General features: G+C 33.5%; 6 protein-coding genes and 1 long non-coding RNA gene across 8 annotated transcripts; 6 read left to right on the top strand and 1 right to left on the bottom strand.

Moving 5' to 3' along the window:
• Positions 1 to 5,156: 5,156 nt before the first annotated feature.
• Positions 5,157 to 6,215, top strand: LOC145032041 (caffeoyl-CoA O-methyltransferase-like). The gene is made up of 2 exons (XM_078980709.1): positions 5,157 to 5,399; positions 5,502 to 6,215. Exons 1-2 carry the CDS (start codon positions 5,236 to 5,238, stop codon positions 6,070 to 6,072), a joined length of 735 nt encoding a protein of 244 aa, XP_078836835.1. The 5' UTR covers positions 5,157 to 5,235; the 3' UTR covers positions 6,073 to 6,215.
• An 8,168-nt stretch (positions 6,216 to 14,383) lies between these two features.
• Positions 14,384 to 15,442, top strand: LOC145032040 (caffeoyl-CoA O-methyltransferase-like). The gene is made up of 2 exons (XM_078980708.1): positions 14,384 to 14,626; positions 14,729 to 15,442. The coding sequence occupies exons 1-2, from the start codon at positions 14,463 to 14,465 to the stop codon at positions 15,297 to 15,299; spliced, it is 735 nt and encodes a 244-aa protein (XP_078836834.1). The 5' UTR covers positions 14,384 to 14,462; the 3' UTR covers positions 15,300 to 15,442.
• Positions 15,443 to 27,330: 11,888 nt separating this feature from the next.
• Positions 27,331 to 28,517, top strand: LOC145032039 (caffeoyl-CoA O-methyltransferase-like). The gene is made up of 2 exons (XM_078980707.1): positions 27,331 to 27,582; positions 27,714 to 28,517. Exons 1-2 carry the CDS (start codon positions 27,419 to 27,421, stop codon positions 28,282 to 28,284), a joined length of 735 nt encoding a protein of 244 aa, XP_078836833.1. The 5' UTR covers positions 27,331 to 27,418; the 3' UTR covers positions 28,285 to 28,517.
• LOC145030239 (uncharacterized) lies at positions 28,325 to 35,003 on the bottom strand. The gene is made up of 12 exons (XM_078978641.1): positions 34,868 to 35,003; positions 34,699 to 34,767; positions 34,128 to 34,289; positions 33,790 to 34,047; positions 33,248 to 33,683; positions 32,996 to 33,095; positions 32,675 to 32,807; positions 32,178 to 32,575; positions 31,434 to 31,624; positions 30,871 to 31,370; positions 29,341 to 30,638; positions 28,325 to 28,351 (listed from the first exon to the last, which is right to left on the bottom strand). The coding sequence occupies exons 1-12, from the start codon at positions 35,001 to 35,003 to the stop codon at positions 28,325 to 28,327; spliced, it is 3,708 nt and encodes a 1,235-aa protein (XP_078834767.1).
• A 343-nt stretch (positions 35,004 to 35,346) lies between these two features.
• Positions 35,347 to 43,543, top strand: LOC145032038 (uncharacterized). Of its 2 annotated transcripts, XR_013677066.1 has the most exons (7): positions 35,347 to 35,638; positions 36,235 to 36,404; positions 37,168 to 37,338; positions 37,634 to 37,698; positions 38,268 to 38,437; positions 38,843 to 38,956; positions 43,310 to 43,543. It is a non-coding gene; the product is annotated as an uncharacterized LOC145032038 (long non-coding RNA). The 2 variants fall into 2 exon arrangements; XR_013677065.1 differs by having other exon boundaries at positions 38,268 to 38,956.
• Positions 43,544 to 52,861: 9,318 nt separating this feature from the next.
• LOC145032037 (caffeoyl-CoA O-methyltransferase) lies at positions 52,862 to 53,912 on the top strand. The gene is made up of 2 exons (XM_078980706.1): positions 52,862 to 53,096; positions 53,216 to 53,912. Exons 1-2 carry the CDS (start codon positions 52,933 to 52,935, stop codon positions 53,784 to 53,786), a joined length of 735 nt encoding a protein of 244 aa, XP_078836832.1. The 5' UTR covers positions 52,862 to 52,932; the 3' UTR covers positions 53,787 to 53,912.
• Positions 53,913 to 58,611: 4,699 nt separating this feature from the next.
• Positions 58,612 to 59,756, top strand: LOC145032036 (caffeoyl-CoA O-methyltransferase-like). The gene is made up of 3 exons (XM_078980705.1): positions 58,612 to 58,846; positions 58,940 to 59,216; positions 59,319 to 59,756. Exons 1-3 carry the CDS (start codon positions 58,683 to 58,685, stop codon positions 59,610 to 59,612), a joined length of 735 nt encoding a protein of 244 aa, XP_078836831.1. The 5' UTR covers positions 58,612 to 58,682; the 3' UTR covers positions 59,613 to 59,756.
• Positions 59,757 to 72,089: the final 12,333 nt, after the last annotated feature.

Here is a 72,089-nt window from a genome sequence, read left to right as displayed (position 1 = left end):
TATATATATATATATATATATATATATATATATATATATATATATAGAGAGAGAGAGAGAGAGAGAGAGAGATATTCAAATGTTTTTAGCAAATATTATGTGCCTAAATGCACCAATAAGAAATTAGCAAATAATTAATTAATTAATTAAATAAATAAGGGTAAATTAGTAATATTACATATATGTATTAATGAATATCCAAAATTAACAACTGATATCCCTTTATTTAAGGGATTAATTTTTATTTACCTATTAAAACCCTACACCACCATTTTTTCCAGAGACGTACATCACCAACACCTCCGACCACTGCCAGTACGTTTGGATCGTCGCAATCTCCACCTCATAGTCCGCCGACCACCATTGTTCCAACTTCTTTATGCTTGGTGGTCTTCATTGTCGACCAAATCCGCAGCAAGTGGCTATTCCACCACCATCAAATTGTTGATCGGCCTTCATTATCATCGGGATCTATCCGAGATTTTGTATAAAGCATTTATCGTTTGAACTTTGAAGTCTTGTTTATAATCGTTAGGTATGTATTTTTTGATGTTCTTTATTGTTTCTTTCAATTAATTGATAAAAAAAGTTAATTCGTGATGAATCGAAGTTGCTGTTTCATTCGAATGGGACATTCAATTTCATAAAGTTTGCAGTTTTTGATCTTCTTTATTGTTTCCATGTCCAATAGGTGATCTTCTTCTTCATCTTATTTTGATTTGAATCCATGTAAATTTGGATGTTTGGTTTTTCCTGAAAAAATTTATGATAATGGATGGGATATAACTCATGGTTGTTTGGGGTTGTTTCTTGAATTCAAGAAACTGAATTGGTAAGACTATCACTAATTTTTTTTGAAGAAACTGAAGAAGCACACCACGTGTTTGATAAAATGCATAGTTGATATTATCTTAGTTTTGGCCTACTCAGGTGTGTGTGTGTGTGTTTCAACTAATCAAAATTTTCTTTTTTCCACCATTAACATATGCGGTTAATAGTGTCTGTCTCCTTTGCAGCTACATGTTTCAATGGGTCACAATTTCGTCCATTGATACCCTTGTTAGAAGTCATGCCAAAGGAACTTGGTGCTAGCTTACATGATATGCTTAATCCGATCACAGGTAATTTCTTGAAACAACATTCTATCATGGCGTCTATGTGTTCGATAAAATGCCTCAATGAAAAAATAGCTAAAAATCATTAATGTTTTTACTTCACTTTGTTCCTTATTCTTTTCAGAACTACATAACTCAATTTAGATTGGGTTGGATGCCATTTTCATAACAATAGGTTGATGCTAGGTCCTTATTATGTCAGAATTTGCAGTTAAATACATTAAGCATATCGAGAAGAAACACATGGAACCCGAATAATGTTAGTTCCTTATTCTGTCAGAATAGGTTGATGTTAGTTCCTTATTTTGTTTGTTGGGTATATTCTTGATAATACAAATTCTTAAAGAATATTCTTGCAGAATAGTTTATTTTGTAAGAATATTATTTGTTGTATTCTGATAGAATTGTAGTTAATTATTTGTATGTTTAATGTGCAGGTTTTACAAGTTTATCACTACAAATTACTTGGCAATGAATTTCTGGTAAAAAAGGCTTCAAGAATGGCTTGAAGACCTGATGGGAAAGGGTTGAAGAATGAATTAAAGAATGATCACACTCATTTTTTAAAAATGTTGTTATTTTTTAAGAATTATACTTGTTTATTCTTTTAGAATTTTTGTTATTTTTCAACGAATCACAATCATACAATGTAATTTTTTGATATATTATTAGTTCAAGAATCGATTTTGTGTATTCTTTGAGAATGTATTTACTAGTTTATGTTTGACATTCTGCCAGAATAAAATCGAAAAATACATTTACTAGTTTATGGTTGACATTTTATCATTCTGACATAATAAAATCGGATTTTTAAACTTGAATTAATTTAAAATATTCAGATTTTTAAAAAATAAAGGAATTAATCATCCCTAAAAATCCGAAAATTTCCTTTTTTAATATATGTTAATTGACTAAAATGCCCTTATGCTGAAATTTGTGTGATTATATGGTACATGCTATCCTATTCTACTACCATAGACTCTCAAATCATAATATTTGATTATATTCCATCCGATGATCCAGATCTGTGCATTCTAGCACACAATAGTTAGTAAAAACAAAATAACCTAACCCTATATATATATATATATATATATATATATATATATATATATATATATATATATATATAGAGAGAGAGAGAGAGAGAGAGAATGTTTTTCTTAAAAAGTATAAAATGATAGTCTTCTACATTTATAAAGTTTAATGGTATTTTGTGATCAATAGGAAAATAATACATCCATTTAAGACATTCAATACGCAATGTAATCACCACATCAAGATTTTGTATTCTGAAGAATATTTTTTGGTAGAGTAGCTAATATAGGTAATAACGATGTTTATTTATTTATTTATTTATCATTTCAACTAGTTAAGTAGGTTGTTTACATCATCGTTAAAAAAATAATTATGCTTATATTATGTTAAACAATAACGTATGATGTTATTTTGTATGTAAAATTAATAATAGTGCATTGTTATTATCAGATAAAAGATAAAGTGTGTTACTATTATGAAAAAATAAAGCACATTGCTATTATGGATAATAATAATATACATTTCTATTACAAATAAAAAATGATAATATGTTTATGTTATTGATAAAACAATCTAAGTACAATCCATATATCCGTAAAAAGTAAATAGTTTGTTACATCATTGTTAAAACAATTAATTATGGTGCTATTATGTTTAAAAAAATAAGTATAATGTTACTTTGTACGTAAAAAAAGTAATACTGCATTGCGATTATCGGATAAAAAATAAAGTTGATTTCTATTATGAAAAAATAAAGTGCATTTCTATTATGGATAATAATATATATATATATATATATATATATATATATATATATATATATATATATATATATATATATATATATATATATTGCTATTACCGATAAAAATGATAATACATTGCTATTGTTGATATATAAAAATATAAGTACAATCCCTATATCGGTAAAAAGTAAAATACATTCTTATTATCAAATAAAACTAATGTATGTTTCTATAATGCATAGGAATTATTAATATATAGTTTCTTTTACTAATTATATATGCTTGTTTTAACATTTAAGGCATAAGAGTTACAAAATCAAATTGAAATCGAACAAATTGAAGCACGATGAGGTACAAGATCAAATTGCAAGAGGAAGTGAAATTGAATGAAAAACATGAATGGATGTTTTGGTAACCCTCCCGAGAGGCCACCAAACTCGTTCTAGTTATCTATCTTTGTTGTTTTAGACAATTAATGAACTTATGCTTAGTGTATTTGTGGTGTAGACATTTGTTAGAACTTATATTGTATTGGAAAATGTTTGATTTATATTTATTATCATTTTGGTTTTGGGTACTTAATTTGATTCTTTTGAAGTTTGATCAAATAAAATATAAAATTTATTTTATTTTTGTTTTTTGTAACTACATTTTTACTGACTAAAAACTTTAATTATTTTTGACGGTAACATCCAAATGTAACATATATTGGTAAATCATATATTGGTAAATACATCTGTTTGTAGTATGTGATTGTCTATGGAAACAGTTAAAAACCGTAATCCATCTGTATTCTATTGTAAAGGTGACGTAAATTTTGTCCAAAATGTGTCTGGTAATTACCTACAAAATTTCATGTTGTTATAATGTTAAAAGAACCCGTATGGAATATTTACTCATAATTAAATATGAAAATTTATGTTGCTATTTTGTTAAAAGGATCTATCACAAATATTTACCCACAGCTTGTACTATGATACACATTTTTCATTACGCGTTGTCGGATTTTTTTTAAACCGGCAAACTAACCTACTTTTTTAAAACCATCTATATATCTTAATGAGACTTGAATCATGACCTCTAATTTGAAAGTGTCTCTCCTTACTGCTATGTCAAAGGCCCAATGATTGTTGGAATTTTTTTGGTAAGAGTTTCTAATATCTTACCGACATAATTGATTTTCGAAATTTAATCATAAATCTAATAACACTAGTGGAAAAAATGATTTAATAACATACAAATTATGACGTTCATTAACATTATGACATACCAAAAAGATGGGCGTAAACAGTATGCAATTGTTATCAAATATTTATGATTTTCAATGGACATAATTGACCGTCATAAAATTATGTCATCCCTTGTAAAATACGAAGAGATGCTCGTTCTAGTGAAAAGGATACAAGCCAACTCTTTTTGATTTTATTCTTTTAATAACCGATATTTTTATATTTATGTATATATATCGTGTTAATCACCAAAAGATGTTTAATTGGCCTAGCGATATCAAAGTGTAGAAGAGGTGTTCCTCCCCCGAAGGGTTGAGGTTCAAGTTTAGTCGTGGACAAAAGTTATATTGGTTAGTTGTTCAAAAAAAAAAAAAACTGTGTTAATCGTTACAACACACAAACTTTAAAAGACAATTGAATTAGGGTTCCATTTCCCTTTCTCGTTCCCAGTTCTGTCCCCCTTCTCCACCACCTACATCGGTCACGACCACCATCGCTGGCGGTGAAGTTTTCACCGCTTGCTACTCCAATGCTCCGACGTCACCATGTGTGATTGATGACCGATTTAACGTATTCAAGTAAATAATCCAGTTCAATACTAATAAACAAACCATAAAATATAATTAATTGAAATACAAACAAAAGCAACTTCAAATCCACCCCAATCCCAATCATTGTTTGAGTTGAACACCCCGATCCCAATCATTGAGTTGAGATGGTCAAACTTTCAAGATTTGCATGCTTTTACAACTACGGGAAATAATAGGGAAACTATTTTCTGAAAAGAAAATAAAAAAGGGTCGACAATAGTTAAAATAATCTGAACCAACATTTATTAAAATTATAAAATAATAAAGCAATTGGTTTTACCAACTCTTGGTTTCCATTATGGTTGGCCAAGTCCACATCGGCAACGGATGCTCAAGTCTCAGCATTCACCAACCCTACCAACAAGACTACACCGGCACCACCCCTCCACCTTCCGATACGCCATGCCCAGTCCACTCCCTATATATTCCCATCCACCCTTTTCTTCCATTTCAAATACATTTCAACCTACCATTAATCACACTCTATTTCATACTCCAACACCAGAGATTCCCCACAATGGCCGCCACCGGAGAAACTCAGCCTGCAAAACACCAAGAAGTTGGCCACAAGAGTCTCCTTCAAAGCGATGCACTCTACCAATACATTCTTGAAACCAGTGTTTACCCGAGAGAGCCAGAATCCATGAAAGAGCTACGTGAGGTCACTGCTAAACATCCTTGGTAAGTCATATAATTAAGTGCATGCATTTCATAATGTTACAACATATATAATCATAGCCCTAAAAGCATATCTGATTCCTTTAACTTGTAATATAAATGCAGGAACCTCATGACTACGTCTGCTGATGAAGGACAGTTCTTGAACTTACTTCTCAAGCTCATAAATGCTAAGAACACAATGGAGATTGGTGTTTACACCGGTTATTCTCTTCTTTCTACTGCCCTTGCTCTACCAGAAGATGGGAAGATATTGGCCTTGGATATAAATCGTGAAAATTACGAAATTGGCCTTCCGATTATTGAGAAAGCCGGTGTTGCTCACAAGATTGACTTTAGAGAAGGCCCTGCGCTTCCTCTTCTTGACCAGATGGTAGGAGATGTAAAATTCCATGGATCATTCGATTTTATTTTCGTGGATGCGGATAAAGACAACTATCTTAATTACCACAAAAGGTTAATCGATCTTGTTAAAATTGGGGGAGTGATTGGCTACGATAACACCCTTTGGAATGGGTCTTTGGTGGCACCCGCAGATGCCCCACTTCGGAAGTATGTTAGATATTACAGAGACTTCGTGTTAGAGCTCAACAAAGCCCTCGCTGCTGATCCAAGAGTAGAGATCTGTCAGCTTCCAGTGGGTGACGGAATCACTCTATGTCGCCGAATAAGCTAATCACACATCAACATCACAGATCATCCGAAATATTAAATATACTTTTTAATTATGTTTCATAACGTCAAAACTTGTAAATGAATCATATGGTTTACTGATTTACTTGCTTATTGTAATGCGACAATTTGCATTGTTGTTTTTAACTGCATATATAATCATGTTTTCAGAAAACCATTTTAATTGCATAATCTAAATGCTACTGTATATTTCTATGTCATATTCAGTATATGTTATGCATCTGTAGACAACAAAAGTTCATCACGTAAAAGCTATTTTATTTTTTACTTTTAAATGGAGTTAGCGGGCCTTTAAACATGATGAAAATTTCTAGATTTTTTTATTAAAAAAAAAGTAATGATTTTATTTTATCAATTTAAACACTCCTTGCACTTTTGACATACTTACAAACATGATAAATTAAAAGCTAGTATTTTTTACACATATGGCTGCAACATCTTTGATTCCGACTAACCTCGGGGGGATTGAGGTTAATCTGATTGCTATGAACCAGACTTAAGGCTGCAATTGATAGACTGGTTCACGTTGTGTGGCTGATGAAGATAGGACAAATGTATGATACAAGAGGAAGGAAAGTGTTACTCGAGAATCAATGTTGGGTCCTCTAGGAGGATCATCAGGACATGTTCCTTTAAGTTCTAAAATTCACTTGATTTATATTAAAATTTTCCATTTTAGTTGAATCCAATGACAAATGAATGGTGTGTGGTAGGATTGGAAAGACATTTGACATGTTTATTGCAAAAAAGATTTCAAGGATATGCGAACAATTCGGTTTTGTTCGTTAGACTGGGGTGCATGACTTGGATAAAGAATTTTTTGACACATCATTTGGGTTTCACAAATTGTTTGCATTTATTCCTCTATTTTCTAGGGTCATAAGTGAGTGGAAAACAAAACCTAATGAGGTGAGGATGTCATATCTGATGCATACAGTGGAATCGACAAGCATTCATAGTGGTTCCTATGCTAATGTTGTCAAAGGAGTAAATGGTAATGATAATGAGAAGGTTTAAGAGGGATTGAGTGTTGTGGTTGATCCAAACATTAACTAATTCTGGCGGAAACATGCAAAGGTGACATATATCAGTAAGGACATTTGTTCGTAGTCCGTGATTGTCCGTCGGAAAGAGTTAAAAACTGAAATCCATCTGCATTCCTATTAACTTGTATGAAAGAGAAACGAAACGAAAGAGAGAGAGAGAAACAATACTTTTCTCATTAGATCAATACTAATTACAAAGATGATTATATACAAACTTAAAATACGTCCTTAATGCTAACATACTAATTTAGTTACTAATTACTTCTAACTAACAACAATTAACAAACTATACTGTAATATTACATTAATACCCCTAATATCCCCCCTCAAGATGACCGTGAAAAAATTGTTTTCATGGCCATCTTGGACATTAAAGGCAATAGTTTAGCACGTGGCAACGGTTTGGTGAATATGTTTGCAAGCTGAAAATGAGTACTTATTGGAAGAAGTTTAATGGTTTGATCAATGATTTTGTCCCGAATGAAGTGACAATCAATCTCCACATGTTTAGTTCTCTCATAAAAGTGGGATTAGACGCTAACTGGATGGCAGATTCATTATCACAAAAGATGAGATTTGGTCTAGTTTGCTTTACACCAAAATCATTCAACAAGTGTCTTAACCACGTAAGTTCACAAGTGACAGCAACAATGGCTCTATATTCTGCTTCTGTGGATGATCTAGCTACCGTGTTTTGTTTCTTAGATCGCCAAGAAATAATAGAAACACCAATATTAAAAACACAATATCCTGTGACAGATCTTTTGGTGGCTTTGCATCCTGCTCAATCAGCATCACTAAAGTCTTTTAATTGAAGAGAAGAAGTAGCTGAAGGAAACAACCCTTGTCCTAGATTAGACTTTAAGTATCTAAGAAGATGTGTTGCAGCATGCATATGATGCATGAGTTATGGGTTTATTGAGATATTGATTCAAACGATGAACAACATAAGTGATATCGGGCCTTATGATGGTCAAATATAGCAAACGACCGATAAGTCTTCTGTATTGGAACTCATCTTGTAAAAAATCTCCTCCAAAACTTGATAATTTGTAAGTTGGATCCATTAATTGGCTTTGCTGCTAAAAGTCCCATATCCCCAAGAAGCTTTAAAGTATATTGTCTTTGTGAAAGAAAAAATCTAGTTTTTGGTCTAGCAATCTCAAGGCCTAAAAAATGTCTAAAATTCCCCAAATCTTTTAATTTGAAACGAGCACTTAAAGCCTTTTTAACCAACTGTATTTCAGATGTTGAAGGCCCTGTGATAACTATGTCATCAACATAGACTAGCAAAACAACATATGATGAACCAACACCTTTAAAAAATAGAGAATAATCTGATTTTGATTGTGTGAAACCCAAAGTATTTAAAAAATTGGAAAATTTAGAATACAATTGTCTAGAAGCCTGCCTTAATCCATAAAGAGATTTTCGGAGTTTACATACCATTTGTTGATATCCTGAAGAAGAAAAATTGCCAGAATACCCTTGAGGTAATTGCATGTATGCCTCTTCTTCTAAATCTCCATTTAGAAAAGCATTGTTCACATCTAATTGGATAAGTGGCCAATTGTTTTTAGCAGCCAAGGCAAGAAGAAGTGTCACTATAACAAGCTTGGCTACAGGAGAATAAGTGTCTAAAAAAATCAACTCCTTCTTGTTGATTGAACCCTTTTGCAACAAGGCATGCTTTAAATCGTTCTACTGTTCCATCGTCTCTTCTTTTGATCTTATACACCCATCGACAACCTAATGGCTTTCTGTATTTTGGAAGAGGAACAACAACCCAAGTATTATTCAATTCCAAAGCTTGTAACTCATCATTCATAACATGTTTCCATTCAACATATTTGACAGCTTCATTATAGTTTTTGGGTTATTCTAGAGCAGATATAGAAATGGTGTAAGCTTTGTAGTTTTTACTAAGATTATCATAAGAAATAACCTCAGATAAAGGATATCTACAAGAGGATGAACTGGAATTTGTAGAACATGTATGAACTTTTGTGAGGTTACAATGATAATCCTGTAAATATGATGGTCTGGTCCTAACTCGTTGTGTTCTGTTAGGTTGTGCTTGTGGTAAATGTGAATCATTGGGTAAGGGTATATTTGGAATATTAGAAATTGGAATGGAATTAGGTGAAATAGGAATAGAAATGGGGTTTGGAACATGTTGTAAAATTTGAGATGAAGATTCATGATCTGAATCAAAAGCTTTTGGTAATACTACCATGGAAAAAGGATCGTCAACAAAGGCATGAGTTATATTTATGAATGGAAAAACAGTTTCATGAAATACAACATCTCTTGACATGAAAATTTCTCTTGTTGACAAGTCAAGCAACTTATATGCCTTCATGCCAGGTGGGTAACCTATGAAGACACAAGATTTTGCACGTGGTTCAAACTTGTTTTTGTGTGCTGTTAAAGTAGAAGCAAAGGTTAAGCAACTAAAATTACGAAGTAGATTATATTGTGGTTCTGCATTATAAAGTTTTTGATAAGGTGTAAGATATTGAAGCAATTTGGATGGAGTTCTATTGATCAGATATACAACAGTTAAGACACATTCTGACCAATATTCAATTGGTATATTCGACTGGAAATATAGTACCCTTGCAACATTTAGTACGGTTTGGTGAATATGTTTGCAAGCTGAAAATGAGTACTTATTGGAAGAAGTTTAATGGTTTGATCAATGATTTTGTCCCGAATGAAGTGACAATCAATCTCCACATGTTTAGTTCTCTCATAAAAGTGGGATTAGACGCTAACTCGATGGCAGATTCATTATCACAAAAGATGAGATTTGGTCTAGTTTGCTTTACACCAAAATCATTCAACAAGTGTCTTAACCACGTAAGTTCACAAGTGACAGCAACAATGGCTCTATATTCTGCTTCTGTGGATGATCTAGCTACCGTGTTTTGTTTCTTAGATCGCCAAGAAATAATAGAAACACCAGTATTAAAAACACAATATCCTGTGACAGATCTTCTGGTGGCTTTGCATCCTGCCCAATCAGCATCACTAAAGTCTCTTAATTGAAGAGAAGAAGTAGCCGAAAGTCCCATATCCCCAAGAAGATTTAAAGTACATTGTCTTTGTGAAAGAAAAATTCTAGTTTTTGATCTAGCAATCTCAAGACCTAAAAAATGTCTAAAATTCCCCAAATCTTTTTAATTTGAAACGAGCACTTAAAGCCCTTTTAACCAACTGTATTTCAGATGTTGAAGCTCCTGTGATAACTATGTCATCAACATAGACTAGCAAAACAACATATGATGAACCAACACCTTTAAAAAATAGAGAATAATCTAATTTTGATTGTGTGAAACCCAAAGTATTTAAAAAATTGGAAAATTTAGAATACAATTATCTAGAAGCCTGCCATAATCCATAAAGAGATTTTTTGGAGTTTACATACCATTTGTTGATGTCCAGAAGAAGAAAAATTACCAGAATACCCTTGAGGTAATTGCATGTACACCTCTTCTTCTAAATCTCCATTTAGAAAAGCATTGTTCACATCTAATTGGATAAGTGGCCAATTTTTTTTAGCAGCCAAGGCAAGAAGAAGTGTCACTATAACAAGCTTGGCTACAGCCAAGGTAATAACGGTGTTTATTTATTTATTTATCATTTCAGCTAGTTAAGTAGGTTGTTTACATCATCGTTAACAAAATAATTATGCTGATATCATGTTAAACAATAACGTATGATGTTATTTTGTATTTAAAATTAATAATAGTGCATTGTTATTATCGGATAAAAGATAAAGTGTGTTACTATTATGAAAAAATAAAGCACATTGCTATTATGGATAATAATAATATATATATATTTCAATTACAGATAAAAAATGATAATATGTTTCTGTTATTGATAAAACAATATAAGTACAATTCTTATATCCGTAAAAAGTAAATAGTTTGTTACATCATTGTTAAAACAATTAATTATGGTGCTATTATGTTTAAAAAAATAAGTATAATGTTACTTTGTACGTAAAAAAAAGTAATACTGCATTGCGATTATCGGATAAAAAATAAAGTTGATTGCTATTATGAAAAAATAAAGTGCATTTCTATTATGGATAATAATAATATATATATTGCTATTACTGATAAAAAATGATAATACATTGCTATTGTTGATATATAAAAATATAAGTACAATCCCTATATCGGTAAAAAGTAAAATACATTCTTATTATCAAATAAAACTAATGTATGTTTCTGATGGGTTTTGGTCATAAGACATCCTATGTGCTCATAGAAACCCTAATGCTTGGATCTAGGTTTCTCTATTGTACATGCTTTGAATCCAAGACTATAAACCCTAATTCTAGCATATGGAAATCAATATTAACATATAATTAGGTTTAAGATATTACCTTGATTGTTATGTAGCAATAACAATCCCAAATCTCCTTGATTTGACTTTGGAATGCTTAGAGTCACAAGTGTCACTCCTCTAATGGCTTACAAACACTAAGAGCAAATGGAGAAGGTATAAAGAGAGAGGAGAGAGGTTAGAATTCGTCCTTAGGACTTCTTGGGAAGGGATACACGAATTCATGAGCCTTAGGGCCTTTATATAGGCGTAGAGATAGGGTTTCAGTCATTATCCTTATCTAGTTGCTTATCCACAAAGCAACCCATAAGATAATCCTTGAATCCTTATCATAGTCAAATTCTAAGGCCTTATCACCTAAAATTCGTCCAACCTAATAATAAGATAATCCTTACCTTATTTTGTAACTATCACATAATTACAAATCAGCCCCTCTAGTTTAATTAATTACATTTGATCACAAAATTAATTCCTAATTAATTATTGACCAATATTAATTAAACAAATATGATTTCTCCTTTAATATATTATTTTTATAACATATTAATAAATCATATTATCCTCTCTCTCTATATATTTCTCCAATCAAGTTGCTTTGGTGAAGGCAACCCAAAAGGACCATGCACCATCGGGTCATGTACATACCAAAATAGTTATGGACTTAGACACTAATCCAACAGTTTCTATAATGCATAGGAATTATTAATATATAGTTTGTGTTACCAATTATATATGCTTGTTTTAACATTTTTAAGGCATAAGAGTTACAAAATCAAATTGAAATCGAACAAATTGAAACACGATGAGGTACAAGATCAAATTGCAAGAGGAAGTGAAATTGAATGAAAAACATGAATGGATGTTTTGGTAACCCTCCCGAGAGGCCACCAAACTCGTTCTAGTTATCTATCTTTGTTGTTTTAGACAATTAATGAACTTATGCTTAGTGTATTTGTGGTGTAGACATTTGTTAGAACTTATATTGTATTGGAAAATGTTTGATTTATATTTATTATCATTTTGGTTTTGGGTACTTAATTTGATTCTTTTGAAGTTTGATCAAATAAAATATAAAATTTATTTTATTTTTGTTTTTTGTAACTACATTTTTACTGACTAAAAACTTTAATTATTTTTGACGGTAACATCCAAATGTAACATATATTGGTAAATCATATATTGGTAAATACATCTGTTTGAAGTATGTGATTGTCTATGGAAACAGTTAAAAACCGTAATCCATCTGTATTCTATTGTAAAGGTGACGTAAATTTTGTCCAAAATGTGTTTGGTAATTACCTACAAAATTTCATGTTGTTATAATGTTAGAGGTCATGATTCAAGTCTCATTAAGATATATAGATGGTTTTAAAAAAGTAGGTTAGTTTGCCGGTTTAAAAAAAATCCGACAACGCGTAATGAAAAATGTGTATCATAGTACAAGCTGTGGGTAAATATTTGTGATAGATCCTTTTAACTACAAAATTTCATGTTGTTATAATGTTAAAAGAACCCGTATGAAATATTTACTCATAATTAAATATGAAAATTTATGTTGCTATTTTGTTAAAAGGATCTATCACAAATATTTACCCACAGCTTGTACTATGATACACATTTTTCATTACGCGTTGTCGGATTTTTTTTAAACCGGCAAACTAACCTACTTTTTTAAAACCATCTATATATCTTAATGAGACTTGAATCATGACCTCTAATTTGAAAGTGTCTCTCCTTACTGCTATGTCAAAGGCCCAATGATTGTTGGAATTTTTTTGGTAAGAGTTTCTAATATCTTACCGACATAATTGATTTTCGAAATTTAATCATAAATCTAATAACACTAGTGGAAAAATGATTTTAATAACATACAAATTATGACGTTCATTAACATTATGACATACCAAAAAGATGGGCGTAAACAGTATGCAATTGTTATCAAATATTTATGATTTTCAATGGACATAATTGACCATCATAAAATTATGTCATCCCTTGTAAAATACGAAGAGATGCTCGTTCTAGTGAAAAGGATACAAGCCAACTCTTTTTGATTTTATTCTTTTAATAACCGATATTTTTATATTTATGTATATATATCGTGTTAATCACCAAAAGATGTTTAATTGGCCTAGCGATATCATAGTGTAGAAGAGGTGTTCCTCCCCCGAAGGGTTGAGGTTCAAGTTTAGTCGTGGACAAAAGTTATATTGGTTAGTTGTTCAAAAAAAAAAAACTGTGTTAATCGTTACAACACACAAACTTTAAAAGACAATTGAATTAGGGTTCCATTTCCCTTTCTCGTTCCCAGTTCTGTCCCCCTTCTCCACCACCTACATCGGTCACGACCACCATCGCTGGCGGTGAAGTTTTCACCGCTTGCTACTCCAATGCTCCGACGTCACCATGTGTGATTGATGACCGATTTAACGTATTCAAGTAAATAATCCAGTTCAATACTAATAAACAAACCATAAAATATAATTAATTGAAATACAAACAAAAGCAACTTCAAATCCACCCCAATCCCAATCATTGTTTGAGTTGAACACCCCGATCCCAATCATTGAGTTGAGATGGTCAAACTTTCAAGATTTGCATGCTTTTACAACTACGGGAAATAATAGGGAAACTATTTTCTGAAAAGAAAATAAAAAAGGGTCGACAATAGTTAAAATAATCTGAACCAACATTTATTAAAATTATAAAATAATAAAGGAATTGGTTTTACCAACTCTTGGTTTCCACTATGGTTGGCCAAGTCCACATCGGCAACGGATGCTCAAGTCTCAGCATTCACCAACCCTACCAACAAGACTACACCGGCACCACCCCTCCACCTTCCGATACGCCATGCCCAGTCCACTCCCTATATATTCCCATCCACCCTTTTCTTCCATTTCAAATACATTTCAACCTACCATTAATCACACTCTATTTCATACTCCAACACCAGAGATTCCCCACAATGGCCGCCACCGGAGAAACTCAGCCTGCAAAACACCAAGAAGTTGGCCACAAGAGTCTCCTTCAAAGCGATGCACTCTACCAATACATTCTTGAAACCAGTGTTTACCCGAGAGAGCCAGAATCCATGAAAGAGCTACGTGAGGTCACTGCTAAACATCCTTGGTAAGTCATATAATTAAGTGCATGCATTTCATAATGTTACAACATATATAATCATAGCCCTAAAAGCATATCTGATTCCTTTAACTTGTAATATAAATGCAGGAACCTCATGACTACGTCTGCTGATGAAGGACAGTTCTTGAACTTACTTCTCAAGCTCATAAATGCTAAGAACACAATGGAGATTGGTGTTTACACCGGTTATTCTCTTCTTTCTACTGCCCTTGCTCTACCAGAAGATGGAAAGATATTGGCCTTGGACATAAACCGTGAAAATTACGAAATCGGCCTTCCGATCATTGAGAAAGCAGGTGTTGCTCACAAGATTGACTTTAGAGAAGGCCCTGCGCTTCCTCTTCTTGACCAGATGGTAGGAGATGTAAAATTCCATGGATCATTCGATTTTATTTTCGTGGATGCGGATAAAGACAACTATCTTAATTACCACAAAAGGTTAATCGATCTTGTTAAAATTGGGGGAGTGATTGGCTACGATAACACCCTTTGGAATGGGTCTTTGGTGGCACCCGCAGATGCCCCACTTCGGAAGTATGTTAGATATTACAGTGACTTCGTGTTAGAGCTCAACAAAGCCCTCGCTGCTGATCCAAGAGTAGAGATCTGTCAGCTTCCAGTGGGTGACGGAATCACTCTATGTCGCCGAATAAGCTAATCACACATCAACATCACAGATCATCCGAAATATTAAATATACTTTTTAATTATGTTTCATAACGTCAAAACTTGTAAATGAATCATATGGTTTACTGATTTACTTGCTTATTGTAATGCGACAATTTGCATTGTTGTTTTTAACTGCATATATAATCATGTTTTCAGAAAACCATTTTAATTGCATAATCTAAATGCTACTGGATATTTCTATGTCATATTCAGTATATGTTATGCATCTGTAGACAACAAAAGTTCATCACGTAAAAGCTATTTTATTTTTTACTTTTAAATGGAGTTAGCGGGCCTTTAAACATGATGAAAATTTCTAGATTTTTTTATTAAAAAAAAAGTAATGATTTTATTTTATCAATTTAAACACTCCTTGCACTTTTGACATACTTACAAACATGATAAATTAAAAGCTAGTATTTTTTACACATATGGCTGCAACATCTTTGATTCCGACTAACCTCGGGGGGATTGAGGTTAATCTGATTGCTATGAACCAGACTTAAGGCTGCAATTGATAGACTGGTTCACGTTGTGTGGCTGATGAAGATAGGACAAATGTATGATACAAGAGGAAGGAAAGTGTTACTCGAGAATCAATGTTGGGTCCTCTAGGAGGATCATCAGGACATGTTCCTTTAAGTTCTAAAATTCACTTGATTTATATTAAAATTTTCCATTTTAGTTGAATCCAATGACAAATGAATGGTGTGTGGTAGGATTGGAAAGACATTTGACATGTTTATTGCAAAAAAGATTTCAAGGATATGCGAACAATTCGGTTTTGTTCGTTAGACTGGGGTGCATGACTTGGATAAAGAATTTTTTGACACATCATTTGGGTTTCACAAATTGTTTGCATTTATTCCTCTATTTTCTAGGATCATAAGTGAGTGGAAAACAAAACCTAATGAGGTGAGGATGTCATATCTGATGCATACAGTGGAATCGACAAGCATTCATAGTGGTTCCTATGCTAATGTTGTCAAAGGAGTAAATGGTAATGATAATGAGAAGGTTTAAGAGGGATTGAGTGTTGTGGTTGATCCAAACATTAACTAATTCTGGCGGAAACATGCAAAGGTGACATATATCAGTAAGGACATTTGTTCGTAGTCCGTGATTGTCCGTCGGAAAGAGTTAAAAACTGAAATCCATCTGCATTCCTATTAACTTGTATGAAAGAGAAACGAAACGAAAGAGAGAGAGAGAGAAACAATACTTTTCTCATTAGATCAATACTAATTACAAAGATGATTATATACAAACTTAAAATACGTCCTTAATGCTAACATACTAATTTAGTTACTAATTACTTCTAACTAACAACAATTAACAAACTATACTGTAATATTACATTAATACCCCTAATATCCCCCCTCAAGATGACCGTGAAAAAATTGTTTTCATGGCCATCTTGGACATTAAAGGCAATAGTTTAGCACGTGGCAACGGTTTGGTGAATATGTTTGCAAGCTGAAAATGAGTACTTATTGGAAGAAGTTTAATGGTTTGATCAATGATTTTGTCCCGAATGAAGTGACAATCAATCTCCACATGTTTAGTTCTCTCATAAAAGTGGGATTAGACGCTAACTGGATGGCAGATTCATTATCACAAAAGATGAGATTTGGTCTAGTTTGCTTTACACCAAAATCATTCAACAAGTGTCTTAACCACGTAAGTTCACAAGTGACAGCAACAATGGCTCTATATTCTGCTTCTGTGGATGATCTAGCTACCGTGTTTTGTTTCTTAGATCGCCAAGAAATAATAGAAACACCAATATTAAAAACACAATATCCTGTGACAGATCTTTTGGTGGCTTTGCATCCTGCTCAATCAGCATCACTAAAGTCTTTTAATTGAAGAGAAGAAGTAGCTGAAGGAAACAACCCTTGTCCTAGATTAGACTTTAAGTATCTAAGAAGATGTGTTGCAGCATGCATATGATGCATGAGTTATGGGTTTATTGAGATATTGATTCAAACGATGAACAACATAAGTGATATCGGGCCTTATGATGGTCAAATATAGCAAACGACCGATAAGTCTTCTGTATTGGAACTCATCTTGTAAAAAATCTCCTCCAAAACTTGATAATTTGTAAGTTGGATCCATTAATTGGCTTTGCTGCTAAAAGTCCCATATCCCCAAGAAGCTTTAAAGTATATTGTCTTTGTGAAAGAAAAAATCTAGTTTTTGGTCTAGCAATCTCAAGGCCTAAAAAATGTCTAAAATTCCCCAAATCTTTTAATTTGAAACGAGCACTTAAAGCCTTTTTAACCAACTGTATTTCAGATGTTGAAGGTCCTGTGATAACTATGTCATCAACATAGACTAGCAAAACAACATATGATGAACCAACACCTTTAAAAAATAGAGAATAATCTGATTTTGATTGTGTGAAACCCAAAGTATTTAAAAAATTGGAAAATTTAGAATACAATTGTCTAGAAGCCTGCCTTAATCCATAAAGAGATTTTCGGAGTTTACATACCATTTGTTGATATCCTGAAGAAGAAAAATTGCCAGAATACCCTTGAGGTAATTGCATGTATACCTCTTCTTCTAAATCTCCATTTAGAAAAGCATTGTTCACATCTAATTGGATAAGTGGCCAATTGTTTTTAGCAGCCAAGGCAAGAAGAAGTGTCACTATAACAAGCTTGGCTACAGGAGAATAAGTGTCTAAAAAAATCAACTCCTTCTTGTTGATTGAACCCTTTTGCAACAAGGCATGCATTAAATCGTTCTACTGTTCCATCGTCTCTTCTTTTGATCTTATACACCCATCGACAACCTAATGGCTTTCTGTATTTTGGAAGAGGAACAACAACCCAAGTATTATTCAATTCCAAAGCTTGTAACTCATCATTCATAACATGTTTCCATTCAACATATTTGACAGCTTCATTATAGTTTTTGGGTTATTCTAGAGCAGATATAGAAATGGTGTAAGCTTTGTAGTTTTTACTAAGATTATCATAAGAAATAACCTCAGATAAAGGATATCTACAAGAGGATGAACTGGAATTTGTAGAACATGTATGAACTTTTGTGAGGTTACAATGATAATCCTGTAAATATGATGGTCTGGTCCTAACTCGTTGTGTTCTGTTAGGTTGTGCTTGTGGTAAATGTGAATCATTGGGTAAGGGTATATTTGGAATATTAGAAATTGGAATGGAATTAGGTGAAATAGGAATAGAAATGGGGTTTGGAACATGTTGTAAAATTTGAGATGAAGATTCATGATCTGAATCAAAAGCTTTTGGTAATACTACCATGGAAAAAGGATCGTCAACAAAGGGATGAGTTATATTTATGAATGGAAAAACAGTTTCATGAAATACAACATCTCTTGACATGAAAATTTCTCTTGTTGACAAATCAAGCAACTTATATGCCTTCATGCCAGGTGGGTAACCTATGAAGACACAAGATTTTGCACGTGGTTCAAACTTGTTTTTGTGTGCTGTTAAAGTAGAAGAAAAGGTTAAGCAACTAAAATTACGAAGTAGATTATACTGTGGTTCTGCATTATAAAGTTTTTGATAAGGTGTAAGATATTGAAGCAATTTGGATGGAGTTCTATTGATCAGATATACAACAGTTAAGACACATTCTGACCAATATTCAATTGGTATATTCGACTGGAAATATAGTACCCTTGCAACATTTAGTACGGTTTGGTGAATATGTTTGCAAGCTGAAAATGAGTACTTATTGGAAGAAGTTTAATGGTTTGATCAATGATTTTGTCTCGAATGAAGTGACAATCAATCTCCACATGTTTAGTTCTCTCATAAAAGTGGGATTAGACGCTAACTGGATGGCAGATTCATTATCACAAAAGATGAGATTTGGTCTAGTTTGCTTTACACCAAAATCATTCAACAAGTGTCTTAACCACGTAAGTTCACAAGTGACAGCAACAATGGCTCTATATTCTGCTTCTGTGGATGATCTAGCTACCGTGTTTTGTTTCTTAGATCGCCAAGAAATAATAGAAACACCAATATTAAAAACACAATATCCTGTGACAGATCTTCTGGTGGCTTTGCATCCTGCCCAATCAGCATCACTAAAGTCTCTTAATTGAAGAGAAGAAGTAGCCGAAAGTCCCATATCCCCAAGAAGATTTAAAGTACATTGTCTTTGTGAAAGAAAAATTCCAGTTTTTGATCTAGCAATCTCAAGACCTAAAAAATGTCTAAAATTCCCCAAATCTTTTTAATTTGAAACGAGCACTTAAAGCCCTTTTAACCAACTGTATTTCAGATGTTGAAGCTCTTGTGATAACTATGTCATCAACATAGACTAGCAAAACAACATATGATGAACCAACACCTTTAAAAAATAGAGAATAATCTGATTTTGATTGTGTGAAACCCAAAGTATTTAAAAAATTGGAAAATTTAGAATACAATTGTCTAGAAGCCTGCCATAATCCATAAAGAGATTTTTTGGAGTTTACATACCATTTGTTGATGTCCAGAAGAAGAAAAATTACCAGAATACCCTTGAGGTAATTGCATGTACACCTCTTCTTCTAAATCTCCATTTAGAAAAGCATTGTTCACATCTAATTGGATAAGTGGCCAATTTTTTTTAGCAGCCAAGGCAAGAAGAAGTGTCACTATAACAAGCTTGGCTACAGCCAAGGTAATAACGGTGTTTATTTATTTATTTATCATTTCAGCTAGTTAAGTAGGTTGTTTACATCATCGTTAAAAAAATAATTATGCTGCTATCATGTTAAACAATAACGTATGATGTTATTTTGTATTTAAAATTAATAATAGTGCATTGTTATTATCGGATAAAAGATAAAGTGTGTTACTATTATGAAAAAATAAAGCACATTGCTATTATGGATAATAATAATATATATATATTTCAATTACAGATAAAAAATGATAATATGTTTCTGTTATTGATAAAACAATATAAGTACAATTCTTATATCCGTAAAAAGTAAATAGTTTGTTACATCATTGTTAAAACAATTAATTATGGTGCTATTATGTTTAAAAAAATAAGTATAATGTTACTTTGTACGTAAAAAAAAGTAATACTGCATTGCGATTATCGGATAAAAAATAAAGTTGATTGCTATTATGAAAAAATAAAGTGCATTTCTATTATGGATAATAATAATATATATATTGCTATTACTGATAAAAAATGATAATACATAGCTATTGTTGATATATAAAAATATAAGTACAATCCCTATATCGGTAAAAAGTAAAATACATTCTTATTATCAAATAAAACTAATGTATGTTTCTGATGGGTTTTGGTCATAAGACATCCTATGTGCTCATAGAAACCCTAATGCTTGGATCTAGGAGAATGAACTGGAATTTGTAGAACATGTATGAACTTTTGTGAGGTTACAATGATAATCCTGTAAATATGATGGTCTGGTCCTAACTCGTTGTGTTCTGTTAGGTTGTGCTTGTGGTAAATGTGAATCATTGGGTAAGGGTATATTTAGAATATTAGAAATTGGAATGGAATTAGGTGAAATAGGAATAGAAATGGGGTTTGGAACATGTTGTAAAATTTGAGATGAAGATTCATGATCTGAATCAAAAGCTTTTGGTAAGACTACCATGGAAAAAGGATCGTCAACAAAGGGATGAGTTATATTTATGAATGGAAAAACAGTTTCATGAAATACAACATCTCTTGACAAGAAAATTTCTCTTGTTGACAAGTCAAGCAACTTATATGCCTTCATGCCAGGTGGGTAACCTATGAAGACACAAGATTTTGCACGTGGTTCAAACTTGTTTTTGTGTGCTGTTAAAGTAGAAGCAAAGGCTAAGCAAGTAAAAGTACGAAGTAGATTATACTGTGGTTCTGCATTATAAAGTTTTTGATAAGGTGTAAGATATTGAAGCAACTTGGAAGGAGTTCTATTGATCAGATATACAACAGTTAAGACACATTCTGACCAATATTCAATTGGTATATTCGACTGGAAATATAGTGGCCTTGCAACATTCAGTACGTGTTGGTGTTTTCGTTCTACAATAGAGTTCTGTTGTGGCCTCTCAACACATTAAAACTGATGTATTATGCCTTTAGCTTGGAACAATTCAGTGAAAAGCAATTCATTGTTAGATCTGAAAATTTTGACATTAGCTTTGAATTGTGTGGCTATCATGCGTGAACTGTGCACTCTTAGTAAAACGATCAACGACCACCCAAATCATGCGTGACCATTCTTCGTCCTAGGCAGTTTAGTCACAAAATCCATGGTGATGTCTTCCCATTTACCCATGGGTACAGGTAAAGGTTCTGAACTACCATACGGTTTCTGATGTTGTGCCTTAACTCTTGCACAAGTTACACACTCGGCCACATACTTTGCAACATCGAGCTTCATCGTCAGCCACCAGTAGTAGGGTTTTAGATCGTTATACATTTTAGTGCTGCCGGGATGAATCGAGTACATGGTCTTGTAGGCTTCTTCCACCAGAAGATCTCTTACTCTTCCTGTCTTATGTACATATATCCTATATTGAATACCTTCAATCATTAACTGCTTGTACCGAACACTAATGTTTTGCCTAAACGTTCTTCCTTTCGGTCATTTTTCTTTGAAGCTTCTTCTTAAGCTTTGTTGATACTTTCAACAATAGTCGAGACAACTTCTATTATTAACGATCTTGTCCTTTTTCTTTCAAGGTTAACTTTTCGACTCAGAGCATCTACTACAACATTTGCTTTACCAGGGTGGGAAAGTATCTCACAGTTGTAGTCCTTGATTAACTCTAGCCAGTGTCATTGTCTCATGTTGAATTCCTTCTAATTAAAGAGATACTAGAGACTCTTATGATTAGTGAAAAGTTTGCACTTTGTGCCATAAAGGTAATGTCTCTATATCTTTATGGAAAATACTACCACTGCCAACTCCAGATCATGAGTGGGGTAGTTCTTATCATGCTCTTTCAATTGTCGAGATACGTATGCTATCACATTTTCTATTTGAGTTAGAACACAACCCAACCCGATTCCTGACACTTTGCTCTATAATGCGAAGTCTTCAACTCCATCGGGTAGAGAAAGAATCGATGCTTCATATATCTTCTTCTTTAGCTTCTCACTCCATGTATATGTAGCTCCTTTGTGGGTAAAAGCTGTCAATGGAGCAGCTATCGAAGAAAAGCCTTGGATAAATCTTCGGTAATATCCGGCTAATCCCAGAAAGCTTCGGATCTCCACAGGATTTTTTGGTCATTCCTGCTTCATCACAACTTCGATCTTTGCTGGGTCAACCATTATCCCTTCTTGGTTAACCACATGACCCAATAATTGGACTTCTCGGATCAAAAAATTGCATTAAGAGAACCTTACATATAGCTTCTCCCTCTTCAACACTTTCAACACTTCTCGTAGATGCTTGCCATGCTCCTCCTAGCTTTTTGAGTAAATCAGAATGTCATCTATGAACATGATTATGGATTTATCAAGGAATGGCTTACAAACCCTGTTTATCAAATCCATGAACACTGCTGGAGCATTGGTTAGTCTAAATGATATAACCAAGAACTCGTAGTGTCCATATCTTGTTCTGAATGTAGTCTTCTTTATATCATGCTCTCTCACCTTTAGTTGATGATATCCCGACCTAAGATAGATCTTTGAGAAATAGCTCGAACCTTGCAGCTGATCGAATAGGTCATCAATCCTTGGTAATGGATACTTGTTGTTCACAGTTGCCTTGCTCAGCTCTCGGTAGTCTATACACATTCTCATGCTTCCGTCCTTCTTTTTCACGAATAACACTGGAGCTCTCCAGGGTGATGAACTAGGTCGAATGAAACCGTTGGCTAATAACTCCTGAAGTTGCGTCATAAGTTCATTCATCTCCATCGGTGCTAATCGGTACGGTGCTTTTGCTATTGGTATAGTTCCTGGTAACATGTCTATTCGGAACTCTACTTGTCTATCAGGTGGTAATCTTGGAAGATCTTCGAGAAAGACTTCTGGATAATCCCACACTACTGACATACTTTGCTTTTCCTTATTTTCCTTCTTAGCATCGATCACGAATGCCAAGTATGGTGTGAATCCTTTAGACAAACATTTTCTGGCCTTCATTAGGGAAATGATTCTAGAGGTTACTCTGCGTTTGTCCCCGTACACCATAAATGATTGTTTTCTGGGTGGGTTTACTCTTACTATATTCTTCTTGCAAAGTATCTCGGCATCGTTGGCGCTAAGCCAATCCATCCCCACAATGATGTTGAAACCCTTCAACTCTATGGGTAATAGTTCTTCGTGGAATTCATTTCCATTTAAGTCGATGACGATGTTCTTAATATGATCACTAATAGGTACGAACTTGCCACTGACAACTTCTACAACTAGGGCATTATCAAGTTTTTCTAGAGGCAATGCTAGTTTCCCACCAAATTTATGCGATACAAAGAAGTAGTTCACTTCCAAATCAAATAGTATATTGGCAGGTAATCCATTTACAAGAAAGGTACCTGAAGTGACATCTGCTGCCTTCTTCGCAGCTTCTAGCGTCATCTGGAAGGCTCTCACCTTCATCTTTGATGGAACGTTGGGTCTTTTACGCCTCTTTTTCTTCGGGCAGTCCCTCGAGATGTGCTTTTCCTTGTTGCACCCATAACATACCTTCTTATTGAATGTGCACTCGTTGGTATAGTGTTCGGGCTTTCCACACTTAAGCCCAGATACCACATGGAAGCATCAAAGGATCCTAGCAAGAATTTTATATTTACTTTGGACCATTCCCCAACGAAAAGGGCAACATCCACGTAGAACAAGTGTGAGACTGTTTGGTCACAATTTGGTATCTTAATCCCGAAGAATAGAACTTTCTCACATGCCGAAGTCATGGCCACATTTAGACCTCCCATTGCAATAATGAATAGATAGGGTGAGAGCGGGTCAACTTGTCTTACACCTCTTCCCATGGAGAACTCGTCAGTAGCCAAACCGTTGACAAGAACGGATACCCTAGCCGAGTTTAAGCACCCCTTTATCCATCCCCTCCACTTCATCCCATACCCTATTTGTTCAAGAGTGGAACCAAGATATTCCTAATTAATAGAATCAAATACTTTGTCAAAGTTAAACTTGAACAATAGGATATTTTCTTGATTTTCTTTGCCCAAGAGCATAACTCATTGATGACAAGTGGCCCGTTAAGTATATTTCACCCTTCAATGAATGCCGACTGAACTTCCCCAATGTTATAGCCGATAACTCCTTTACGCTGAGAGGCTAGTAGTTTGGATATTATCTTGTATACGCATCGAATGAGACTAATCGGCCGGTAATCACCAAGCTTGAGGGGGTCTTTTACCTTTGGTACAAGGGTAATGAAAGAGGAGTTACAACCATAATCAAGTTTTCCGCCCAAGCAACACATTTTATCTTGTCAATAGTGAATGTCGTCTCTAAGTTTGTGCTAGTAATCGAGTCGAAATGCCTGAATTTTTGGCTGATAAGTTTAGGTCTGCTAGGCCATTTTTCGTGAAACTCAGGCTTAAAGAACTTGTACACTTCCATCTTAAGTGCATTAGCATCCGTACTCCAAGAATCGTTAATGATCAAGCCATATATGTTATTCCTTTGTTTTTTTGTTATTAACATATCCATGGAAAAATTTTGTGTTTTCGTCCCCATCCACCACCCACTTTACTCTCGACTTCTGTTTTAGGTCAAGGGAAGCCATCTTTTCCAATTCAACTATTTTTTTTTAAAACTAGCTCTTCGATCTTCTAGTTCATAATCACTAAGGGGCCGAGCTTCAGCTGGCAGATCCAACTCATGGACCCTAGATTTTGCATTCATCAGCTCTTGTGATTCCTTTGGGAATTCATTAGCCTCCAGGACCTGATTTCCTTTTTAAGATACCTTAGTTTGCAGCAAGATATCTATCCGGGGTCCTGTATCCCTTGAAATTTTCCCATGCCCAGGGCCGGTTCAGACGATGGGCAACCCGAGCAACAGCCCAGGGCCCACGTCTCAGGGGGCCCAAAATTTATGGGCTATGTACTGTATATATAAAAAAACAATTATTACCTAAATGATTTTTAGGATGTATAGTTGGTTCAAACTCAAATTAGCTCAAAAGATAAACAATTTGACTTACTTGTTATTGCTAATTGAACACGTCTATACCGAAGAATAAATGATACTTTTTTAATCTTTATTATATTTGTATTTGAGAGGCCTTTTTTTCTTTTCGTCCCAGGCCCCATATACGTTTGGACTGACCCCGCCCATGCCATACTTACCACCAAATCACATCCATCTCTCCTCATCCACGAGTTAAAGAATCGGAAAGGGGCCTTCCCAAAGTCGGGTGCATGGGATTGTAAAATTACTGGACAGTGATCAGAGAATACCCATGGGACTGCAACCACAGAAACTGAAGGGAAAGGATTAATCTGGTGATGACTTACAAGGTATCTATTGAGCTTACTTAATTTAACTTCAGATTGGCAGAAGTAAGTAAAACAATGGCCACCCATTCTGAGATCACATAGACTAGCTTCCCCAATAAATTGATTAAAATTGAATGATGAAGAAGGGCAGAATTGGGAATTGTAACATTTATCCGGTCTTCTAATAGTGTTAAAATCTCCAAACATGATCCATATCCCTTCCTTACTCCTTTTGATGTTCAACAATTCATCCCATAATCTTCTCTTATCAGCCGGGGTTTGCGGCCCATATACATTAGCAAAAATCAAGTCCCCATCGATGCCTATCCAACACCCAAAAGTAATTAGATAGCATCTGATTCGAAAGTGACATACATTGGTAAAAATATATGTCGGTAATTTTTTGGAAACAGTTAATACTGAAATCCATTGGTTTCTGTCGAAAATATCACATAAATGTTTATGTTGAAATTGCTTACTCATGGAATTTTCTATCGGTAAGTTGTTAAAGGACCTATCAGATATATTTATATATGTTAGAATTCTGACGGTGATAAACATTTTCAACACATTATTTGGCCATCGAAATTCCACCATTTTCTTTGTAGTGTATAGTTTGTTCTAAAAATCTAAATATTTGAAGCAAATAACTAAATCCTAACTATTCCATTAAACAATTCAGATTAATATGATGATTGACAATCCCCAAGTATAATTAAGTGAAATACAAACAAAAACAACTTCATCCCACTTCAATCATTGCTTGAGTTGAGATGGTCAAACTTTGAGTTTTGCTTGCTTTTGTCAATTAAGGGAAATAATAGGGAACTATTTCCCTTAAAAATGAAATAAAAAAAAGGTGGGTAGTAGTTCAAAATAATCTGAATCAAAATTAAAAAAAAATGACCACTAAAGTCTTTTATATAAGAAAAAGGTCTTCAATGCATCTACGCATGGACCAAATATATTATGCGGAAACTACTTGTATATTAAAAAAGTCATTTTCCTATAAACAGTGACATCAATATGGTATTCATAACTAAAGTATTGTCTATATGGTACTTATATTACTTATATTAGTAAAAAGTTAAAAAATAAATACTAAAAATATGAATTCAAACTAAATTTGTATTATTAACTAGTACTTTAAAAGACGTTTGAGGAAAAAATAGGTTGCATAATTAGAGTATCTATTATACTTCTACTTCGTTTTTAATCTACGTCATCGCCACATTAATCACTCTCTTCATGTTATTCATCTATCTTTTAATGCACAATGAAAAAGACTTTGATGCACCATCTCCAAGAGAAAAAAGAAAATGGCGTAGGGGAAAAAAGATGAACGGCAATATTTATATAACCATTCAGCTAAACTGGTATATAATTATTTTATTACAAAAAATAAAATTAAAATAAAACAAGTGGGTTTTACCAACTCTTGGTTTCCAAAATGGTTGGCGACATCCACATCAGCAACGAAAGCTCAAGTCTCACCAACCCCACCAACAAGACCTCAACCGCACCACTCCACCACCTTCCGATACTCCATGCCCACTCCCTATATAATCTCATACGCTCCATCTTCCATTTCAACTTCACTTCAACCCACCAATAAATAATAATCACTAACCATTTCATACTCACACACCGGAGATTCCTCATAATGGCAGTCACCGGAGAAACTCAGCCCGCAAAACACCAAGAAGTTGGCCACAAGAGTCTCCTTCAAAGCGATGCACTTTACCAATACATTCTTGAAACCAGCGTTTACCCGAGAGAGCCAGAATCCATGAAAGAGCTACGTGAGGTCACTGCTAAACATCCTTGGTAAGTCATATAATTAAGTGCATGCATTTCCTAATGCTACAACACATTATGAGTACGTAAGAGGATTACCATAAAAACATTGTGGGTGCTTTTCGTTGTCTAATCTGTTTTACTTGTACTACTAAATGCAGGAATCTTATGACGACATCTGCTGACGAAGGACAGTTTTTGAACTTACTTCTTAAGCTCATAAATGCTAAGAACACGATGGAGATCGGTGTTTACACTGGTTATTCCCTTCTTTCTACTGCGCTTGCTCTACCAGAAGATGGAAAGATATTGGCCTTGGACATAAACCGTGAAAATTACGAAATCGGCCTTCCGATCATTGAGAAAGCAGGTGTTGCTCACAAGATTGACTTTAGAGAAGGCCCTGCGCTTCCTCTTCTTGACCAGATGGTAGGAGATGTAAAATTCCATGGATCATTCGATTTTATTTTCGTGGATGCGGATAAAGACAACTATCTTAATTACCACAAAAGGTTAATCGATCTTGTTAAAATTGGGGGAGTGATTGGCTACGATAACACCCTTTGGAATGGGTCTTTGGTGGCACCCGCAGATGCCCCACTTCGGAAGTATGTTAGATATTACAGAGACTTCGTGTTAGAGCTCAACAAAGCCCTCGCTGCTGATCCAAGAGTAGAGATCTGTCAGCTTCCTGTGGGTGATGGAATCACTCTATGTCGCCGAATAAGCTAATCACATATAACGGATCAACCAAAATAAACTTGTAAATGATTCACATGTTTGATTGATTATTTCCTTTCTGTAATGCGACAATTTGCATTCATGTTTTAAATTGCGTAATCATAATGTTGTATATTTATATATATTACTAGGTGAAAACCCCTAGAACCCACGGGTGTTAATGGTAAATAAAATTGTAAATTTAATTATGTAATAAATAAAATATCATTAAATTAGAAGAATAATATTGTATTTTTTTATACGGATTTTATTTGTAGATATTTAGTTACACAAGAATTGTTAAGTATTTAACTACAAATGGAGAATTTTAAAACTTTTATTTTTTACTTTTTTTTCCTTATCTTTCATGTCGATTGTACGTTAGGTTAATAGAATTTTTGCTATTTTCGTATGTTTTTTCTTACGATATGTTTTCTATTTAGAATAAATTTGTAAAGTTTAAGTATTTAATTATAAATGTAAATCCACCTCTTTTATAAAATTAAATACTTTATATAATGCAAGATACGTTTAAGTAATGACAAGAAAAACATCACAATTGATTTCATTCAAAACAAAATAACGATGTCACTCATGAAATTAACATAAAAAAAACAATACGTAATTATAAAGTATTTACTTATTATCATGGATGAAATGTGCTATGCTATAAATAACTAAAATATGTTACAAAAAAGTTGGTTATAGATTGCGAAAAACTTCCTTATAAACAACATTGGAAGTTTTGTTTGTTAGTTTACCATTTTTATCTAAAATTAATAATTTCAATCCCTCTCGGCTTTGAACTCTAGATAACGCAACATACAATTGTCCATGTGAAAAAAACGGATCTTTGAGAAACAAACCAACCTTCGATAATGATTGTCCTTGACTCTTATTAATAGTCATTGCAAAACATACCGCCAAAGGAAACTGTCTTCTTGTGAATTTGAATGGAATTTTTTTTTCTGATGGAGTTAAAGACATTCTTGGAATAAAAGTTCGGTTTCCAATATTAGTTCCAGTTATTATACGCGCCTCGGTAACACGTTTGCCCAATGATATCACCTGTAGTCTTGTGCCATTACATAAGCCGTTTTTCTGATCAACATTTCTCAGTAACATTACTGGAACACCAATTTTTAAAACTAACTTATGATTTGGTAGACCGGATACTTTCAGACCATTTAATACATCAGGAGAGTATAAATTTGCATCAAACTGATTATGGACAAATTCGGACTCACATATGCTATCTGAACTTAAATATTCAACCTCATCTCCTGGAAACTTATTAAGCAAACAGTCGTTTATTTCTTGAACAACTTCATTCTTTGGAGCAAGTATCGCTCTTTCTTGGAAATAATTTGTAGTGCTATACTTCTCCAAAATTGAAGGATATACAAACTCAATTAATGAACCTATAGGATCATCTGCATCCTTAATGAGAATATCATCCGGAACATCAATAATTGTTTCGCCGTCGTTCGGACCACCGAGTTTGCCTTCTCCTATATCCAATAACCAACTTGCAAAATCTTTTATTTTTTCTATATTAGCTTGATCCTTTCCAACACTGAGTCTCATATTTTTTGTTAATCTATACACTTTGCAATGTTGCCATAAATATGAGGAACTCAAAGAAGCGTTAACAATGTTTTGTCTGCTGCCACCCGGAACTACATGTAGAATCTGTCTGAAATCTCCTCCAAAGACATTAACTTTCCCTCTAAAAGGAATATCTGAGATGCTAGAATTTTCACACCTTAACACATCTTTCAATGTTCGATCTAAAGCTTCAAATGCATGCTTATGGATCATAGGTGCTTCATCCCAAATTATCAAAGAGGTTTTTCTTATTAAGCTAGCCAAGTCACCATCTGGATTTATTTTACAAAAAGAATCTTCTGTAAGTTCAAATGGAAGTATAAATCGAGAGTGTGCTGTTCTACCACCGGGCAATAATAATGATGCAATACCGCTTGAAGCAACATTTAAAACAATGTTACCGTCAGATCTAATGGCTGCAGATATTGTCTTCCACAAAAAAGTTTTACCCGTTCCACCATAACCATAAACGAAGAAAACACCTCCTTTATTTTCTTTAACAACACTCATGATGTCAACGAAAATGTTACGTTTCTCATTTGTTAATGCAAGAAACATACGATCAAAGTCATTCTTTATAACGGGAATGTCGAAATCTAGTTCCTCAATGATAAGTCGATTATTCGAAGAAGAAACTGATTCAACATTTGGGTAAGGCATGTTTGTGAAATTTTTGAGAGTGGAGTTATTTCGAAGTAAGATTTGTTCTATTTCGAACAAAGTTAAATTCTTAACTTCATCTTCACTGAGTGATAAGTCTGCACCACAAATTTAAAATTAACTTAAAAAAATAAAATACAATATTTAATAATATGTATAATAATTATTTAATTGGTGTTGATATTTTAAAAATAATATTTTAAATAGAAATGAAGATAATAATTGAAATACCTGGAGACTTTAACCTTTGTCGTTGGTTATATAGAATTCCATCTGCCAAATATTCTCATGTATTTTCCCAAACGGCCTCTGGTTTAGACATACTATTACACATCAACAAAGTTGCAAATAAGAAGCGTAGATAAAAACCAGATCCAGAATGACTTGCTTCTTTAATTGCATCGATGTATTCCTTGTCATCATCTAATAGACCAAGTGCAAAACAAGCATCTCTAAAAGAAGCATATGTTTGACCGTTTACTGTGCGAATATCATCAAATGACATCGGTCCTTTAACTTTATTTAAAAGAATCCTTAAAAAATAAGCTTCGCCAAGTTTAGGTGAAACCGAATGAATTCTACCAATGGCTTTTCCTACTTTCTTTCTGCTCCAAAATCTACCATTTAACTTCCAAACAAACTTTGTAGGAAATTCAACATATGTAAGATCTCGTGCTTCACTATTAATTGCATTACACTCCATCCATGATGTGACCTTTGAAGCAGCAACAGAAGCTTTGTCCAGAACATCGTCGATATCATCGTCTTCGCCATACACGATCTGTTGTTGATTTGGAAGATGAAAAGGTAGTCTAACCACAGAAGGATACCTGCAGTGAACATCATATTTAAATAATGAATATGAAAAAGGTAGTCTAAACACAAAATGATACCTGCAATGAACATCATATTTAAATATTCTCCATGATGCTTCACATGTAGATAAATATCTACAATCGTAATATTCCGTTATTTCATCGACCGCATCATTATTTTCACATTCATTGCTTGTTGGTAGAACAACAACTGTAGCTCTATCTGGACCCTTGTTTATGTATTTAAACAGATACTTTATAGAAGATCCCTGATTGCACCATTCAACATTAATATGTGTCTGATATCTTTTTAATAGATATTTGTTGTATGGAACAACATTTCTATTATCCAACTTGACACCCAACTTTTCTACAAAATGACCATCGTCTCTTCTCCTATATAAAGGAAAACCATTCTGATCAACAGACGAATGATTACAGAATTGTTTTGGAAAGTTTTTAGAGCACTTATTATCCACCATGCATGGACAATTCATATTTTGAGCTCCACATGGACCATGAATCATGAACTCATTGACAAGTGAATATAATTCAGGCTCTTGAACTTTGTCTGGTATCTCGGCGGAAATTATTGGATCGATAAATTCAACAGTGGGTAACTTGTTGTCAGAATGCATAAACAAACAAATATGACTATGCGGCAAACCTCTCTTTTGAAATTCAATCGTATAAACATTTGCAAAATATTTGCAAAAAAAACAAAATATGATTAGACAATAAAAACTTAAATAGCATATACTATAATAAGAGTAATATTAAATACAATAATGAAAAAATATAATCTTAATTACATGCTTGAACTGTGCCGAAAATTTTCTTCTCTCTTAACTCTTTAATAAATGCATCGAGCTTTATCTTGAACAACCTACATAATATATCAGGCCTGTCTTCTGGTTGAAGTGAAGTATCCTTAAGAAACCTTTTAATCTCTGGCCATTTGGGATTACACGTGAAGGTTATGAAAAAATCTGGATATCCAAACCATTTACAAAGTGACATGGCATCCAAATAGTTTTGCAACATATATCGTGCACCACCAGTAAATGACGAAGGTAAAATCACACGTTGACCGACATTGGAGATATTAGTGGTTCCTTGAGCTTTCTGGTTATGTAAATTCTCGTAAGACTCGCATCTAAGAACATGTTGTTGCTTACGTATGTAATGTAATCTCTCTGTTTCTATCATAGTATAGGCATCTACCAGAAACTGTTGAAACAACCTTTTTGAATTAAGAATGAGCGAGAACGAATGATCTCTATCTTAAATTCTAAAAGCAAAATATTCTCTCATTGTACATTTCGCCCGCTTGCTGTTGGTTGTAAATGCCACACCTCTATGAAGAATGTCAACACTGTAACCATCATCCCCATATGAAAATAGCAGTGGATATTGTAGAGGAAGGTATGAAGGATGCAATTCACTGATACGCTGTAAAAATCCATATTTTGTTTGAACAACAATATCCCTATTTTCAATTGATTTACAACTGTCACCGATAATTAAGGCGGCAACCTCAGAAGCAGTCGGTAGGTTATATGTTCTTCCATCTCGCTGTCTTCTCCCGATAAGTCGTAATTTCATATCGACTTGAGGATTTTCTGAAAATTATCTCTTACCATTCTATAAGATTTAACCAACACATTATTTGAATCCAACATCACCTTAATATCTTCAATAATATCGGTGTCAATTGATGTTGATTGATCCTTTTCCTCACTAAAAAAAATAAATTTTTATATAATATTAGTACTTATTGTGTGTGTGTGTGTATATATATATATATATATATATATATATATATATATATATATATATAACTATAAAATAATAATAATAATTAATTATGAATAAGGAGTTAGAAAAAATACCGAAAGCATTTCTGTTTATTTGAAATTTCGTTCTCAGTATCATAAATGTATAACTTAGAGAATTTAGGTTCAAACTCTTTGGATGGTAAAAGGCTTCCAATACTATGATAATTTTGACCACCCACTCTAAAAATGTATGGAGCGTTTCCTCTATTGATTGAAGTATCAATTTTACCACCCATCGACGTAAAAGAAAACATTGAGTTGTAACGTCGAATGTTTTTCATAAAGTGTTTGCTTTTAGAATCCATATTTCGAAACATTGTTTCATAACTTAAGGGTGCTCTCTTTAATTCTGGAAGTTGAACTTTGCCGTAACCACAACATAATGAATAATCCGTGTTCCCTTTTTCTTTACCTCTAATGGATTCATTTCTCCATAACTTTGCATAACATGTTTGACATACAACATTTTGATCACCATGATCCAAATATTCTGTAAAAGAAAAGGCAAAAAAAAATATTTCGAAATTTTATAAGTATATACAACACACTATTTAAAATGTAAAAAAAATGAAAATGGATATTAATTTTTTTATTACCATTTGAGATACCAACCATAAGGTTTTCATTTATGAGTTGATGTATATTTTCTACATCGTCTCTCAAATCAATCAATGGGATAGGGGATAAATTTTTCGTCTTCCTTTTTGATTTATGACATCCTGGATTTAACTTGATTGATGATGAAGAACCAATTAATGTAGATGCATTTTTGGATGTCATATCATTTGAAAGTACATTGTACTGTCTTTTGTTTGCTACATTTGAAGTGGAATATTTATCGAACCTGATGTTATCTGACCAAAAAAAAAGTATATATATATATGCAGATTATATACAATATGGATAATAGTACATTATAAACAAAAATTATTACCATTTGTAGTGTTAGATAATGTGGTTCTAACATTTGTAATGTTAGATAACGGAGTTCTAACATCTGTAAAGGAAGGAGAGTATTGTACGTTTCTATTTTGGATTGCAGGTGAAGCAAATGAACTGACATTTTCGATTTGACCAACAATGTAGGTTGATTTATCTGCAAATAAAAAAAAAACTTTTAAAAAATTAAGACATATGTATAAAACAAAGTAATGACATGAAATCATCTAATATTACAGGTTTTGAAAAAAAAATTATTAGAGATCATTTATTGTATATAAATGTAAAATAAACTTAAAACATAGAATAAAAAATATTATTAGCGTAAAAAGTAATTATATTAGTTAAGAGATGCGCTATTGATGTACTTGTAATTTTGGTTCTTGAATTCATTTTGTTAGATCTTTTATTTTCAAAATATATTTTTCTTTGTCTTCTTTTCTCTCTGGCTTGCAACTGGTCCATGTTATTGTTGTTTTCTGTATAATAAATAATAGGATAGGAAATCAAATGTATAATTAGGTAAATAATAATATTGTATAATAATATTAAAGTAATAAACGTACCTTTGTAAGCATCGGTTACAAATTTCGAAGAAAATTGACTTGCATCGGCTGAAGAATTAGAGAATGTATCTATTTTTTTAGGTTAATAAATATTTATATTATTAAAAAAATTATGTCATTTAAAAATTAAGAAAATAATTATAATAAAATATATATATGAAAAACTTACCTTTATAAATCGAAGTATTAACATTTGTAGTTGTTGAAAATACATGTGCTGAGTTAGTACCCAAATTGATATTTTTTGTATTATCTAAATAAAAACTATTTAGTTTTCTAGTCTTTTTAGAAGGAAACAAATGCATCAGATGGCTGCAACAATTGAAAAATAAATAAAATTAGTATAGTCCTTAATATGCTTAAGAGATAAGAATTAAGTATTGACATAACATTTATCAACTAAATAAAATTAGTATATAAGTATGTATAAGAATTAAGGACACTGTCTTAAATGTAGTGAATTCCAAGTATGTGTCAGTATTTTTTTTCAAATTTTTTACATTTAAAAATAATATAAAATCAATATTTGATATTTGTTTATACTGTGTAATTGTGAGTATAATTAAAAATATTAAAGTTAATAATTTATTACTTTTAATGATAAATACACTTTATGAAATGTGAATCGTATTTTGGCCTTACAACCTCGGGAGAAATCGAAGAGATAAGAAGAGGAGAATGAACCCTAACCCTAAACATGATTTCAGCACAAACACAGAAATCAAAGAGGAAGGAATCACATTTCAGTGATTAATCAGAAGATATTTCATGGGTGTTTCAAAGATAGGAATCCTTACATGTTTGAAGTCGAATTGGAGTTATGTATCGATCAACCAGAGATAAATATGGGATAGTGTTATGTATCTCTCTTCGGTCACAGTGTGTTACCATCTGTTTTTCTCAGTTCCCAATCTCTACCCAACTCTCCTTGTAACCCTAGGTCGGACTCCCTTTCTCGCTTACTATTTCCATTTATCTCTCTCCATGTTTCCATTACCTGGTGTTTATTGAATCATATTACAATTCTCGACATCCAATTTCTTTATTAGGTGCATAATAATTTTACGATTAAACGGTTATAGCATTACTACTTTTCTCATTTTTGCTCGATTCTAAACACTAACATAAACCCTAAACTACACCAAACCGATATCCATACTCATACGCCTCTCTTCCTCTTTCTCCCATCATGTTGATTTTTATTTTTATTTTTTCTACTGATATGATTCTGATTTTATGTATTATGTTTGACAGATGTCTGTTGTGTTGTTTTCAGGTAGAAAAAGAATAGGATGTTGAGCTTATTGGTGATTAATTGGAATTTGTTGCCATAATTTATGTATTATGTTTGACAGATTTTATGTATTATATTTGGTATTTGCTGCCATAATTTGTTTGTTTGTTTGTTTTTTTTAATTATTTCTATAACCTACATCATCAATTTCATTATGATCGTACCATTGCTTTAACTTTTATTAACCAAATCTTGATTGAAATGCTATGAGAGAGATAATGTAAAAGTGATTGTTTTAACAGGTAAATCATTTGATATTTATGAAGAAATTAGGAGCTTAATCAACTTCAATTCACTTCTGGTGTGTTTGTTGGGGGTAGTTCCAAGACGTGGCAAAACTAAAATAGTTGATAGTGAGCTCTTTAAGATGCCTGGTGTTGAGCATGGATGTGTTTGACCCTTCAAAGTAGCGGTATAATTTAATTTTTTCACTATTTATTTCATAGTAAATGGAAAAAACATAATACTATACTTTTGATGATATTTTTGTTCATCACTATCTCATTAAAATATAGAGTAGGTGGCTTATATATAGATTTTTTTTTTTAAAATTTATAAAAGTGTTGTAAAATTTCTGCTTGCATTTCTAAGTAAAATACATAATATCACAAGGGTATTTTCGTCATAATTTTGGATAATGGGTAAAAGGGTTCTTTTTTCTGTTTGATGAATCAAGTGGAAATAGGAGGAACGGTTAAAAATCTTAAGTGAGAGCCATTGAAGGAAAATTTTCAAAAGTAGGATGATAATATGGATAGATATTGAAAGTACAATAGTTTGAAACATAAGTAATACAAAAAAATTATTGTATTTGTCAGGAAAATCATGAAAAAAATGATCCTTTAATAAAATGTTACATAAATGGACATTGTTATCATATTTTATTAGAAAAATGGTCCTTGTGGCTTTAAAAGTTACAATACCAGTCCCTGTGGTAGAAAAAAAATGACATGAGTGGTCCTTGTTGTTAATAAATTTTGTAGTTTAGTAAAAAAAAAACTTTATTATAAACGAAAGTGTAATTTATTTCTAAAGTTTATTGATATTAAAAGTACATTTTATTAAGTAGGAGGATATTATGGGTATATTAAAAAAACTTTATTATTGGTCGAATAAAAAAACTAAAAATTAGTTTCAAAACATTAACCTGATATGTGAATATGTAATTGTTGCAGGACTTAAGAGGGCACAGGATTGAAAAGCAGTTGGCATTTCAAATGAATAGATGAATAGAACTTGTATGAAGCAGATTGAGGTAAGAAAGTTGAAAGAGGCTTTCACAGATGCAATTGAAACAGGAAGAAGACGAATGAGTAATTTCAAAACGTTGGATTTCACGTATTAAGGTATATTTATAGATATAAAATTAATCTTTGAATATCTTCGCAATATAATCACTGATTTTATGAATTTATTGTTATTGAAATTGTATATGATATTTTTGTGTTCATGATTTTATGGGATTTAGTAGATTATATATCAATTTAAATTAAAGATATGATTTGCATTTAATAATGGATTGCAGAAAATTAGGAAAAAATTAGTTAAATTGATGAAATTAATTGAGTAGCTATTATATTGATATCTTTGACTTACAAATTAAGATTTTGAACTTCCTGATTTTTTGGTTTTTAAATGCAGAGAATGAGTTTAAATTGGAAAACATATCACGTTCATGATTTTGCTCGGATGAGCATTTAATGGAGGTAATGACATCCTTTTTGCCTAATGTCGGCTTTAGTAGTTAATTAAATTTTATGTTTAATAAATAACATTAATAAAAATGTTATTGTCCAAGTTTTAATCTACAAATATTTTCAAAATTAAAGATCCTCATGCTTAAGAAAAACATTATTAATAATTTGAAATCGTAATAACTAATCAAAAATTTGGAAAAAAAAGTTTTAATTTAAACTAATATAAGTTATATTAGTAAATTTGTAATTTTGGTTTAAATAAATATATAAATCGTTATGAGAAAATAATTTATGTTTTGTAAATTCAATTATTTGTAATCATGACCTTGTATGATGCAATATACATTAGAGTATAATGAAAAGAATACAATAAATCATGAAAGTGGCATTAATATATTATAAATTAAACATGAAAGTGATGAACTATATAATGGCAACTTGTATATTGTTATTGAATGTTGAATGAACAATGTAATACAAAACTGATATACTAAAAGAATATACATCAACTGATGAAAAGAATAGTACCAAATACTCTGAAAAAACTTACCTGACATGTGATTCTGGATGTTTTGCAGGATTAACAGGAAGAAGAATTCAATGGTAGTTGATGTGTGAACGAAATAGATGAATAAAAAGTTTACGAAGTAGATTGAAGTAAGAAAAGCGATTTATTAACTGCAGATGCTTTTGAAAGACAAAGAAGACAGGATCTGTAAATTAAAGAAGATGTATATTACGTATAGAGGTATATTTATATATAGTTATACATATAAATGTTATTATTTTAATATTATGAGATTATAACTCCGGATTTTATGCATATATTGTTATTAAAATTGGATTGGATATATTTTTGTACCTGATCTTATGGGATTTAATAGACTCTGGATCAATTCTTAATAAATATACGATTTGCAGTTAAGAAGAGATTACATATAAACAATGAAATATGTTATATGGACGAAATTAAAAAATTATTTATGGTATTGATATATTTGACTTGAACATGCGGTGTATAGTTTATCTTATTAAAAGATTTTTGCATATTTTCTGAAAATCATAATATTCATTCTAATTTTATTAATGAATCTTTATCTTTATTCTTTATGTTACATACTTGTCGGGATTGTATGTATCAATTACATGAAAGGACTTGAAGTTGGAGATGAAGAAAAGAAGCGGGAAAAAACAAATTTGGGGGTCTGACAGATTGACACGTGGAAGTCTGGTACTTATTTTCTTCAGCTGCGATAATAATATGGAGGTAATGCCATCTGGTTTGCATATATATTTTTTTAGATTTTAGAATTATAATAAATTTAATAATACTTGGGATGGTCATTTTTTCTCAAAATATTAATCTATTAACATTAATAAAAGTTATCAATTGTTAGATAATCTAGAAATGTAGAAACAATATGTTAATTTTGAAATGCTAATAATATCGTAATAACCTTATTATCTTTTGTTAGATAATCTGATTACTTGACTTTCACATTAAAAGTAAAACAGTAAGTATAAATTATAATAGGAGATTATAACTTTAAAAAATAAGGCAGTGAAACGATTAGCAAAAAAAGGACAAGCAATAATTCATTAAACTGTTTATATAGAAAGACATTGAGTCTGATATTTAATCAACATAGTTATAATAATATGTCATTGAAATCATCCAAAAAAAGAAAAACATAAATTTATTAATTTTAAAGAACAATTATCTTTAAATTTGTCCCATAAAAAAGTGTTTGTATAAAATGGATTTAAAGAATATGTAACATAGAAGAACATATACAACATAGGTGAACATGTACAATTTGTTACAATAAACCGGTTACATAAAAAGACATTGAGCATGACATTTAATCAACATAGGTATAATAATATGTCTTTGAAATCATCCAAAAAAATACATTCAAATGATGATAGTAGTAATCAAAAAAAGGAAACCAAAATGAAATAAATGTAAATGAACCATTGTCAAGAAATTTGTCCCATAAAAAACTTATTTTAACCAATCATTGTACCAAATAAGTAAACAACTTTTAACAGCAAAGAAAACCATCTCAAAAATTCTAATTTCTTCCTGAAAACATAAAAGAACTCACTTTTCCAATTTAGGAACTAAAAGTGTATTTCCCTCTCCAATTGAATTTCTTTTAGTTTTTGTGGAACTCATATCACCTCCACAATCAACGTCATAAATGTCATGGAGGTTGCGCTTCAAATCAGTTGATATTTTCAGCGGACTGGTTGTAGATGATTTATCAACTGTTGATGGAGTAAAACTCTCATCTGTCTGTGATATGACATCCTAAATTTAAAAAAACATAAACTTTCATATGGAATATATAAATATTAATGAAAGTTAATATGGGAATATAAAATACCTTTTGAACATTCTCAACAACATCATCTGATTCGAGGGGTACTTCATTTAAGGACACTGATTGAGTAGTCTAGAAAATAAAATGGACATATACAAAACGTTATGTATATAAATAAAAAAACATATATAAAGGGTGATCATTAAAAAGTTATGTACCAAAATTTCTAATTTACTTTCCAAATTGGAAACAATATCCACATCCTCTGTAAGTTTGACAACGCTGTAGATATTATTATAGTTGCTGACGTTGTAGGATGTAATTTCTACAAGAAACGCAAATTTGCGGTTTTTCAATACGTTCATCTGGTTTGGAAAAAGTTGCATACTGTCTCCAGCCTGTAAGAAGTAGTTTAATATATTAAAACCAAAAAATGGTATTTGATAAAAAAAAATATATACGGTTTCAAGTATACCTCTTCATGTAATTTTTTCAACTGAGATGCACTTATTTTCAACAATCTTTTTGCCTCCCTATCAAAAAGAGTAAATCCAATAGTGCCGGTATGATCTTGCACGTTGATTGGAATTATATACCTAATAAAAAATATATTATATTAGTATTAATTTTGTTGACATAGTGAAAATATTAAATATATTAATATAAGTGGATATATGTTTACTTTAAAACAACATGAAAATTCTCGTCATTGCAAACTGGATCTAAACACTGAATTTCAACAGTTTCTGAGATATTGTCGGGGGTAGTATAAGACAGATTTGGTTTGGGAACTTTGTTTATCTTTTTCCCACATTTGTAGCATGCTTCATAACACCAATGTAGATTCTGTCTTATATTGACAATCTTACCAACTAATACAAATTTCATTAGCTGTATAAAATAAAATGTAAAATTAACAAAAAAACACAAAAAATGTATATAAAATCAAAGGACCTAAAATAAAGAAACATACTTTGAGTGGTTCTGTGATCTCCAAAATGGTTTTTAAAGGGAAATCCCCTTTAAAATCATCTATGTATGAAGAAGCGTAACTTGGCAGCGTAGTTATGCTTTTTTCCGGCGTACCTCCATTAACATTAACTTTCAATCTGGATTGTTTTAAGTTATACTATTAATTACAATAGACTGAATAGTTATAATTTTAAACACAACATATAATTTTTTAAACAGTTTAAATATATTAAAATAGACTAACTCTTTTTTGAAGTCATTAATCTCATCTATTTCAGAATTAATGAACATTTTTGTTACATCATAATGACTTTTTGCCTGACCTATTCCTGTAAAAAAAAATTATTAAATAAAAGTAGATTGATGAAAAATATGTAAATATATATAGTTTGAATACAAACCATCCCAAATGTTCAGTTTAACAAACTGCATCACTATAACAACACAAGTAACCGTGAGGTTACTTTTCAAGTACTATGACAATTGGTGTGCTTGACTTCCAAATATAGTGACCTGCAAGTGTACAGACCTAATTTTTTTTTTTTTTTAATTTAATTAGTATTTTTAATTGATTCTTATATTAGTAAAAATAAAAATAAAATAAAGATAATAATTTTTTATTTGCATAATCTCACTCTAAATTAGTTAGTGTAATCTTCATGTAATGCCTTTGTGTGTTAGGATCGGATGCTTCAAGGGGACGAAATGACACAATTTGTCCAATAACATCTACACAATTTAATAAAATAGAAGTAGATATTATTTAGTTAAAACTGAATGGAATAAAATTGATAATAACATTGATAAGAAAATACATAAATTATAAAACTGAATGGAATAAAATTAAACAACTTACCAAAAAATGATTGTCTTGGGCAAGTTTGTTCCACGATAGAATTAAATTCAACAAACAGAAAACCATTAATTGGACCTGAAAAATCGTCACATCTTTTTATAATAGTTCTCCAATCGAAAGTAATGGTTTGTCTTTGACCGGTAACACTGAACCCATTCTTCACAGCAGCCATACTGGGTTTTAAAATGATGTAACTTTGATCTTCCTTTAACAGATGACCAAATCTGGAAAATTTTTGGTTAAATACACGAGACTGGTATTTTGTTTCCTGTTCACCAAAATAATAAATAAAATTTCATATTGATTGAAACATGTAAGAATTAGTAGTTTTATAAAAATTAAACAAACCTCTTCGTCCATGACGATCATTTCAATGGATAAAACGATATTATTCCTTATAAAATTCCATATCTTTAAAACCCGTAGTTTGAGATGTGAATCATCAGCCAAGCTTTCAATGTCTTTTAGGTATACTTTGTTACCAATATTCATTTCCTACAAAGAATTGATAGCATAAGAAGAAAAAAAAAGAAAATAGCAACATATTAAAAAAATAAAACACTGTTTGTAGTACATTGTTCATTGTATATTCAATACCAATCGACAAGTTGACATTTTGATCATTTATATGTCATGTTTTGAATGACTTAATGCATTGACTAATGCTACATTGGGTTTTTGTTTTTAATTTTGTATGAAACATGTCGAACCCTTTCCCTTTTAAACATGATAAGTCTGGTTTCTAAGAAACATTTGAATATGCAGCAAACCATTTATTGCACCTGAAAAATCAACTATTTATTCATATATGATTTTATATACATACGGTAACAGATACATACAAAGTTTGATATTAAATTAAATTAATTAAAAAGAGCAGTGAAGATATTACGAATGAAACATATACATTTGAAAAAACGATTGATGTTTAGTGAACTGAATAGTTATATACCGTAACAGTTACATACTTTGGTTCATATTACGATTATGAAGCCTTCAAACTGATTAAAAAAAACAGATATATACACAAAGAAAGTGATAAAAACAACAGTAGAAGGAATAATCAGATGAATGAAAGAGTTACCTTAAAAAAAAACCACGGTTGAATGAAAGAGTTACGAATGAAACATATACATTTAAAAAAACGATTGAAGTTTACTGAACTGAATACTTATATACCGTAACAGTTTCATACTTTGGTTCATATTACGATTATGAAGCCTTCAAACTGATTAAAAAAAAACAGATATATACACAAAGAAAGTGATAAAAAAAACAGTAGAAGGAATGATCAGATGAATGAAAGTGTTACCTTAAAGAAAAACAGAACACGATTTTAGATGGTCTACTGTAATTGATATATGTCTTCCTGTGGAAATTGTAATCGCTGTGAATGAAGAAACTGTAATTATGGTATTTTAGCAATTTTTTATTAATTACCTTCCTTTTTTTGTTTGAAATGCAGCAAAATTGACGTGGTGAATGAAGGGTAGAACCGGAAATTCACTTAGTGAAAAAAGTGGGAAAATTCGAAGGGGCGAAGGCTATATGAGTGACACGTGTCTAAGTTGTACTTATTTATTATAATAGGAGATTTAGAAATATGTCATCATACACAATAGGAACTCTATTTCGGTTATTGTATATTGAATTGGTTGGACTTTAATCTTATTGAAAATATTAAAAAAAAAATCCAAAGATTTCATCGTATCATGGTATTTAGCGTTGGATACCTCGAAATTCAGTGACCAATGAAGCCGTGCTTCTTCCAATCAAGTTTACCACAAAATTTAATTTTACCACAAATTTTGAAACCCATCAAATGGCCACAAGCCCATAAAATTATCACTAATTTGCAACAAATTTAGCAACAGCCTAGCGACCAATGAAATGATTTAGGACCAGTGTGTGGTATAGGTTATTAACCATGACACTAACTGCTACTTAAAGAAAAGTTTTTTTTAACATTACTGAAAATTCTGATTGGATTATCAAATTCAGATTTTGGAATATCAAGCTAGACAATAAACATAAATCTATTAAACCCAACCTTGTTGGAAGCGGTACGAGCACATAAATGATATAGTGGAAGCTTTATGGACAAGCGAGAGAAAGGTAAGTAAGAACAAAAGAGATCCAACTTAAAACGAACATAACTTTTGAATCGTAAAAAAATTAGAGGTGTGCGATATATCGACAGAAAGGTACCAACATGCCGGAGCACCTCATATATCTGTTTTCCTTGTTTTTTGAAATTTCATCTCTTATTTAGAAAGGTATTTATTAGAATTTAATGTTGATTCCAATTTTCTAAATTTGGCCGTAAACTACAAGAATAATAGCATTTAGCGGAGACAAACAACTTTCGTGTTATTTTTCGCCGTTGAGGTGTGTGTTGCTGCTAAGGCTTGTCGACATCGATCCGTGTCAAATGTTGAGGTGAAATCATAGCCATTGGTTTAGTTCCTAATCCAACGACTAGAAATCCATATCTCTCGTCTCATAATTTCCTTGTCCAATTGCTAGGTTTGAGGGCAATCTAAAAGGACTCTGCTGCTATCAATTCAAGTACATATCAATTATAGTTATGGACTTAAACACCTAATCCAATAGTCTTCCACTTGGATAAGTATGTAACTATAATTGCTAGTAAGACTTCTAAATTTGACCAACAAATTATAGCTTCCAAAAGCCGCTGCCGAACTCTGACCCATTCAGTTATGTGTCCTAAGATAAGTGATCATATAATCATTCGTTCTGCAAGATATCCCTAGACATAAGATATGGAATGTAATCAATCTCTTTGTCCAGAATCTATGTTTCCCGATTTTTGATTTGTGATGATATAGAACTTCTAATTGAACACATCAATTTAGTCTTGGCTGGGCCCAACACATAAGTCAACACCAAATCATTGAGGGGCCCACAAATATTTCTTTTCCCGTTAGGGAAAAAGTAACGAATAAACTTTGACTCATATGCTTTCATCTTTTACTCATCAAACCATGCATGACAATGCGTTTTATAATACCAAGTTACTGATGCGTTTTCATATCACCAATGCATGACCGACTTGTAAATTACAACTCATATTTCTCTGTTTCAAGATTATAAAATATTATCGTCTTAGTATTACTCGTGATGAATTCCATGAAGTAATACTTTGAGCGAGGGTTTGTACAATACTCAAATCTCTATTTCTAAGTACTCATGAACATTGCAACAATTCTATTGCTATGTCTAACTCCCTTAGACAATCTGCAATCCAATTCATGACAGTCTTAATTCACTACTTACTTCCAAAAGTACGAGCGACTGTGGAGTTCGAATAATCATATTATTTGGGAAGTTAAACATGCAAAATATGAAACACAATAATAAACAATTGACAAAAGGTAGTAAATAAACTCATAAATAATACTTTATTATTTAATCACCAAAAATCAATTACATTGACTTTGTTACAAGTTTCAGAAAACTAATCTAACTACTAAAACTAATATCATCCCTCGGTCCAATGCTTCGAGCATGCTAAATATGCTTAACCCTACTCATACCCTTTGTGAGGGGGTTTGTTGGGCTGTCCTCAGATGATACCCTCTTTACAACAAGTTGGCCTTCTTCTACTCCATGTCTTATGAAATGGTACTTTTTGTCGATATTTCTGGTTTTACCATGATCTCTGGGTTCCTTTGTTAAAGCAACCACTCCTTCATTATCGCAGAATAGTTCCATAGGCTCCTAGATGGTCGGAAAAACTCCGAGATCTCTGATAAAGTTCCTTAACCAATATGTTTCTTTCGATGCTTCACTCACTGCTATATACTCTGATTCACAAGTAGAATAAGCAATCATATCTTGCTTGGAACTTTTCCAAGTAACTGCTCCTCCATTTAGTAGAATTACCCAACCAGATTGAGAATGAAAGTTATCTTTATCCATTTGAAAGCTAGCATCATTGTAACCATCTACTCTCAAAGTATCTTTGCCACCAAGCACAAGGACCCAGTCTTTTATCCTTTGCAAATACTTAAGTATATTCTTAACCACTATCCAATGAGCTCTACCTGTATTTCCCTGATAATGACTGACCATGCTCGGAGAAAATGCTACATTAGAGCGAGTACATTTCATAGCGTACATGATCGATCCGACAGCGGAAACATATGGTACACGACTCATGTCAGATATTTCCTCATCTGTACTCGGGCATTGAGTTTACTCAATTTGGTATTGCTTTGGATAGGTAGCTCTCCCTTGTTGGAATTTTCCATACTAAACCTCTTTAGTACCTTCTCCAAGTATGTGCTCTGACTAAGTCCAGTTAGTGTCTTTTTTCTATCTCTCAATATTCTAATCCTAAGAATATAGGCAGCTTCTCCAAGGTCTTTCATGGAAAAACACTTTCCAAGCCAATACTTAACATCTTTCAGGGTTGGAGTTTCGTTACCAGTGAGTAATATGTCATCAACATACACCACCAGAAAAGTCACTATACTCCCACTAGCCTTGATATATACACAAAACTCATCTTCATTCCTAGAGAAACCAAACTCTTTGACTTTCACATGGAATCAAAGATTCTAGCTGCCAGATGTTTATTTCAATCCATAAATGGATTTCTCAACCTTGCACGCTCTATTGGGAAACTTTGCATCAACAAAATCCTCTGGCTAATTCAGGTAAACATCCTCAACTAACTTCCGGTTAAGGAAAGCAGCCTTGACCTCCATCTTCCAGATTTCATAGTCATGAAAGGCATCTATAGAGAGCAATATCCTAATAGATTTAATTTTAGCTACTGGCGAGAAGGTCTCATCACAGTCAACCCCTGGGGTTTGAGTGAAACCTTTTGCAACTAGTCTAGCCTTGAATGTGTGCACATTTCCATCAATGTATGTCTTCTTCTTGAAGATCCATTTGCACCCAACTGTCCTATGACCTGGTGCACTATCAGCCAAATTCCAAACTTGGTTGTCATACATGGACTTTATCTCACTGTCCATTGCCTCTTTCCATTTGGAAGCCTCTGGGCTTGCCATTGCTTCCTTGTAAGTAACTGGTTCTTCTAAATTCATCATTGTCCTATCACTAGTGAATGTGTCACCATCTGAAGTAATATGAAAACCATATAACTCAGGTGGCACACTCACCCTAGTGGATCTTCGAAGAGGTAATGAGTTATCAACTGGTTCAACAAGAATTGTTTCCTATGGTTGAATGCTAGTGTCGTCTAAGGTTCCTTCATTGGCTAACTCTTGAATTTCTACAAGGTCAATGGGACTCCCAGTGTCCTCTTTGAATATGAGCTCTCCTTCTAGAAAGACTCCTCTTCGTGCCAGAAAGACCATGTTTTCACTAGGTCTATAGAACAAATATCTAAAAGACTAATTTGGCCAACCAATGAAAACACATTTCTCACTTCTGTTGCTAGTTTTTCGTGAGTCTCTCATCTTACGAAAACTTCAAAACCCTAGAGTTTAATATGTACTAATGAGGTAACTTTCCATGTCCACATTTCGTGAGGTGTTTTGGCAACCTTCTTTGTAGGGACAAGATTGAGGATGTGGGCGGCTATCTCTAAGGCATACCCCTAGAAGTGAATAGGATGCGAAGCATGACTCATCATAGAACAAACCATGTCTAACAAGGTACGATTACGCCTCTTAGCAACACCATTTAACTGTGGTGTCCTAGGAGGAGTTAATTATGAAACTATCCCACACTCTTTTAGATAGTCGTTAAACTCAATACTAAGATACTGTCTGCCTCTATCGGATCTAAGTATCTTTATTTTCCTGCCCAATAGATTCTCAACTTCATTTTTAATCTCTTTGAACTTTTCAAAGGTTTCTGACTTATGTTTGATCAAGTAAATATAGACATATCTACTATAATCATCAGTGAAAGTCACATAGAATCAATTAGCATCCCTTTTGGTTGATCTGAAGGGTCCATACACGTCAGTATGTATGAGGTCTAACAAACCTTCACCACTTTCACAAGATCCCTTGAAAGGTGATTTTGTTATTTTTCCCAAAAGACAAGATTCACACATATCATATGATTTTAGGTCAAATGATTCCAACACTCCATCCTTTTGGAGTTGGGCTATGCGTTTCTTGTTAATGTGTCCAAGACGAAAATGCCACAAGCATGCCTTGTCTACACTATTAGACAAGTCAATATTAAATACACTATTACCTAAGCTATCAACACAATTCATTGTTTCATACACACCATCACAAGGTAAAGCTTCAAACACAAAAACACCATTCTATAAACAGAAATGGAACCATTCAAATCATTAAAAGAATACTTAAAACCTTGTCTGAACAATGCATGAAATGAAATAATGTTTCTCGTCATCTTAGACGAATAGTAACAATTCAATAAATCTAGTCTAACATCATAATTAAGAAAGAGTTGATAAACTCTGATCTTGGTCACTGGTGAAGACTTTCTGTTCCCCATGATCAAGTTTATTCTCCCTCGCTCCACCTCCTCACTTTCTTTTAGCCCCTGCAAATCAGAACAGATGTGAAAACCACATCATGTGTCAAGGACCCCCGAATGAGAAGATAATGAGTTATTAGAAGAAATAGTGTAAATACCTGCTGAAGATGGCTTCACTTTGCCATCTTTGATATCTTGTAGATATTTTGGGCAATTTCGCTTCTAGTGCCCTTTGTCATTGCAGTAAAAGCAATCAGCTTCTTTTGGGTCGGAAACATGTGAAATGATAACATTGGGCTTGGCCTTTGGGCCACTACTAGATGACACAGCTTGGACCTTGCCCTTCCAGTTTTGCTTAGGAGGACCTTTCCTCTTTTTCCGCTTTCCGTGTCCAATAGCCAAGACAGGGGCACTAGCAGGAATGGAGGCTATACTTTTACCCTTCATTCATGCCTTTACTATCTGCAAGAAGTTGTGCAATTAGGCCAATGTCTGCTCGATGTTGTTCAAATGGTAAGTTAGGATGAAGTGACCATAACACTCGAGTAACGAGTTCGAGACCATGTCAATGGCCAATTCCTCATCAAAGAGTATGTTGATCTTGAACAAACGCTCTATGTAGTGTTGCATTCTTTGCACATGACTAACAACCGACTCCCCATCCTTCCTCTTGCAAGCCATGAGTGATTTGACTTCCTCAAAATTTTCATGACGAGCTCACTTATGGTACTTTTCCATAAGGTCCTTATTCATCTCAAAAGGCCAGTAGTCCTCATAGTACCTCTGCAGTTCTGGGGACATGGTTGCAACCATGATGCATAGCACTTTGGTGGCATCGTCATAGTGCTTCTTGTAGGCAACATATTCTTCGAGAGTAGATTTGGAATCATCAATTTCTTTGAGATCTTTTTCAAGGACATACTCTTTGTCCTCAAAACGAAGCGCCATTTGATGTTGCGCATCCAATCGTTATAGTTTGAGCCATCCATGACGACTTTGGAGAAAATATTGAGCAAAGAGAAGTTGTGGTTGGAGGATGATGAAGCAGAAGTGTTTCCTGGAGTAGACATCTGAAAAGAAAGATAATTTTAGTTAGATTTCAGGATACCTCAATATAATAACCCAAAGATAAAATATTAAGGTTAGGATCCAACTATGGTGATTCAAAACTTAGAAATGGGATGCCGAAACCCAAGTGTAAATTTCATATAGGTATGTGAATGACAATTCACCAATATCCACCATAGGAGGAAATGAAGTGAAATTCCTAATTCTTTTGAGATACATTGAAAGTATTCAATGACATGTTTTAATCTCGGATTATGCTCTTGTATTTGTGACTGGGATACCGAGGATCACAAACAAGATGTGAATAACCATGAAAATGTGCTTGGTAACCTCATTGTCTTTATCATTATCTATTGAAATGCTGGTAAACCACACACGCCCCATCAAAATGATAATTAAGAGATACCCATTACTACTCTTTATTAGTGCCTACTAGTGTGCTGGTTAACCACACACGCTCCACTAACGACCAATAAAACATAATAGGTAATTTCATGGGTTAGCATGCTTTTCATATTTTTCTAAAGTAACTAGAGTTGTGATTTTGTAAAATAATGTTCTAGTACTTCATTAATAACATTATACTTTTAATGAGATTTAGTTGTCCTATCAAATCCGTTCTGCTCACGACCATCCACTAATCAAGAAAGCGGTGGGTAAGAGTGGACACCCATTCAACCACCATTTTATAAACAGTTTCCTTATACCCCCCTTATAGACTAGCTTCATTAATGAAGCATACTAGCGATTTGACTGATCAATTCTTATACATATATAATATTTAACATTTAATTAATATATATATATATATATATATATATATATATATATATATATATATATATATATATATATAAAAGGTGTGTTTCAAACTTTTTAAAACTTTAGGGTTTATTTAAAGTTTTCGAAAATGAATTTTTAAGTTTAAAATAAACCAAGAAACTAGATTTAATAATTATATATTAATCAACTTTTACTTAATTTATTAAATTTTTTAAGGATTATCTAATCAAATTAAACAATTAATTTAATCCTAATCCATATCCCTCTGGATTTCAAAAATTAGTGTATACAATAATTTCCTTATTTTTCTCAATTATCCAATTAGATAATAATTATCCAATTATGCAATAATTATCCAAAATAAAATAAAACCCTAATATTATAAGCAATTTCGAAATTCAAGGGAGGAGGCTAGGTCTTTTCAAAACCCTAACCCTAATTTCGATTAGGGTTAATGGAGGCTAGGGTGTTTCGAAAAAACCCTTTGAACCAAAAACCCTAAAAAGGAAAAGCGTGGCCTTTTAGGGTTTAATAGCTATAAACCCTAATTTGCAAATCGACTATTATAACTATTCAATTTAAAACAAAACCCGCTTTGATACCACTGAGGGGATTTAGGTAAAACAAATAAACTAGAAAAACAATTCCTAAGTTCACATGCAACCTACTTTGGATCTATGTTTTAACTATTGAACATATAACTTTGAATTGCAAAACAATAACCCTAAGGAGAGAGGCTATTTTCGAAAATAACAAATTTGGGTTTAGAGTTACATACCTTTCAATTGTTATAGCAAACAATTGGTAATCCTTTTGATCTTGATCTTCTTGGAAGCCTAGCACCACAATTGTAATGCCTCTAATGGAATCACGTCTAAGAGCTAGCAAGAAGGAAACTTGTGAGGAGAGAGGTTAGGGTATGCAATTTCGGCCTAGGGTTTCTTCAAAAGAAGGAGTGCCACTTTTGGGAGCCAGGAGGCTCCTTATATAGCTGCAGTATATGGGGTTCAAGGAAAACCCTAACGTTCCTTTGCTTAGGGCCTAAGCTTATCCAAAAGCCTTATCTAAGCCCCTTGGATGAAATCATTAGGGTTTCCGCAATAGATTTCATCCACCCACTTCCAATGTGGTTCCGGAACCTTCCACTCAACTATCTGATAATTGCAAACTAGTCCCTACACTTTATAATTAATACAATTAACCCCAAAATCAATTCTAATTAATTTCTGGCTAACTATTAATTAAACATTATGATTTCTAATTAATATATTAACCTTTTAACATATTAATAAATAATTTATATTAATTTATTAATCTTATAATAAATCAACATCTCTCCTCTCATAATTTCCTTGTGCAGTTGTTAGGTTTGAGGGCAAACCAAAAGGACTATGCTACCATCAATTCAAGTACATACCGATTATAGTTATGAGCTTAGATACCTAATCCAACACGTACGACACTGCAATAACATATAGGAAAAATATTTCTACATTTTACATACATTGCAGGAATCGATGAGCTAGAACGTAGTGGAGATTATCTTCTTAAGCACTGCAACAAGTTTTTTTTTTTTTTTTTTTTTTTTTCTGGATGATCTCGTTTTTCACCGGCTGCAACACTTTTCAAATGCACAAACCCTGTTTTAATGGAAGGGAATCGTTTATTAACCCTTAGATGCCATGCCATAATCCACATTAAAAAAACAAATGTTTCACTAACCGGTTAACCCACTAATAATCCTGTTTTGATTAAGTTAACTTGCAATCTATTCAGGACTCAATTGACTAAAAAAAAAGATAAAGACTAAATCGATTAAGAAACCTACCGATAAAGACTTTCTAGTATTAATATATTTGATTTTATGTTTTTTTTGAAGTTTTCTATATTTGTTTAAAAAAGAAAATAAGAAAACACTTAAGGTGAGTGTTTGTAATTCATTACCGGCGTATTACCAAGATCATACTAACAAATTTCTAATTTTTAGATAAACATAATATCAAATATAGAAAATTACATAACAAATGTAACAATTTTTTTTCTTCAAAAAAATTATATACCAGTAATCTTTTCGCCATTTACATATTGACGCACTTATCTTGAGCGTTGAATCCTTGATCGGAAATTAGTTTGTGAAAATCGGGTTTGGGGGTATTGGAACTGAAAAACCAGAACCGATTTACTCCTGGAGTCCTGGGTTCTTCCTTTGAGGGTCTTCAATTTTGCTTCCAATCGGGTATGGTCCAGTTCAGTGGCAGAACTAGAAATTTTAATATGGTAGTACAAACATTGTCAATATATATTATATGTAGCTATTCAATATCGGACAATAAAAAACATGTTATAATTTCTTTAGTTGGGGGTGCGGTACATGTTTACAAATAATATTTTTTTTGGGTACTATACTACCCAACGATCCATCTAACTCCGCCACCGGTCCGGTTTGTATCGTGTTTGGAACCAGTCGCCACCCTTAATAAAACCGATCAACTAAATTGGCATATATTTTTATTATAAAAACTAGAATTAAACAAGTGAGTTTTACCAACTCGTGGTTTCCACTATGGTTGGCGAAGTCCACATCTGCAATGAAAGCTTAAGTCTCACCAACCCCACCAACAACAAGGCCACAACCACAACCGCACCGGCACCATCCCTTCACCTTCCGATCCTCCATGCTCACTCCGTATATATTCCCATACACCCAATCCTTCAATTTCAGATTCATTTCAACCCACCATTAATATCCATTTCACACTAACACAACAGAGATTCCTCACAATGGCCACCACCGGAGAAACTCAGCCTGCAAAACACCAAGAAGTTGGCCACAAGAGCCTCCTTCAAAGCGATGCACTTTACCAATACATTCTTGAAACCAGTGTTTACCCGAGAGAGCCAGAATCCATGAAAGAGCTACGTGAGGTCACTGCTAAACATCCTTGGTAAGTCATAATTAAGTGCATGCATTTCGTAATGTTATAACACATTAACAGGATTACCATAAAAGTATTGTGGGTGCTTTTCGTTGTCTAATCTGTTTTACTTGTACTACTAAATGCAGGAATCTTATGACGACATCCGCTGACGAAGGACAGTTTTTGAACTTACTTCTTAAGCTCATAAATGCTAAGAACACTATGGAGATCGGTGTTTACACTGGTTATTCCCTTCTTTCTACTGCGCTTGCTCTACCAGAAGATGGAAAGATATTGGCCTTGGACATAAACCGTGAAAATTACGAAATCGGCCTTCCGATCATTGAGAAAGCAGGTGTTGCTCACAAGATTGACTTTAGAGAAGGCCCTGCGCTTCCTCTTCTTGACCAGATGGTAGGAGATGTAAAATTCCATGGATCATTCGATTTTATTTTCGTGGATGCGGATAAAGACAACTATCTTAATTACCACAAAAGGTTAATCGATCTTGTTAAAATTGGGGGAGTGATTGGCTACGATAACACCCTTTGGAATGGGTCTTTGGTGGCACCCGCAGATGCCCCACTTCGGAAGTATGTTAGATATTACAGAGACTTCGTGTTAGAGCTCAACAAAGCCCTCGCTGCTGATCCAAGAGTAGAGATCTGTCAGCTTCCTGTGGGTGATGGAATCACTCTATGTCGCCGAATAAGCTAATCACATATAACGGTTCAGCCAAAATAAACTTGTAAATGATTTGATTAATTATTTCCTTTCTGTAATGCGACAATTTGCATTCATGTTTTAAATTGCTTAATCATAATGTTGTATATTTATATATCATTTAACCTTGTTCACAAATATTTCAAGTTTAGAAATATGTCATCATACACAATAGGAACTCTATTTCGGTAATTGTATATTGAATTGGTTGGCCTTTAATCTTATTGAAAATATTAAAAAAAAATTTTAAGATTTCATCGTATCATGGTAGTTAGCGACAGATTGTAAAAAGAACATGGCATAATTTAAAAGACGAATTTAGCTTTGGATACTTCGAAATTCAGTGGCCAATAAAGCCGTGCTTCTTCCAATCAAGTTTACCACAACTTCGAAACCCATCAAATGGCCAGAAACCCATAAATTTATCATTAATTTGCGACAAATTTTAGCAACAGACTAGTGACCAAGTAAATGATTAAGGACACCAACTGCTACTTAAAGAAAAGTTTATTTATTTATTTTTTTTTATTCATTTATTTTAAACATTACAGAAAATCCTGATTTGATAATCAAACAAATTCAGATTTTGCAATATCAAGCAAGGTAATAAACATAAATATATTATAATCAACCTTGTTGGAAGTTATGCAGAGCACATAAATAATATGGGGAAGCTTTATGGACAAGTGAGAGAAATTCCGATCAGATCAAAAGAGGCCCAACTTAAAACGAACATAACTTATAATCCGTAAACAATTTGGAGGCGTCCAATATATCGACTAAAAGATAACGACAGGGCAGAGCTCCAGATAGATTGAAATAATATCTGTTTTCCTTGCTTTTTAAAATTTCCACTCTTATTTAGAAAGTTATTTATTAGAATTTATTTTTCAAATTTGGCCGTAGACTACAAGAATAATAGCCTTTAGCGGCGACAAATAATTTTCGTATTATTTGTTGCCCTTGAAGGTGTGCGTGGCCGCTAAAGCCTATTCAACATCGGTCTGTGTCAAACGCTGAGGTGAAATCATGGCCATTGATTTAGTGCCTCATCCAACAGACAATAAATCCACATCGTATGCAACTTTTAGCGGCAAAACCTTTATGGACGACAGGGTCGTCGCTAAAACTCGAAAAAAGTATCGCCAAAGATTCCCTCGAAAGGTGTCGTTTCTATTACTTCGCCCATCGCTACTAAAGGGTACTGTCGCTGCTAATTCCCGTCACAACTAGTACCCATTCACAAATAATACCTATCTTCCCTCGTTCTTTCCCAATCCGTCGCATCTTCTTCCTCGGTCGATTTCCCTTTCTACCTTAGTGAAACCCTAACTTTCTCCATCTAAAGCCACATCGCCGTCCACTATATCAACAACAAAGCTCAACAATTGCAACCCAAAATGTGGCTCCGAAGCACCATTTCCCACGACATTAATATGTGAGACTTCGGTTTTTTTTCTCTCTCTTTTTCATTTCATTTTCTTCTCTCCCCACTAAATATAACTGTTGGCTGAAGTAATTTCGAGTATTTTGCTAGAAATATGAGATCCTCACCAAGGTAGAACTGCTATTGTCAACTCCCACCAGCATTAGATGCCATCACCACTGTTCTCGCCGGAATCTGTCGTTACGACCACCACACCACATGTTTTCTTTTTTCTATTTTTTATATATAATGTGTTGATTTTGTGTATATAGAAGTGTATTTATATGTGGATTTGTGTGTGTGTGTGTATATATATATATATATATATATATATATATATATATATATTTGTATTTTGGATGTGTATGATGTATGTATATATGATTTTATATATTTGTATGTGCATCATATATGTGTATTTGTATGTGTATGATGTATGTATATGTGTTTTTGGATGTGTAATATTTTTGTATATATATATATATTTGTATGTATAAAAAATTATGTATATAGTTTGTCTATTTGTATGCAATTTGGAAACTACAATGCTATAATGAAAAATATGAAAAAAAAAGTAGGATGCTATAATGGAAAGTGTATTTGTATGTATATGCAATACGTGTATTTGTATGTATGTATTAATTGGAACATCATTTAACTTTTAATGGCTTATTTGGAAGGTAGAATGCTATAATGGAAAAAATGGAAGAAAAAAAAATGTAAGATGTTTGAATAGAAAGTGTATTTGTATGTATATATGTAATATGTGTATTTTTATGTATATGTATGTATGTATTGATTGGAACATTATTTAACCTTTAAGGGTTTATGTGGAGAGTACAATGCTATAATTGAAAAAAAAAGTAGGATGCTACAATGGAAAGTGTATTTGTATGTATATGCAATATGTGTATTTTTATGTATATGTATGCATGTATTGATTGGAACATCATTTAAATTTTCATGGCTTATTTGGAAAATACAATGCTATAATTGAAAAAATTAAAAAAAAGTAGGATGTTATAATGGAAAGTTTGTTTGTATGTAAATGCAATATGTGTATTTTTTATGTGTGTGTGTGTATATATATATATATATATATATATATATATATATATATATATATTGATTGGAACATCATTTAACTTTTAAGGGCTTATTTGGAAAGTATAATGCTATAATGGAAAAAATGAAAAAAAAGTAGGATGCTATATTGGAAAGTGTATTCGTATGTATATACAATATGAGTATTTGTATTTATATGTATTATATGTATGTATGTACTGAATGGAACATCATTTAACTTTTAAGGGCTTATTTGGAAAGTACAATGTTATAATGGAAAAAATGAAGAAAAAAAAAGTAGGATGCTATATTGGAAAGTGTATCATTTAACTTTCATATTGTGATTCTATATGGTACATCTTATAATTTTATAGGCTATATATGAGGCTTAGTTGGGTGATACTATTTTACATGATGGCTAATATGACGGGCTTAGGATGTGGAGTCGAGGATCCACCATCTCATTTAGGCTTTAGTCACAGACAACATGAAGTGGATGGTAATTATTATTATAATATATATTTATTAGCTATTTTTATTCACTTATTATAAACTATCATGACAAATATTTTTTAGCTGAGCTACCAAAAAAAAAGACAAGGATTATCTAAAAAGATCGAACTCACAAAGCTAATACAACCAAACAAGGGAAAGCCTATTGATTTGGATTTCGATAGGAGCTCACATTTTCCCCTGTTGGAAAATGTAGAAAAATGTTGATGCATGAACTTGGGCAATATTTGTGGCAGAACATCCTTTTTAGCGTATCTGGTTGGTACAACGTTTTCCCCGCTTTAAGGAATGTCACAATCGTGCATATGAAGGTAAATTATTTATATGATAATATTTTAAGTTTATTTATGATTGGTATTTAATTAACTAATTTTTTTTGTTTGTAGAGAAAGTTTAATTTTTATAAGCTTAATTTGGATCCCCCAGCATGCTCAGTTGTTGCATAACATTGATGTGAGTATACAAAAAAAATTATAGAGGCCGAAAAACTAAAGCACATACTTATTTTCAAAATATCAGAGGGATTGTAGATATCGAAGGGTGTTCGCCAACCACCAAAGGGTTGATCACCTGAAAATTGGGTGCATGCAGTCAAACACTTTCAAATGCCCAAATTTATAAAGTGTTCGGAGGCAAACAAAGGAATTCGTTCAGAACAACAACTTGTAAACAGAGGAGGATCATGCTCGTATAGCAATGCCTGTTTCAAAGAACTAAGGTATGATGTACTTAATTGTTAATTTAAAGTATAATTAATGCAAATTTTTATGTTAAATAGAACATCAGTAAACTCGAAGCATTACGTAGGGCTAATACCGATTGTGAAGGGCTATTTAGTAGTGTTATAGTCGATCAGCGATATGTAAGTGGTTAATTTATATTTGTGTATAAGTATTTATATATATATTATGATGTTAATCATTTTTTTGAAGGTGAGATCAATCAACAAACTAAAGCTTCTTCTGAAGCAAGTGGTCTGACATCAGAGAATATACAAAACATATTTTGAAAGAATTTTGGATGTTCAACGCGGTCATATCAAAGACATCGGGCGTAAACCTTCCACTATTGTCTCGATGTACGATCAGGAACAACCACTGACACATCGATCGCTATAATCACAGATAACAAGACTATTTAATTTCAAAATCTCATATATATATATATATATATATATATATATATATATATATATATATATATATATATATATATATATATATATATATATATATATATATATATATATATATATATATATATATATATATATACTAATTTTTATTTGGAAAACAACTACCGACAAGAATATGTTCTGCCGGCATGTCGTCCTCACATCGGACGCCGAGAGTCCCATTCGGTTCAACCTTATAACGGGCTATGTTTTCTACTTTAAAAGACCAGTTATTTTATTTATGACAGTAAATTTTTTAACATCTTTAATTAATGACTAAAAAAAGCCCCGCCCTAAATATTTCATTTAATTGGAAGTATATTTTCGTGAAAATTTATATAGCTGAAAAATGATTTGCAGTAGAAATGATTCCAAGACTGATGACACATTTAAGCTAACCTAATCTGCATCTAAATAACAACCTCAAAGGCTTTGTTACAGGAACAAATGAAGTAAGCATGACATATCATAAAATAACGGAGCTAGCTTACCAAGTCGGATTCCTGATTCGTCTTGTCCATGATGGTTGGCAAAGTCAACATGTCACCAACAATTGAAACGATCAACCGCAACAACCCACCACCTTCCTCGGTCATAATTCACCAACTCCCTTCCCTATATATTTCGAAAAGTTTTCTCCTTTCATCTCAGGTTCACTTCTACAGCCTAATATAATACCTTCCAACATTTCACACACCGTACATCCATCGGAATGGCCGCTACCGGAGAAGCTCAACCCGCAAAACACCAAGAAGTTGGCCACAAGAGCCTCCTTCAAAGCGACGCTCTCTATCAATACATTCTGGAAACCAGCGTTTACCCGAGAGAGCCAGAATCCATGAAAGAGCTACGTGAGGTCACTGCTAAACACCCATGGTAAGTGCCTTAACTCACCCAAAGTTTACTATATACAGAATATTTATGGATTCATTTTTCTAAATCTTTTGCTGCTTATCATTTGACATATAGGAATCTTATGACGACATCTGCGGATGAAGGGCAATTTTTGAATCTACTGCTCAAACTCATAAATGCCAAGAACACGATGGAGATTGGTGTTTACACTGGTTATTCCCTTCTTTCTACGGCCCTTGCTCTCCCAGAGGATGGAAAGATATTGGCTTTGGACATAAACCGTGAAAATTATGAAATTGGCCTTCCGATCATCGAGAAAGCCGGTGTTGCACACAAGATTGATTTTAGAGAAGGCCCTGCTCTTCCTCTTCTTGATGAAATGGTCAATGATGTAAGTACTTACAAACATATAAAAGATATTGTTTTTTTTTTTTAATATATATTTTCTCCAAATTATGAAAACTCATTTTGCTTTGCACATTTTGAACTACAGGTGAAACTTCATGGATCGTTTGATTTTATTTTTGTGGATGCTGATAAAGACAACTATCTTAACTACCACAAAAGGTTAATTGACCTTATCAAAATTGGAGGTGTCATTGGCTACGACAACACCCTTTGGAACGGTTCTTTAGTGGCCCCACCAGATGCACCACTCAGGAAGTATGTTAGATATTACAGAGATTTCGTGTTAGAGCTTAACAAGGCACTGGCCGTTGATCCGAGGGTGGAGATTTGCCAACTTCCGGTCGGCGATGGAATCACTTTGTGTCGTCGTATAAGTTAATCACATATCACGGATAAACTTTCGTACACATACAACTGTTCTTTTTTTCTTTTTTAAGATTCGTGTATCCAAGTCTTGTAAGAGAACGAGGGTTGTAATATTCTGCTTTTCTGAGACAACTTATAACAATACTTTTTGTTAAAATTGACTCTTTTAGAGAGAGCAATTGTGTTTGGCAAAAACAAAAAGGAAAAATGATATAGGCCTTATAATATTTCTAGGGTTGACCCATTTAATCACTTAACTTATTTTGTGGCTTAATAAAGGAACGAATTACTCTTTGTCGGGTCAATTAAGTCTTTATTTCAATTTTGAAGGGGTTAGCCGGTCATTTCAAGTCCACCTCCTTCTACTAACACCACATCGGATGTTAACTGTGATTTTCGTCTAATGCCATGTCATTAATTAGTCGTCTCCTTTGTAATGTCGTTATATGCTTTATAAAAGAGCCATTTTACATCCAATGTTCAACACTTCATCGGTAAACCCTTTTTTGTGAGCTGCTTCTGAATCCTCAAGCATGAAACCCGTATTCTTACAAGTAGATGTCCACTTCCAAGGAATGTTCGCCAGAAACCTCATACACTACACCGGTGGAATTACTCAGAGGTTTTCGGACATCGATTTCGCAGGAATGGACAAGGATGGGTGTGTTACATTCATCGAAAGGTTCACTGGGGAAAAGTGTGAGAAGCTCTATTATGCACTCATTTGTTAAAGTGATAACTCAAAATTTAGGCAGCGCTTCGCTTCTAACAATTTTCTTTTCCTTCGACGAAACCTAGTATCATTATTACTAGATTTTAGTCTAATATTTATTCCAACTAATTATTAGTCTAGATTTATCATTAACTCAAAGTCTACTTTCATGATCTATAAAGTAATGAAGCACTTTAAACACCTCACTAAATTAAAGCCTAGACATCATCCCTGTAATTAGATCAGTCAGTATAACGACTTTGAATCACTAATAAATTTTGTTTATTGGTTCATAATAACAATAATGAACTTAAACATAAGTTATACTTAAAGTAGGGTAAGCATAACTCATTTACAAGGGGGTTTAGCGAGGAACCATGCTCTACGCAGACAGAACTTTTGAGCCGAAAGCTCTTCTTCTAAGGGCCTTCTAGTGTTCTGGGACTCGCTTCTAGCACCTATGAGATGCTGGAGAAAAATTTAGAAGGCTTGAGGTGTTTGGGAGATAAGGGTTGAGACAGGTGTGAAGAAATGAAATGATTTGTGACTCTATTTATAGGCTGGAGAATTGGGTTACATGGGGCGTAACTTTGATTTACGTTGTGTGTATTGCAGTACGCGGGGCGTACTATGTTTGCCGTACTGGTGCCAGGTGTCGCAGTCCGGTGTGAAGGCGTGGGAGGAAGTAGTGGCTGAGATTACGCCACGTGTCACCTTCGTAACTTAATATAAAATTAATTATATTCTAAAACCCGTAACCTTCGCATTCGAGCCGTGTTTTTGACATTCTTTATTTTTACGCATACATAGCGATGTGATCTACAACTTTCATTTAGACTCTTTCGCCTAATTTTGATTTTATTTTTAAAGTTATATATTTTAACAGGCTTAGACAGTTAAAATCTATTAAAAATTCATAACTTTGTCACCCAACATCCGTTTTCGTCTGTCTTTATATCGTTGAGCTCCTATTAATGAGATCTTCAATTCTCGCTTAGATTGTGTCGGCTAAAAATAAATCGATCTAAAATTCTGTTGGGTTTTAGCCATAAGAACTTTCCTATGTGCGCATGCAAAACCCTATTGCTTGGATCTAGGCTTTCTATCAAACATGCTTTTGAATCCAAGACTTCTAATGGCTAATTAGGTTAAACAACAACATTAATACAGATCTAGAATCATACCTTTGAGTTCCTTGTTGATCTTCTTGTCTTGGAGCTTCTAGAGTCACAATTGTCACTCCTCTAATGGCTTACAAACACGAATAGCAAGCAAGATGATTTAGGAGAGAGGATAGGGGATGGAATTCGACCAGAGGTTCCTTGCTTTAGGTTCTGAAAGATTGTCCACGAATTCCACACCCCAAGGGCCTATTTATACCTTTAGACTCCTTAAGGGTTTCACCCTAAACCCTAATTGGATAATCTTCACTTAAGGCTATCCAAATCCATTCCATAGATATCCTTATGGACTATTTTGAGCTATCCTAAAGCTCTTAGAAACCGTCCAAAGTCCATCCTAATGGATTTATAGTCCAAAGTCTAACTATCAAACAATTGACAGTTTATACCCTCTTATTTAATTAATCTCTTTAAGTCACCAAATTAATACCAATTAATTTATGACTTATATTAATCAAATAGCTAAATATTATTCCTTATAATATTTACTCTCTCTTAACAAATCATCCTTCAAGTTGCTATGGTGAAGGCAACCCAAAAGGACCATGCACCACCGAATATAGTTATAGCCTTAGACACTATTCCAACAGTCTCCCACTTGGATAAGTCTAGTAACTATACAAGTATAATACGGTTTGCAATCGTAGCTCTCAAAGACGCTGTCAACTCTGATCTAATCAATCTTGTCCTTTAGATAAGGGATCGTACAGTCCTCTGTTAGATATCATGCTGACAATCCTATGGAACGGTTAGTCTAGCATTTAGATTTCTCGATCTTCGATTTATTTGACATAGAACTTAATCGAACACATCAATTCAGTTCTGACCGGGCCCGGCACATAAGTCAAATCAAATCATCGAGTGGCCAAGATATCTCTTCTACCCTCTTAGGATAAAATTTACAGATAAACTTCGACTTATATGCATTTACTTATTCATTAACCAACTATACACAACAATGCGTTTTATAACATCAAGTTACTGATGCGTTTTCGCATTATCAATGCACAATCAATTAACAAATAATAAACCATATATCTAGGTTTTAAGACCATATGATATTATCGTCTTGCGATCACCTTTTATATCATATTCCATAAGGTGATTCCAGCAAGCGCGGGTTTATTCCAATGCTCAAAACCAGTTCGTAAGCACTCATGAACGTTGCAGCAACTCTTGCTATGTCTAACACCATTTAGACACTCTACACACCAATTCACGACAATCTTCATTCATATCTACTCCCAACATATGAACGATTGTGGACCATTTGAATAATTCGATTATTCCTAATAGACTCAATTATTCTGGAAGTCAAAACATGCAAAGTGAAACAATAGTTAAACAACTAACATGTGATAGTAACTTTACTCATAAATAAAACTTCTTTATTTAATCATCAAATGTTAATTACATTTATCTATTATACGTTTCTAATACTATCTAATCTATGCTAATATCATCATTCAGCCCAATACTCCTAGCATGCTGTAAGTGCTTAACCCTACTCAGTCCCTTCGTAAGCGGATCTGCTGGGTTATCTTCTGATGATATCCTCTTCACTACGAGTTGTCCTTCTTCTACACGATGTCTAATGAAGTGATATTTTCTGTCGATATGTCGAGATCTACCATGATCCCTCGGTTCCTTGGTCAAGGCAACCGCACCTTCGTTATCACAGAAAATCTCCATGGGCTCCTTTATGGCCGGCACAACTCCAAGATCACCGATGAAGTTCTTCAGCCATATTGCCTCTTTTGACGCTTCGCTTGCTGCGATGTACTCTGATTCGCACGTTGAATCAGCTACGGTTTCCTGCTTGGAACTTTTCCATGTCACTGCTCCTCCATTTAGAGTAAAGACCCAGCCCGACTGCGAACGATAGTTGTCCCTGTCGGTTTGAAAGCTGGCGTCACTATACCCTCGCACCTTCAAGTCATCACTCCCTCCAAGGACTAAGAACCAATCTTTCGTTCTCCGAAGGTACTTAAGGATGTTCTTCACCGCAATCCAATGTGCTTTGCCAGGATTCCCTTGATATCTGCTAACCATGCTCAAAGCGAAGGCTACATCAGGGCGAGTACAAGTCATAGCGTACATGATTGAGCCAACTGCGGAAGCGTATGGTACTCGGCTCATTTCTGCTATTTCGGCTTCGGTACTCGGACTTTGAGTCTTACTCAACTTGGCATTTCCTTGTATCGGTAGTTCTCCCTTCTTTGAGTTTTCCATACTAAAACGTTTTAGTACCTTCTCCAAGTAAGTATTCTGACTAAGTCCAATTAGTCTCTTACTTCTATCTCTTACTATCCTTATTCCCAAAATGTAAGAAGCCTCTCCGAGGTCCTTCATAGCGAAGCACTTCCCGAGCCAGGACTTAACCTCCTGCAGAGTCGGGATGTCGTTTCCTATGAGTAATATGTCATCGACATATAGAACGAGGAAGCTTACTACACTCCCACTGGCTTTGACATATACACAAGATTCGTCTTCGCTTCGTACAAATCCAAACTCTTTGACTTTCTCATCGAAGCAAAGATTCCATCTGCGAGACGCTTGCTTAAGTCCATAAATGGACTTCTCAAGCTTACACACTCTATTCGGATGCTTCGGATCCACAAACCCCTCTGGCTGAGCCATGTAAACATCCTCAGCCAACTTTCCGTTAAGGAAAGCGGTCTTGACATCCATTTGCCAAATCTCATAATCATGAAATGCGGCAATTGCTAGCATCACTCTAATAGATTTAATCTTCGCAACTGGCGAGAAGGTCTCATCATAGTCAACTCCGGGAGTTTGAGTAAAGCCCTTCGCAACCAATCGCGCTTTATATGTGTGTACGTTCCCATCCACGTCGGTCTTCTTCTTGAAGATCCACTTGCACCCTACGGTCTTACGTTCGGGCACGTAATCAACCAAATTCCAAACTTGGTTATCGTACATGGATTGGATCTCGCTATCCATCGCCTCTTTCCATTTCGCAGACTCCGGGCCTGCCATGGCTTCCTTATAGCTATTAGGTTCATCAAGATTTACTAGTGTACCATCACTAATATACGTGTCCCCTTCGGTAGTAATATGAAAACCATAAAACTGGGGTTGAACTCTAAATCTATCGGAACGTCTAAGAGGTAAGGATTCGTCAATCGGTTCAACCGGAGTTTCCTCCTCGGGTTGAATGCCAGCGGTGGAGGTTCCTTCATCTATCGATTCTTGAATCTCTTCAAGTTCGATTTGCCTCCCACTGTCTCCTTGGCTTATGAGTTCTCGCTCTCGGAAAACTCCTCTCCTCGCAACAAAGATAACATTATCTTTCGGTCTATAGAAGAGATATCCAAAGGAAGTTTGCGGGTAGCCGATGAAAATACATCGCTCACTTCGAGGTTCAAGCTTGTCGTGAGTATCTCGTCTTACGAAAGCCTCGCAACCCCAAACCTTGATATGTGCCAACGAGGGAGCTTTCCCCGTCCACATCTCGTGAGGTGTTTTGGCAACCTTCTTGGTAGGGACTCGGTTAAGGATTTGGGCGGCAGTCTCTAAGGCATACCCCCAAAAGAAGATAGGTAGTGAAGCACGACTCATCATAGAGCGAACCATATCCAATAAGGTTCGATTACGCCTTTCTGCCACACCATTCAATTGCGGTGTCCTAGGAGGCGTCAATTGCGAAACTATTCCACACTCCTTGAGATAATCGTGGAATTCAAGACTTAGGTACTCTCCTCCTCGATCGGATCGAAGCATCTTGATTTTCCTGCCCAATTGATTCTCCACTTCATTCTTGAACTCTTTGAACTTTTCAAAGGTTTCTGACTTTTGCTTGATTAAATAGATATACCCATATCTACTATAATCATCGGTAAAGGTCACATAGAAGCGGTTCCCATCCTTCGTGGTTGATCTAAAAGGTCCACATACATCGGTATGTATTAGGTCTAATAGTCCCTCACCCCTTTCACAAGTACTCGTGAAGGGTGATTTAGTCATCTTTCCAAGTAAACAAGATTCGCATGTGTCATCTTCCCTAAGGTCGAATGACTCCAACACTCCATCCTTTTGGAGTTGGGCTATGCGTTCCTTGTTGACATGTCCAAGACGACAATGCCACAAGGATGCTTTATCCATACTAGTGGAAGAATCAATATTCAAAACATCATTTCCTAAGTTATCAACAATCATAACAGTTTCATATATTCCATTACATGGTATAGCTTCAAAATAAAAGACACCATTTAGATAAGCCAAAATAGAACCATTCTCATTATTAAAAGAAAATCTAAAACCTTGTCTATATAAACCATGAAATGAAATGATGTTTCTAGCCATTTCTGGCGAATAGCAACAATTGTTCAAATCTAAAACTAAACTATTCTTAAGCACCAAAGAATACACTCCAATCTTGGTCACAGGCGACGATCTTCTGTTCCCCATGATTAGATTGATCCTTCCTTGCTCCACATCCCTACTTCTTCTTAGTCCCTGCACATTAGAACAAATGTGATAACCACAACCGGTGTCAAGAACCCAAGAAATAGCATGATTAGAATTGTTAGATTTGATTGCATATATACCTGCGAAAGATGGCTTGATCTTTCCTTCCTTGATGGCTTGCAGGTAATCCGGGCAGCTTCTCTTCCAATGTCCTATCTTGTGGCAGTGGTGGCACTCTGCCTCCTTCGGGTTAGAGCAGGGCTTAGAGGGATCAACTTTTGTCCCACTAGAAGAGGAACCATCTCGGGCTTTCACCTTTCGATAGTTATTTGAAGAAGCTTTCCTCTTCTTTCCCTTCCCTTGACCAATAGCCAAGACAGGAGCAGCAGACGGATTGGGAGTTGGTGCAACAGACTTGTCCTTGAAATTGCTCTCAGCAACCCTCAAGAGACCTTGGAGCTTACTTAGAGTGACCTCCTCTTTGTTCATGTGGTAGGTCATCCTAAATTGATTATACATCGGAGGCAAAGAGTGAAGCACCATGTCGATCGCCAAGTCTTCGCCGAAGTCAACGTTTAACTTGCGAAGGCGGTCGACATACCTTTGCATCTTTTGCAAGTGCACGGTAAGAGATTCTCCATGACCCATCTTAGCGGAAATCATGTTGGTGAAGATCTCGTAACGCTCTTGTCTCGCGTTTTGGTGGTACCTCTCCAACAAGTCTTGATGCATCTCGTATGGATACATGTCCTCATAGGACTTTTGGAACTCGGAGTTCATGGTGGCGATCATGATGCAATGTACTTTCGTCGCATCTCGCTCATGGGTTTCAAAGGCGGTGATTTCAGCGGGAGTAGCAATTTCGGGGTTGATTTTTTCGAGCTTCTCGTCGAGGACATACTCTTTATCCTCATAGCGAGCAATGGTGCGAATGTATCTTATCCATTCGCCAAAGTTCGTTCCATCGAAGGTGACCTTTTGGCAAAGGCTCATCAACGTGAAAGAACTAGCAGCAGCGTTGTTTGCGTTTGACATCTATAGAAAGGACAAAGATAGATTAGAACAAGAATCCCTAATTATCACCCAATAAGAAAAATTAGGGCTAGGATCCAACAATAACATTTACATACTAGAAAAGGGATGCCGTAATCTAACATGCAAATAAATTGAAGGTAAGTGAATGACGATTCACTAATTCTCCATCACAAAACTTAAACTTTTAGTCCTAAGTGTTTTTTTGAGAATTCCTAGGTACGGATGAGATTCATTGAACTATTCAATGGCATGTTTAAATCTCAATATGCCCCTCTTGTTTGTGACTGGGATGCCGAGGATCACAAAGCGGGTGTGAATTACCATGCAAATTCACATGGTGCCTTCATTGTAACGATCACCTATTCGATGTGCCGGTAAACCACACACGCTCCATCGAACTATGATAAACAATGAATCACCCTTTGCCACCTTCGCTTAGAACCAATTAGTGTGCCGGTAAACCACACACGCTCCACTAACATCTTAGCAAGGTGCAAAGTGTAATTTCATGGGATTGCATCAATTCACCTTTCCTAAAGTAACTAAGATTGGGAAATTTGAAAAAGATTTAGTTACTTCGTATTTCTTATTATACTTTTAATGAGAGGATGAGGTTGCCCTATCCTACCCGTTCGGCTAACGACCCTCCACCAATCAAGCAAGCGGTGGGTGTGAGTGTACACCCATTAAGCGCCATTTTATAGGCCGCAACCTTATACCCACCTTATAGATCGGCTTCGTGAATGAGGCCTACTAGCGGTAAGACTAGCATTTAGTTATACATATATATATTATTCTAATAACATCATATAAGTATAGGGTTGTATTTTAAACTTTTTCAAAATCTAGGGTTTGAAATTTAAGTTGTCTAAATTAAAGCTTTTAATCACAAATTTAAATTTCAAAACTATAGGGTAGGTTTTAAACATTTAAAACATGGAGGATCAAATAACAAATAATTTCAATTAACAATTAATATCTTAATTATCTTTATTTGATTTATCTTTGATTTCTTTGAAGATAATTACCAAAAATAATCAAAATAATTAATTAATTATCATATAAGGAAACTAAATATTTAATTAGTTGATAATTACCTTTTACTAGATCAAGATAACACTTATATTTATCAAGAAATCGGATTCATATTGATCTAATTAGTTTATGGAAAGTTTGGATAAGATAAACACAAAGAAATCCCGAATTTGGCCCTTCCTGACGCTTGGACTCGCCGAGTGCACAAAGGGACTCGCCGAGTCAGGCCTACTCGACGAGTCCACCTTGGAACTCGACGAGTCAGTGACTCAAAACCCAAAAAAATTCGAATTTTGCAGGTTTGTTTCTATTATTCAAGCAACAATTTGTAGAAAACCAATCTAGGCTCTGATACCACTGTTGGGTTTTAGCCATAAGAACTTTCCTATGTGCGCATGCAAAACCCTATTGCTTGGATCTAGGCTTTCTATCAAACATGCTTTTGAATCCAAGACTTCTAATGGCTAATTAGGTTAAACAACAACATTAATACAGATCTAGAATCATACCTTTGAGTTCCTTGTTGATCTTCTTGTCTTGGAGCTTCTAGAGTCACAATTGTCACTCCTCTAATGGCTTACAAACACGAATAGCAAGCAAGATGATTTAGGAGAGAGGATAGGGGATGGAATTCGACCAGAGGTTCCTTGCTTTAGGTTCTGAAAGATTGTCCACGAATTCCACACCCCAAGGGCCTATTTATACCTTTAGACTCCTTAAGGGTTTCACCCTAAACCCTAATTGGATAATCTTCACTTAAGGCTATCCAAATCCATTCCATAGATATCCTTATGGACTATTTTGAGCTATCCTAAAGCTCTTAGAAACCGTCCAAAGTCCATCCTAATGGATTTATAGTCCAAAGTCTAACTATCAAACAATTGACAGTTTATACCCTCTTATTTAATTAATCTCTTTAAGTCACCAAATTAATACCAATTAATTTATGACTTATATTAATCAAATAGCTAAATATTATTCCTTATAATATTTACTCTCTCTTAACAAATCATCCTTCAAGTTGCTATGGTGAAGGCAACCCAAAAGGACCATGCACCACCGAATATAGTTATAGCCTTAGACACTATTCCAACAAATTCAACTTCCGGACTGTATATTAATATGCTAAATCTTAGACTAATCATAACTTCCTCTAACAAATTCAGATTTGGACATTCTTTTTATATATGTACTCGGTCTAACGTATACTACGACTTTCGTTCAGATTGCTAAGGATAAAAATTTATTTATCAAAAAATTCACTTTTTACGATACTCTGTGTCGTACCGGTTTTGTCGCAAAACTTCAACGAGTCATAACTTCTTCGTTATAAGTTGGATTTCAGTGTTCCTTATATCCCCGAAATCCTTGTTATGACTACTTCAACTTTCTTTAAAGATATTAGGTTAAATCGACATTCTATTTTTGATGCATATTTTTATATTATTTATTATATCGTTATAAACATATGTATTGCACATAAATCACATAATACTCAAATAATTCATCTTCGTTGCTTCAAAATAGGTTAAAATTATTAAACCTAACTATTACATCATTATAATAATGCTTAGCCAGAAACACCTACGTTACAAAATATATTGTTGTTTTTAAACTAGAGTGAAAAAACCAAAGTACATTGCTATTTCATCGATTTTTTATGACGTCTCACATGTTTGTTAAAGAGTTGTGTTGGTTTATTAGAAAAGAAACAAAAATCACCACTTTCAACAATGTACCTTGATTTAGTTCCTCCAATAAATTTGAGTTCTCGTAACTTTTGATTTCACATGAAATTAAGTTTTGGTCTAAATTAATAATTCAAATCAAGAAAGGAATGAAATAAGATTAATGATATTGTACTTAGGCATGGCTATTATTGAAAATATCCAAAATCACAACATAAAAAAAACATCTAAAGAAGCCAATAAAACGATATAAACTCACATAATAAATATTTATCCTTCTCAAGCATGCATATGATAAAACAAAACTATGTTGCTCTAAAAAGTACAAATGAATACATTTATAACCAAAAAAATAACGTCTAACCACAAATTATAATGAACATAGTGAACCTTATACAACATTTTAATATAACTTGTCTTGACTTAAGAATCTATCTATGTCTCTCAGATTTCATTCATGAAGCAGATGGTGATTGATCAAATCACCCAAATACCGTATAATACAAACCTACACACTCATCAAGTTCCCTTTTAAGTATTTCAAAAATTAATCGATAAAGTTTTAAAAATGAATCTTCACAAATATGCCTTAAATGATTATCGCCTTGTGTAAAAATACTCGCATACTATAAGACTAGTACTAACTAAACTGACACCTTACTCGAACGAAGTCTTGCTCATATAAAAGATGAAACACTAAAGAAATAAAAAACATCAAACCAAATGTCGTACAACCTAAAAGCCTTATGATATCAAATGCACCAAATTACTATCTAAAATCAAATGCTTTGAACAAGCCAAACAATATTCAAACTAATACTACATTACCTTAAACCCTCTCTTCCCGACCTAAACATGTTTGGATATACAGGGCATGAAGATCAAAAATCGAAGTTACATATATATATATATATATATATATATATATATATATATATATATATATATATATATATATATATATATATGGTTCACTAGAGATTCTCTCCCTCTCTCTCTCTACATATATATATATATATATATATATATATATATATATATATATACTTGTTGTTTACCCGCGCCAAACGTCGGGCGACAAATAGTTTGTTTTGGAAGTTAGTTTTAATGTGATGATTGTGTGATGTGTTAGACGTGAGCTATTCATTGCGGTCTTTTGGTAAACCATTTTGCGAATAGTTCATTTCAGCGGATAGTTTCTAGCTAGGTGCATAGTCATACAATACGACAGAAGTTGAGTATACATTTGGAATTTCATCTAATAGCACTGCATTAAACATCAAATGAGCATATAAGATATATATTTAAAGAACTTGTAAAATAATAAGTTGTTGATTATACCTTGTTAATCACATAAAACTTCTTTGTACACAACAATTAATGTATAGATTCCATCATCATCAAACGTTTTTTCCGTCTTTACTAATATCTTAGTATTGACACGTTACATTCCTCTAGACAACACCACATAAAGTTGGTCATGTGAGAATATCGATTCTGGTAGATAAACACTTATGTTTGGAATTGTTTATCCTTGATCTTTATTGATTGTCATAGAGAAACTAAACTGAATTGAAACTGCTTTCTCTTTAGTTTGAATGGGAACATCTCATCATCAGATGGACATAGATAAATTCTTGGTAAAAACACTCTTTTTCCAACATGTTGACCAACAACTATCTCTACATCAATGACATTTTGTTGGAAAGCTCGACATATCAATCTGGTGTCATTACATAACTCATTTGAGGGATCGATATTTCGCAAAAGTATCACTGGGCACCCGGTTTTTAACCGAAGATCATGTGGGGGTATACCAGAATTAATCACATTATTATAATATTTTAATTAAGATACTATAAGACTAAAAATACTAACATTAACAAATTGATATCATATCATAAATACTACACATTAACACATATACTAAAATAATTTAAAAATCAATTTAATAATTGTCATAAGTCGTACCAAAAATATATTAAATCATACCCAAAATAATTAAAAATATTTCTTGCAATTTACCCTTTAAATAATACACATCCAAACCACATACCTCGACCATAAGAAGATTCTTACAGAGGGTCCGACTTCCTTTACGGAAGACTTCATCAAGAGGCATTGGTATTATAGTTGCAAGGGAGAAAATGAAGGGATGAAAATAAGTCATATACAAGTAGTATGTAGACACAACATCAGATACTGAATATGAAGCCATCATCTGAAAGAAGCCAAGTTTTTTTCCCCAAAAAATGGAACATATAAGAATCATTCTAAATAATTAAATATGTACCATAGAAATAGGATTATTTCTACAAATGTATACATGTGGTTTTTGCATTGCAAAATGAACCATATCTTCAAGATTTACCTCCAATGGAGCCCAAATTGCAGCATAAGAGTGATAA

This window comes from Lactuca saligna, chromosome 2 (assembly GCF_052625555.1).
Source record: "Lactuca saligna cultivar CGN05327 chromosome 2, ASM5262555v1, whole genome shotgun sequence".
Lineage (NCBI taxonomy): Eukaryota > Viridiplantae > Streptophyta > Magnoliopsida > Asterales > Asteraceae > Lactuca > Lactuca saligna.
Note: the sequence above shows the minus strand (reverse complement) of the source record. Positions and strands in the feature narration are given on the sequence as shown.

Excerpts from the sequence above, each read along its gene's own strand:
- LOC145032041 (XM_078980709.1), top strand. The coding sequence starts at position 5,236 with ATGGCCGCCACCGGAGAAACTCAGCCTGCAAAACACCAAGAAGTTGGC. Across the intron at positions 5,400-5,501 it reads GTCACTGCTAAACATCCTTG|GAACCTCATGACTACGTCTG; the intron begins GTAAGTCATATA and ends ATATAAATGCAG.
- LOC145032040 (XM_078980708.1), top strand. The coding sequence starts at position 14,463 with ATGGCCGCCACCGGAGAAACTCAGCCTGCAAAACACCAAGAAGTTGGC. Across the intron at positions 14,627-14,728 it reads GTCACTGCTAAACATCCTTG|GAACCTCATGACTACGTCTG; the intron begins GTAAGTCATATA and ends ATATAAATGCAG.
- LOC145032039 (XM_078980707.1), top strand. The coding sequence starts at position 27,419 with ATGGCAGTCACCGGAGAAACTCAGCCCGCAAAACACCAAGAAGTTGGC. Across the intron at positions 27,583-27,713 it reads GTCACTGCTAAACATCCTTG|GAATCTTATGACGACATCTG; the intron begins GTAAGTCATATA and ends TACTAAATGCAG.
- LOC145030239 (XM_078978641.1), bottom strand. The coding sequence starts at position 35,003 with ATGCATTTGTTTCCTTCTAAAAAGACTAGAAAACTAAATAGTTTTTAT. Across the intron at positions 32,576-32,674 it reads CAACAGCAAGCGGGCGAAAT|ATGCCTATACTATGATAGAA; the intron begins GTACAATGAGAG and ends AGTTTCTGGTAG. Across the intron at positions 31,371-31,433 it reads AAATATGATGTTCATTGCAG|GTATCCTTCTGTGGTTAGAC; the intron begins GTATCATTTTGT and ends TGTTCACTGCAG.
- LOC145032037 (XM_078980706.1), top strand. The coding sequence starts at position 52,933 with ATGGCCACCACCGGAGAAACTCAGCCTGCAAAACACCAAGAAGTTGGC. Across the intron at positions 53,097-53,215 it reads GTCACTGCTAAACATCCTTG|GAATCTTATGACGACATCCG; the intron begins GTAAGTCATAAT and ends TACTAAATGCAG.
- LOC145032036 (XM_078980705.1), top strand. The coding sequence starts at position 58,683 with ATGGCCGCTACCGGAGAAGCTCAACCCGCAAAACACCAAGAAGTTGGC. Across the intron at positions 58,847-58,939 it reads GTCACTGCTAAACACCCATG|GAATCTTATGACGACATCTG; the intron begins GTAAGTGCCTTA and ends TTTGACATATAG. Across the intron at positions 59,217-59,318 it reads TTGATGAAATGGTCAATGAT|GTGAAACTTCATGGATCGTT; the intron begins GTAAGTACTTAC and ends TTTGAACTACAG.